Raw genomic sequence first — 72,089 nt, forward strand, 5'->3', positions numbered from 1 at the left:
CGCTTCATACACCAACAATTCAGCATCACCACTCGCCTGACAGATCAGTTGTGTCATGTATCCTACATGGCCACTGTTGGTGCTATCACAAGGTGTGCCACCAGAGGGCACAGCAGTGGGAGACTCGTAGGTTACCTGTACAGGTGTGCCTGGCCCAGTATAAAAGGCAGGCAACCAGGTGTGATCCTCGCTCTGGAGTTAACTAATAAAGGACTAAGGTCACTATAGTTCAAGTACAACACACTGCCTCATGGGGTCATTATCAGAGCATCTAAGGACACAACAAGAGCTTAAGGTGTAAATAGTGGCACCTTGCAGATCAGGAAAGCCCTGGGTTTGTTTTGCACAAGTACCTGATTACAACGCTGCCCTTACACATTTTACAATTACCTAATGGCAGCTACGTCACCCTGACAACAACAACTTGCATTTATATAGCGCCTTTAACGTAGTAAAAGCATCCCAAGGCACCCCCGCAGGGGCGATTATCAAACACAATTCGACGCCAAGCCACATAGGGAGGTATTAGGATGGTGGGGGGGGCGAGGCCAAAAGCTTGCTCAAAGAGGTAGGTTTTCCGGTGCAGTTTTAAAGAGAGGTAGAGAGACGGAGAAGTTTAGGGAGGAAATTTCAAAGCATAGGTGCTAGGCAGCTGAAGCCACGGCTGTCAATAAGAACAGAAGAAATAGGAGCAGGAGTAGGCCATTCAGCCCCTCGAGCCTGCCCCGCCATTCAATGAGATCATGGCTGACCTTCTACATCAACCTTACTTTCCTGCGCTATCCCCATATCCCTTGATTCCCTTAGTGCCCAAGAATCTATCGATTTCAGCCCTGCATGTACTCATCGACTGAGCATCCACAGCCCTCTGGGGTGGGGTTTTCCAGAGATTCACCACCCTCCGAGCGAAGAAATTTCTCCTCATCTCGGTCTGAAATGGCCGACCCCTTATTCTGAGACTATGGACTAGACTTTCCCTAAAGGCCCTCAACGCCCGATTGCCCGCCGAGAAGAACTGCTAACGTTCAGCGAGAAAAGCTGGCAAGAGTTTCCATTTTTATGTTTAAAGTAATTAAAACTAATCGCCCGCCGAGAAAATGGGCTTTGCATACTCATTGTCGGCGGTATTCTCTGTGGGTAAGTGGAAAGTTAGCAACATGGGCGGTCGTTACCGGAATGGACAGTAAGTACTAAAATTTAGTCCGAGGCGTGCGGTTGGGCCTAGGGAGGAGGGAAAACTTTTTTTAAAAAGTCATTAAAAAAATAAATAAAAGCGTACAAAGCATTCACGACAGCTTTAAACCTACTCGCCGTTTTAAAATTTAAAAAAAAATAAAAGAAGAACCATTAACTTACCTTTCTTCGCAGGGCCCCCCACTTACCGTCCCTGTTTAAGCAGTGTTTACAGGGCGGGTCTCTCGGCGATCTGGATGTCGGCGGTTGAGGCCAAACTTCCGCCCTGGCGGTTGTTCTCGGCATTGCACGTGGGTAGTCTGGTTCCGGCGGGCGTGTTCAGATGTGGGCGATAACATTGAAAAACGGGCGACAACAGTGGAAACCTTTGCTAGCTGTCCCGCCGAGAAAATCGCCGACAATGAAGCGGAAATCTAGCCCTATGAGCCTGTAGGTCTAGACACTCCAGCCAGGGGAAGCATTACCATCATCATCATCATAGGCAGTCCCTCGAATCGAGGATGACTTGCTTCCACGTCAAAAAGTTCACAGGTGTTTCAATGAAGGACCTAATATTCCAGGCCCGAACTAAATCTTGAAGGGTGGAAGATGCCTGTGCGTGGATTTATTTTTGAACACCAGCCACCACATGGGCTTGACAGAGCTAGGTCTTGGTCCAGTAGCAAGGGTTAACCAAGACGACTGGAGACCAGCTCTGCTGCACGGACCTAGTGCGCGCACGTATCGCAGTGTGGGCTGGGCCCGTGCTGCCCCTGGGCCCTCGTCTCTTCTGCGTTCCAAACTCGTGCCTCTCCTGGGCCCCGATCACGCCGCTCCTGATGTACCTGCCCACGCTCCAATCACCGACCTGGATATTGGTGACGTCCCTTTTCACTGCCGTTGCTCTCTTGCTCCAGCACGTGCTGCTCCCTGGAGTGGTATGCCGCCATGCTGTTCCTCCCACTCCCAGCCTACTCCGATGGTGCTCGCAGGCCGGGGGCCGCTCAGCCATGGGAAGCAGCCTCTCAGCATCTACCCTGTCAATCCCTGTAAGAATTTGATACCTTTCAATGAGATCACCTCATTCCTCTAAATTCCAGAGAGTATAGGCTCATTCTACTCAATCTCTCCTCATAGGACAGCCCTCTCATCCCAGGAATCAATCTAGTGAACCTTCGTTGCATGCCCTCTAAGGCAAATATATCCTTCCTTAGGTAAGGAGACCAAAACTGTGCACAGTACTCCAGGTGTGGTCTCATCAAGGCCCTATATAATTGCAGCAACTTCCTTACTCTTATACTCCAACCCCTTGCAATGAAGGCTAACACACCATTTGTCACCTAAGTGCTTGCTGTACCTGCATGTTAACTTTCTGTATTTCGTGTACAAAGATGATCAAAGCCTATTGAATACCAACATTTACTAATCTATGTTTTTTTTTAAATTCTACATTTCCATTTTTTTCTACCAAAGTGGATAATTTCACACTTTCCCACATTATACTCTATCTGCCGCCTTCTTGCCCAATCACTTAACCGGTCTATATCCCTTTGCAGGCTCATTGCATCCTCCTCACAACTTGCGTTCCCACCTAGCTTTGTATCATCAGCAAACTTGAATATATTGCACTCGGTTCCCTCATCTAAGTCATTGATATAGATGGTAAATAGCTGAGGCCCAAGCAATGCTCTTTGTGGCACTCCACTAATTACACCCTGCCATCCCGAAAATGACCTGTTTATTCTTACTCTCTGTTTTCTGTAGGGCTGGAGGAGGTTACTGGGAAAAGGAGGGGCAATGCCATGTAGTGATTTGAGAACAAAGGATGAGAATTTTGACTGCTGATACAATGGCACTTCTTTTGTGGTCAAATGCTCGTATGCTTCAATGTAAAGAACTTCCACGGACCTGCATTTCTTTCTTTTTCCCATATGGTCATCAAGGTGAGGGATACTCGTGATGGAGAACCTATTGTCAGAACTAAGCACTCCCATACAGCACAAGCAGATATGGGGGTCGGTAATCAGTTTGTCATAGCTAAATCGCTGAGCCAGTACATGCCCGGCAAATACTCCAGTTGCTAAGCACCCACGGTTTTTACCTAGGTGGGCCTGACCTTCCAATATGGCCTTCCAGTTTACAGACTAGAGTACCAATAGGTCCATTTGCTGCTGGCATTCTCCTCCTTGGCACTAGTTTTCCTTCTCAACTCCAAAGAAGAGCTGCCTTCATAGCAGCAGCGGCCCTTTAAGAGCTGCTGGCATCAGGAATCCCACTCAAATGGCCTTGGTACTCTTTTTTTAAATTCATTCATGGGATGTGGGCATCGCTGACTAGGCCGGCATTTATTGGCCATCCCTAATTGCCCTTGAGAAGGTGGTGGTGAGCCGCCTTCTTGAACCGCAGAGGGCAGTTACGAGTCAACCACATTGCTGTGGGACTGGAGTCACGTATCGGCCAGACTGGGGAAGGATGGCAGATTTCCTTCCCTAAAGGACATTAATGAACCAGATGGGTTTTTACGACACTCCGGTAAACTCTCCCAGCTTATGTAGGGAGAGAGTGTTAAAAAAAAGGCTTGGCAACTGACCTTTCAGTAAACAATAAAGAAGGCAAATGGCATGTTGTCCTTTATTGTAAACGGGTTGGAATATAAGAACAAGGAAGTCTAGCTACAATTATACAGGGCTTTGATGACTCTTGGAATACTGCGCACAGTTTTGGTCTCCTTATCTAAGGATATACTTGCGTTGGAGGCAATGCAAAGGAGGTTCACTAGATTGATTCCTGGGATGAGAGGGCTGTCTTATGATGAGAGATTGTGTAGAAGAGGCCTATACTCTGGCGTTTAGAAGAATGAGAGGTGGTCTCATTGAAACATATAAGATTCTGAAGGTGGATAGACAGGGTAGATGCTGAGAGGCTGGAGTGTCTAGAACTAGGGGGCATAGTCTCAGGATAAGAGGAAGGACATTTAAGAGAGAGATTAGGAGGAATTTCTTCACTCAGAGGATTGTGAATCTTTGGAATTCTCTTCCCCAGAGGGCTGTGGATCTGAGTCTCTGAATATATTCAAGGCTGCGATCGATAGATTTTTGGAGTGTAGGGCAATCAAGGGATATGGAGATCGGGCGGGAAAGAGGAGTTGAAGTCGACAATCAGCCGTGATCTTATTTATTGGCAGAGCAGGCTTGAGGGGCCGTATGGCCGACTCCTGCTCCTATTTCTTATGTTCTTCTATCTGGTGAGGTGCTTGGCTCAGTGGTGGAAATCTTGCCTCTTTGTCAGAAAGTTGGACGTTCAATTCCATCTCCAAAAACTTGAGCACATAATCCAGAGTGCAGCACTGTTGAAAGTGCTATTCTTTGGATGAGATGTTAAACCGAGGCCCCGTTAGGTGGGCGCAAAAGATCCCATGGCACTATTCGAGGAAGAGCAGGGGAGCTATCCCCGGTGTCCTGGCCAATATTCATCCCTCAACCAGCATCACTATACACAGATTATCTGGTCATTATCACATTGCAGTTTGTGGGAGCTTGCTGTGAACAAACTGGCTGCCGCGTATCCCTACATTATAACAATGTCTACACTTCACAAATACTTCATTGGATGTGAAGCGCCTTGAGGTGCCCTGAAAGATGCTGTATAAATATTGGTATGTTCTTTCCACAAATCATGCAGTTCCAGCAGCACTGAACCAGGGCTGCATTATCAGCCACATAGCGTCTCCACTCTGCCATTACATTTGCCGTAACCCCAGCTTCAGAATTTCAGCCCCTATTATATTAATAAAGAAAAAAGAAAGACTTGTATTTATATAACCCCTTTCATGACCACTGAACGTCCCAAAGCGCTTTCCAGCCAATGAATTACTTTTTGTTAATATACAGCAACTAATTTGCACACAGCAAGCTCCCACAGACAGCAATGTGATAATGATCAGATAATGTTTTAATGATGTTGATGATAAATATTGACCAAGACACCGGGGAGAACTTCCTTGCTTGTCTTCAAAATAGTCCACTTGAGAGAGCAGACGGGGCCTCAGTTTAATGTCTCATCCGAAAGACAGCACCTCCGACACTGCAGAACTCCTACAGTACTGCACTGGAGTGTCAGCCTAGATTTTTGTGCTTAAGTCTCTGGAGTGGGACTTGAACCCACAACCTTCTGACTCAGAGGTGAGGGTGCTACCAGTCTTTTTCATTGATTTATTCAATATTAAAAGCATTCACAACATCATGATCATTCTATTGTATCATACAAAACCATTCCGCCCCTCTGCACAGTCATTCCTTCACCACATATTAACATCAAAACTGAAGTTTAATTTGTCTCCCGTAACATATTTAATCTACTGTACTTTAAACATTGATCATAAAATTCTATCTTTAAATTCCTTTTTGACTAAAACATCCATGAACTTCAAGCTTATATTTAAAATACTCTTATAAGTTTATTCTCCTCCCCTTATAAAACAATGCATTCCTTCTTTGCACAATCACCAATCTAGTCAAACTGAACATTAAATTAATCGCCACTCCGCTTGACTCGGGCAGACTCTCCTGCAATCCCCATCTCAAAATTGAGTGAGAGTGCTGCCACTGAGTCACAGCTGACAGACTTCTTCGCTTAACATACGAACATAAGAAATAGGAGCAGGAGTCGGCCATACGGCCCCTCGAGCCTGCTCCATCATTTAATACGATCATGGCTGATCCGATCATGGACTCAGGTCCACTTCCCTGCCCGTTCCCCATAACCCCTTATTCCCTTATCGGTTAAGATACTGTCTATCTCTATCTTAAATTTATTCAATGTCCCAGCTTCCACAGCTCTCTGAGGCAGCGAATTCCACAGATTTACAACCCTCAGAGAAGAAATTCCTCCTCATCTCAGTTTTAAATGGGCGGCCCCTTATTCTAAGATTATGCCCCACTAGTTCTAGTCTCCCCTATCAGTGGAAACATCCTCTCTGCATCCTTCCTACGCGAATCGTTCTAAAGGCCTATCTGAGTGACCCTGCCAATCTGTAGCTAGTTATTCCCAGTTTCCTGCTACAAATCTCATCTACTGAGAAATATGTTACAGTTACGCAGACACAGGAATGCCAAAGCCAGCACTGAGAAAGGGCTTTCAACCTCTTAATCTGGGTTAGATTCAAACCCAGTGGATGAAAGGCCAGTGTGCTGGTACACTGCGCCACTCAATCCCACAATTTAATTTTAAGAAAATGAGCTATACTTTCCAATTAACGATTCAGGCCAAACATGACAGAGAACACTAATTGTTTTCACATTTTCCCTTTGATGTCCTATAACTGATACCATTTAGCATGAAGGGTTTTCATAAATAACACAAGCCTTTGAACAAGTAATTCAAACCAGATCGGTTCAGCCACCAGTTTCAACCTAAATTATGTGACAACGTTATTATTAGATTAAATAAATAACAAATAAAAGCTGACTCATACTTTCACATTGAAGAAATGCAAATATAGAACTTAGGACAGATGTTGAAAATTATGATGTTCTGCTAAATCATTTACACACTATGAAAATGTTTTTGAAGTTCAAGCTATTCTATCATTTACCGTACAAAACATTAACACTGAATGGGTGAATGCAATTAGAATCATAGATGGGATTCAGCACAATAGCTACAATGTAAAATCGCTGGACTTTTTCTGAGGAGACCCAAGATTGAAGCCCTGTCCCCAATTTATCTCGGTAGTGTGATATATCCTTACAACATCGCTAAGAAGCACAAACGCACACAAGATGGCTCTTAACAGAAAACTGTCATCATGTGACCTTGCTACATGATCCCAGCAGATTGGAAAACTGCAAATGTAATGCCCCTATTTAAAAAAGGAGGCAGACAAAAAAGCAGAAAACTATACAACAGTTAGCCTAACATCTGTGGTTGGGAAAATGTTGGAGTCCATTAATAAAGAAGCAGTAGCAGGACATTTGGAAAAGCAAAATTCGGTCAGGCAGAGTCAGCATGGACTGATGAAGGGGAAGTCATGTTTGACAAATTTGCTGGAGTTCTTTCAAGATGTAACAAACAGGGTGGATAAAGGGGAGCCAGTAGATGTGGTGTATTTGGACATCCAGAAGGCATTTGACAAGGTGCCACATAAAAGGTTACTGCACAAGATAAAAGTTCATGGGGTTGGCGGTGATATATTAGCATGGATAGAGGATTGGCTAACTAACAGAGAACAGATAAATGGTTCGTTCTCTGGTTTGGCAACCAGTAACTAGTGGGGTGCCGCAGGGATCAGAGCCGAGCTCCCAACTATTTATAATCTATATTAACGACTTGGAAGAAGGGCCTGAGTGTAACATAGCCAAGTTTGCTGATGATACAAAGATGGGAGGAAAAGCAATGTGTGAGGAGGACACAAAAAATCTGCAAACAGACATAGACAGGCTAAGTGAGTGGGCAAAAATTTGGCAGATGGAGTATAATGTTGGAAAGTGTGAGGTCATGCACTTTGGCATAAAAAAAATCAAAGAGCAAGTTATTATTTAAATGGAAAAAGATTGCAAAGTGCCGCAGTATAGCAGGACCTGAGGGTCCTGGTGCATGAAACACAAAAGGATAATATGGAGGTCCAGCAAGTGATCAGGAAGGCCAATGGTATCTTGGTCTTTATTGCAAAGGGGTTGAGTATAAAATCAGGGAAGTCTTACTAGCTATATAAGATATTGGTGAGGGTACACCTGGAATAGTGCGTGCAGTCTTGGTTTCCATATTTACAAAATGAGGCAGTTCAGAGAAGGTTGATTCCGGGGATGAGGGGATTGACTTATGAGGAAAGGTTGAGTAGGTTGGGCCTCTGCTCATTGGAATTCAGAAGAATGAGAAGTGATCTTATCGAAACGTATAAGATTATGAGAGGGCTTGACAAGGTGGATTCAGAGAGGATGTTTCCACTTTGGGGGAAGACTAGAACTAGAGGGCACGATCTTAGAATAAGGGGCCGCCCATTTAAAACAGAGATGAGGAGAAATTTCTTCTCTCAGAGGGCTGTACCTCTGTGGAATTCGCTGCCTCAGAGAGCTATGGAAGCTGGGACATTGAATAAATTTAAGACAGAAATAGATAGTTTCTTAAACGATAAGGGGATAAGGGGTTATGAGGAGTGGGCGGGGAAGTGGAGCTGAGTCCATGATCAGATCAGCCATGATCTTATTGAATGGCGGAGCAGGCTCAAGGGGCCGTATGGCCTACTCCTGTTCCTATTTCTTATGTTCTTATGATCCTTTATTATTTAAATCAGTAGTTGCAGTACCACAGTCGTCCATTAGGAGGAGCTCTATTACAGGAAGGGTGACTTTACCACTCTCATCTAGGTCCTTTGGGAGAGCGGCAGATCTCTTTCGGTGTCAGTGGTTTTCAAACATTTGTTTGTGGGGAACCCCCTGAAAATATGAGTATAGTCCCAGGTTCCTCTCCAAACATTGACACGCTCCTGGAAACCCCTGACTTAACTCCCAAAGCAAGCAGCGCATGCCCGAACCAAAAGGCTCAAGGCGCGTCAGGTCACATTTGGAGTTGCCGGCGCCCGTTGCCCCTTCAGAGCCAGCGGTTAGCAGTGCTCCAATTTGAACCATTTGCCTCACTGGCCGTGGTCCTCAGGAGCATTGTGGAGCTGGGAGGAGCGCAGGGAGGTAAGTAAAATAAAAACCACTTACATTTTGGTGACTGCCGCTCGTTAGGCTGCAGCAGTCCCGCCAAAGCCGGCTTAGTGCCGGGTCTGCTCAGCGCTGAGGAATATTGCTGAGAGGTCCTTACACCAGTGTTATGCCACTCATTAGCACAGGCATGGGGCCTTACGCCGATTTAAGGACAGCTGAAAAACATCCATGGTAAATCTGGCATATTTCAAGCGTCCTTAGTGGTGCAGAACATAGCCTCGGCAAATCTGCCCTATTTAACCCTCTGTTTCCCACCTGGAAAATGGGCGCAAAGGGGACCAGTTTCAACCCAAACATTGACACGCACCTAGAACCCTGGAGTTAACTCCCAAAGCAAGCAGCGCGTGACTGAACCAGAAGGCCCAAAGTGCGTCCGAATGCAAAGTCACAAACAAATATTAGTAAGTCAGCAAATGCTGAAAAAAGCATAAGTCTGATGATAAATGGACAGAAAGCTGATGACCCGTCCAACTCGCTCTCATCTGCTCCTGCTGTTCAAAGGTCCCAGGACACAAGTGTGAAACCTATGTTTTGCCCCACTGAACGCACCTCCTAGGAGAGCAACAAAGGCATGGTTCCCTGGTGGACCATTGCACATTGTCTACCTAAAAACTACAGGATCATTTATTTAACATAAGAACATAAGAAATAGAGCAGGAGTAGGCCATACAGCCCCTCGAGCCTGCTCGCCATTCAATAAGATCATGGCTGATCTGATCATGGACTCAGGTCCACTTCCCCACCAGCTCCCCATTACCCCTTATCCCCTTATTGTTTAAGAAACTGTCGATTTCTGTCTTAAATTTATTCAATGTCCTAGCTTCCGCAGCTCTCTGAGGCAGCGAATTCCACAAATTTACAACCCTCTGAGAGAAGAAATTTCTCCTCATCCCAATTTTAAATGGGGTGTCCCTTATTCTCAGATCCTGCCCTTTAGTTCCAGTCTCCCCCATCAGTGGAAACATCCTCTCTGCATCCACCTTGTCTATAAGATCACCTCTCATTCTTCTGAATTCCAATGAGTAGAGGCCCAACCTACTCAACCTTTCCTCATACGTCAAACCCCTCATTCCTGGAATTAACCTTGTGAACCTTCTCTGAATTGCCTCCAAAACAAGTATATCCTTTCGTAAATATGGAAACCAAACTGTTCACAATATTCCAGGTGTGGCCTCACCAATACCCTGTATAGCTGTAGCAAGACTTCCATGCTTTTATACTCCATCCCCTTTGCAATAAAGGCCAAGATTCCATTGGCCTTCCTGATCACTTGCTGTAGCTGCATACTATCCTTTTTAGGGGGCAACAAGTAAATTGAACTATGATTTTCTTTTGATTTTTGTAACGAGAGAGGTTAAATAGGCATCTACTAGAAGTAAAATGCTATCAAAGAAAACTATTGTTTTCTTAATTTGCCCCATTACCATCTCCTTTTGCCTCACGCCATCATCCATTTTGTCTCTTAATCTCTTCTGCCTTCCATCCTTACTCCACTCAAAGTACTTCATTGGCTGTAAAGCGCTTTGAGACATCCAATGGTTGTGAAAGGCGCTATATAAATGTAAGTCTTTCTTTTATTTCATCCTATCACAGACCTTCCCTTTTGTTCTTTCCTCCCCACTCCCTCTGCCCCTATACTTGCTTAAAAATCTGTTACATCTCTTAACTTTTTCCATTTCTGATGAAGGACCATTGTGACCTGAAAGATTAACTCTCCACAGATGCTGCCTGATCTGCTGAGTATTCTCTGCATTTTCTGTTTTTATTAAAGAAAACTAGATGTATAATATTGATAATATATAATAGCATAATATTGATATCAGGTATAACAGTATATATTGATTTGATGTAATAGTACAGTATTGACTATGTGTTTGCCACCTGGTTACAGATATCTGTGAGGCCTTGAACGTCATTGTAACCCCAGGGCCAGTGGTGGAGTTCACTGAAGGACAACGAGGCACATTATTCTGCCGAGTCTCAAAACAGAAAAGGAGAAACAGTTACTTGTCCCTTGTGTGGCTCTTCTCAAATTCATTGTATGACAATCAAAGAATTCTGAAGCTGAACCGAACAGGCCATGTGCAAGCATTCCGGAACTGTCGGGAGCGCCATTGCGAGCTTCAGTTCTTTGAGCAGGGCCCAACCAAGGTCTATGTATTGATCATCAACAAATTTCACAATGACGATGAAGGACATTACAGATGCAAAGTCCAGGAAATCGCAAACCTAAATAGGAAGTGGCTGTCGATATCTAATGGAGACAACACCACAGAAGTGAAAGGTAAGAATAAGCTTGGAATTGATTACCGAGAAGCTTTGCTTAAATGCGCAGGTAAAATGGTTGGACGCTCTTCAAATCATGAAGTAAAAAATGATTGAGCTGCCGTGTAATTGCAATCAAAAAATTATAAATTAATCTCAGAGTTTTACCTCACAATTCTTTTGTTGGCATAGCAACTGTGGAGGTGGGAATAAAAAATGCAATCTTTACTGCACTTAACAGGATTTTACGCCTATGATTAATTGCATTCACAAGATTTAATAAGTTTGTGTGTGTGGTGAATAAAAACTAAAAAAACTATTGTTGTTTTTCAACTTGCACAATTCTTGTCCTGATTCCAGCTCTTCTCTCAGACCTTCCATGACAAATACTCTATCCGGACTTTCTCACGATCCTTTACTTCAGCCAAGCCTCATTCCATGACTCCCTCATAATGGTCTCTCTTGCTGTGTTATTTAGGGAGAGGGTTAGTGATCCATTATGTTGGCTTGTTCTGGGTTGACACTAATTTGTTTCATTTAAGAGGCTTAAAAACATCAAAAAAAAGGGCACTTCAATCCCATTAGCTGCAGTCCAAGACAACCCTCAGAGAGCTGGTTGTGCTTAGTCCCCTGTGTCACTCAGTCTCCTCATGAGAGACTCTTGATTCTTCCAATAATGTTTCATTTCGACTTTCTATTGGCCAGCTGGATTTCAGCAGTTAACATGCTGCCTTCATTAAAATACAACATGGAAAGCCCAAATCTTGTAAACATCTTTCCAGTTTTCTTTAAAAAAAATCTCACAAGATGTTTTCGGAGATCTGGGAGGGAGATGTAGAATCAGAAAGCCCAAGTTCTGGCTTGGCTCAGCACTGACACTATTCACTCCTTTCTGTTCCAGCTCCAAACTCACTTTAATTGCCAATTCTATCATCTTAAAACACTTTAACCTTGATAATACTTGATAAGACAGAGAAGGGAACAAAGCCCTTACAAGTTGAATCCACTGCTAGTTAATGACCAGACGTTTGTCATCCTGTAGGATGAACATACAACAGTACTCATTTTTGAACACTGTACTAAAATTCACCCCACAATAATTCAAAAATAACTCCCTCCCAATGAGGAAAGGTAAACTGTGCATGGTACACAACAATATACAAAGAACACTTTGTGATTGAAACATCTGTCAGTACAAGGAAACATCTGTGAGTATATGGAATATAGTGATCCATAGAATAGAATTATAGAAATTTACAGCATGGAAGGAGACCATTCGGCCCATCATATCTGCGCCGGCCAACCAAGAGCTATCCAGCCTAATCACACTTTCCAGCTCTTGGTCCGTAGCCCTGTAGATTACGGCACTTTAAGTGCACATCCAAGTATTTTTTAAATGTGGTGAGGGTTCCTGCCTCTACCACCCTTTCAGGCAGTGAGTTCCAGACCCCCACCACCCTCTGGGTGAAGATACTTCCCCTCATATCGCCTCTAAACCTCCCCCAATTACTTTAAATCTATGTCCCCTGGTTGTTGAGCCCTCTGCCAAGGGAAACAGGTCCTTCCTATCTACTCTATCCAGGCCCCTCATAATTTTATACACCTCAATCAGGTCTCCCCTCAGCCTCCTCTGTTCCAAAGAAAACAAACCCAGCATCTCCAATCTTTCCTCACAGCCAAAATTATCCAGTCCAGGCAACATTATTGTAAATCTCCTCTGCACCCTTTCCAGTGCAATCTTTCCTGTAATGTGGTGACCAGAACTGCACACAGTACTCCAGCTGTGGTCCAACCCGTGTTTTATACAGTTCAAGCATAACCTCCTTGCTCTTGTATTCCATGTCTCGACTAATAAAGGCAAGTATTCCATATGCCTTCTTAACCACCTTATCTACCTGGTATCCAATAAGCTTATCGTTGGAATGATCCACTCGAGAGAAAGGGAACTTTTCAGCAGGGTAAGGATCAAACTCAGCCTTATTTGAATGCTGCAATCTAATTGTTTGAAGCGGTATCTCGAATAGCTGCTCAGATTGCCACAGTCTACAATGATGTCACACAGGAAGTGCCCACAGCGAGAGTCGGCTGGAAAATAGTTAGATTAAAAGAAAGTTATGTGACAGAGAAATCTATAAGACTACATGAAAAAATGTAACTGAATTCTAAAATCACTACAGAAAATGGTGGAAATACTCAGCAAGTCAGGCAGCATCTGTGAAGAGAGAAACAGAGTTAAAGTTTCAGGTCGATGACCCTTCGTCAGAACTGGAAAAAATTAGAGATGTGAGGCAGAGAAAGGGGAAGGAGAGGAAAAAACAAAAGGGAAGGTCTGTGATAGGATGGAAGGCAGAAGAGATTAAGAGACAAAAGGGACGATGGTGCAAAGCAATAGGAGATGGTAAAGGGACAAGCTAAGACACAAAAGATGAGTCTAGATCGGGTGTAAATGTAAATAGCAGAATCATCAACAGATGCCATGGGAAAGAGAGAAAAAAAAGAGAAAAAAAGAGGAAAAAAATAGGGGCAGGAGTTACGCTCTGAAATTGTTGAACTCGATGTTGAGTCCAGAAGGCTGTAAAGTGCCTAAACGAAAGATGAGGTGCTGTTCCTTGCGTTGAGCTTCACTGGAACAGTGTAAGAGGCCGAAGACGGAGATATCAGAGTGGGAGTGGAACGGAAAATTAAAGTGACAGGCAACCGGAAGCTCGGGGCCACGCTTATCTCTGCAATCTCCTCCAACCCCATAGCCCCCCAAGATGTCTGCGCTCCTCTAACTCTGGCCTCCTGAGCATCCCTGATTATAATCGCTCAACCATTGGCAGCCGTGCCTTCTGTTGCCTAGGCCCTAAGCTCTGGAACTCCCTCCCTAAGCCTCTCAGCCTCTCTACCTCTCTTTCCTCCTTCAAGACGCTCCTTAAAACCTACTTCTTTGACCAAGCTTTTGGTCACCTGCCCTAATTTCTCCTTATGTGGCTCGGTGTCAAATGTTTTCTCTTATAATACTCCAGAAGATTGGTCAGATTATAATGTGCCAGAAGATTGGAGAACTGCTAACATTCTACCATTGTTTAAAAAGGGAGGAAGGGATAAACCGAGCAATTACAGGCCAGTTAGTTTAACCTCAGTGGTGGGCAAATTACTGGAATCAATTCTGAGGGACAGTATAAACCTTCATTTAGAAAGACACAGATTAATCAAGGACAGTCAGCATGGATTTGTCAAGGGAAGGTCGTGTCTGACTAACTTGATTGAGTTCTTTGAGGATGTAACAAAGAGGGTCAATGAGGGCAGTGCATTTGATGTAGTTTACAAGGATTTTAGCAAGGTCCCACATGGCAGACTGATCAAAAAAGTAAAACCCATGGGATCCAAGGGAGAGTGGCAAATTGGATCCAAAATTGGCTCAGTGGCAGGAAGCAAAGGGTAATGGTTGAGTTTTGTGACTGGAAGGCTGTTTCCAGTGGGGTTCCACAGGGCTCAGTACTAGGTCCCTTACTTGTTGTGGTATATATTAATGATTTAGACTTAAATATAGGGGGCATGATAAAGACATTTGCAGATGATACAAAAATTGGCCGTGTGGTTGACAGTGAGGAGGAAAGTTCTAGACTGCAGGAAGATATCGATGAACTGGTCAGTTGGGCAGAAAAGTGACAAATGGAATTCAATCTGGAAAAGTGTGAGATAATGCATTGGGGAGGGGCAACAAGGCAAGGGAATACACAATAAATGGGAGGATACTGAGAGGTGTGGAGGAACAGAGGGACTTTGGAGTATATGTCCACAGATCCTTAAAGGTAGCAGGACAGGTCAATAAGGTAGTTAAAAAGGCATTCGGAATGCTTTCCTTTATTAGCCCAGGCATTGAATACAAGAGCAGGGAAGTTATGTTAGAACTGTATTTAACACTAGTTAGGCCACAGCTTGAGGACTGCGTGCAGTTCTGGTCACCATATTACAGGAAGGATGCAATTGCACTAGAAAGGGTGCAGAGGAGATTTACAAGGATGTTGCCAGGACTGGAAAACTTTAGCTATGAGGAAAGATTGGATAGGCTGGGGTTGTTTTCCTTGGAACAGAGGAGGCTGAGGGGAGATTTAATTGAGGTGTATAAAATTATGAGGAGTCTAGATAGAGTGGATAGGAAGGACATATTTCCCTTATCAGAGGGGTCAATAACCAGGGGGCATAGATTTAAAGTAATTGGTAGAAGGATTAGAGGGGAGATGAGGAAAAAATGTCTTCACCCAGAGGATGGTGGGGGTCTGGAATTCACTGCCTGAAAGGGTGGTAGAGGCAGAAACCCTCACCACATTTAAAAGGTACTTGAAGTGCCGTAACCTACAGGGCTATGGACCTCGTGTTGAAAGCTGGGATTAGGCTGGGTAACTCTTTTTCGACCAGCACAGACACGGCAGGCCGAATGGCCTCCTTCTATCATTTTTCTCTCATTCTATGACTCCTGTGAAGCACCTTGGGACGTTTTACTCTGTTAAAGGTGCTGTATGTTCACGTTGTTGTTGTTGATCAAAGGAGCATAAAACTCACACGGTTATTTTGACTTTCTTGTCAGTGCGTCCACCACAAACAACGACTATGCTGACCTCGACGACTACAAGCAAAACCTGGACACTCTTTGAAGGTAAAATGATTTTCTCTCACAGGTTGAATTGCATATTAACACCACGGGAATCATTGTTCAGCAAATAGCCAGTCTTCACTGATTTCTGTCGGGTGTGTCCAACAAAGCTCAGACAACTGAGAGCAACTTGTATGGATCTGATCTGACGTATAATTAAATGACACAGTCACTTTGCTGCACAGCAGCCGTGAACTAGAGGTGGAACAGTAAGGAAAAGGGGATGGGAAGATAGGAACAGAAGGAGGCCATTCAGTCCCTCGAGCCAGTTCTGCCATCCAATTAGATCTTAGCTGATCTATCCCTCAATTCCATCTACCCGCCTTAGTCTATAACCCTTCATAGCCTTGCCTATCAATCGTTGAGGCCAACAACCCCAGCATCGAAGCACTGACCACATTCTTGTGGCCCTTATGGTTAAAGGGATTAAGGAGTTTGGAGAGAAAGCAGGAATGGGGTACTGAAGTTGCATGATCAGCCATGATCATATTGAATGGTGGTGCAGGCTCGAAGGGCCAAATGGCCTATTCCTGCACCTATTTTCTATGTTTCTATATTTCTATATTTCACACTTGGTCAGCTCCGTTGGGCCTGCCACATTGTCCGCATTCCCGACACGAGACTCCCAAAGCAAACGCTCTACTCGGAACTCCTACACGGCAAGCGAGTCCCAGGTGGGCAGAGGAAATGCTTCAAGGACACCCTCAAAGCCTCCTTGATAAAGTGCAACATCTCCACTGACACCTGGGAGTCCCTGGCCAAAGACCGCTCTAAATGGAGGAAGAGCATCTGGGAGGGCGCTGAGCAACTCGAGTCTCGTCGCCGAGAACATGCAGAAAACAAACGCAGGCAGCGGAAGGAGCATGCGGCAAACCAGTCCCAACCACCTTTACTTTCAACCATTGTCTGTCCCACCTGTGGCAGAGACTGTAATTCCCGTATTGGACTGTTCAGTCACCTGAGAACTCACTTTTAGAGTGGAAGCAAGTCTTCCTCGGTTTCGAGTGACTGCCTATGATGATGATCAATCTATCAATTTCAGTTTTGAAATCTTTGCAGGCTGTACACACAAGCAAATGGGGGAGTTTTTGTGGGAGCCTCCAGAGGCAAAAACACCCCAATGGGTCTGACATCTTGGGCAGAGGCAGTGAAGTGGTTTGATGCTGACTGGCCTGCGCTGACCTTACATGGCCATTTGGCAAGGCCCATATCTACCTTACTCTCGCTATGCAACCACGCCTATGTAACTTGAGATTCCCTGTGTGTATTTCTGTGCGTGTTTTGGCTGCCGCTTCACACCTGAGCCCATCGCTTCTATTTTCCCTTTTTTTTTCTTCATTTCTCTTTATCTCTCCTCGGCCCCATTCTCCTGTCATCATGCCCCCTTTCATTTCTCCCCTCTCGGGTACTCCACCCTCCCAAATCCCTACCCCCAACCCTTCAGCACTCCTCGACCTTCCTACTCTCCTGCCGCTGACCCAGGCTTGACTCTCTGGGATTCCCTCTCTGAACCTCTCCGCCTCTCTACCGTGCTCTCCTCCTTTAAGACGACCCAAGCTTTTAATCACCTGCCCTAACATCTCCTTATGTGGCTCGATGTCAATTTTTATTTGGCAATGCTTCTGTGATGTGCCTTGGGTAATTTTACTACGCTAAAGGTGTTACATAAACGCAATTGCTGTTGTTGAAATTTGTAGCAGTAAAGCACGGTTGTGTTTACATTGCTGCGGATGCTGCCTCACAATGTACAGCAGGCAGTTTCTGAAGACCAGCCCTGATAATGCACAGCCCCTCCCCAAGCACCAACTCGGATGCAAGGGGCCGTAGAAACTGTTCTGTTTTAGGTTACACAGAACCAGATAGAATGTAAAGCACAGAAACAGGCCATTCGGCCCAACAGATCTGTGCTGATGTTTATGCTCCACTCCAGCCTCCTCCCACCTTACTTCACCTCACCCTATCTGCATATCCTTCTATTCCTGTCTCCCCCATGTATTTATCTAGCTTCCCCTTAAATGCATCAATGATATTCGCCTCAACCACTCCAAGTGGTCGTGTGTTCCACATCCTAACCACTCTCTGGGTAAAGAGGTTTCTCCTAAATTCAGTATTGGAGTTATTGGTGACTATCTTATATTTATCTAGTTCTGGTTTCCCCACCACATCTCCTCATTTCATTGTTTCCTAATCTCTTTCCTAACCAATGTCCGAATAGTTTCATTTTCCTCAATGGTCTACTCTTTTTTCTTTGGTTTCAGCAGCTCCGCTTATCTGTACTATTTGTCTGAATTCAGGCTATGCTCCCTCAGTAGCCTTTCTCACAGGGAATTCCCCCAAATTATTCCAGGCTTTACTATATTGGTGCCTCTTTAAGATATTTTGGAGTCAATTCACCAATCCTCCGACTGGCTCTGGGAGCCCATTGAAGTGTTAGCTCGGAGATCCATCTCGCAGTAGTCCATAGAATCGATATTTACAGCACAAGAGTAGGCCATTCGACCCATTGTGCCTGTTCTAGATGAAAAAGAGGCTATCCAGCCTAATCCCACTTTTCAGCTCTTGGTCCTTAGCCCTGTAGGTTACGACATTTCAAGCGCACATCCAAGTACTTTTTAAATGTGGTGAGCATCTCTGCCTCTACCATCCTTTCAGGCAGTGAGTTCCAGACCCCCACCACCCTCTGGGTGAAAATATTTCTCCTCAAATCCTTCTATCAATTACTTTAAATATATGCCCCCTGGTTATTCACCTCTCTGCTAAGGAAAGTAGGTCCTTCCTATCCACTCTATCTAGGCCCATCATAATTTTATATAACTCAATTAGGTCTCCCCTCAGCCTTCTCTGTTCCAAAGAAAACAATCGCAGCCTATCCAATCTTTCCTCATAGCTTAAATTCTGGCAACATCGTCGTAAATCTCCTCTGCACCCCCTCCAGTGCAATCACATCTATGTTATGCATCCTCCACCTGCTCCATCCATTTAAAGACCAAACAGAAGAAAATCTCACCGTAGTCTCTGTTTAAACAGTGGAGAATCCTCAACGTTTACATTCAATGGCATTGCCAGTGGGTGTGGTGATGCGGGGGGGGGGGGGGGCGGGGGGCATGTGCGGTTCAAGGTGAGTCATGACCTCTCCATTTTCATTTTGTGGTTGGCCAATAAATCTCCATTCCATTGCCAGGAGCCTCTGTTGTCCATCTTCGGCCCCCATGTTTGAACTGCAAGTCCATGCAGTTCCCAGCTCGTCTTTGGACTATGTACATCGGTATTCCCCGCTTTCCAGCTCTGTCCCCTTCCCTCCACATTGGCCAAATCAAATCCTCTCTCTCTACCCCACAGTCAACCATACTTGACTCTGCCAAACTTGGATCTTAATGATCCTTTGGTCAAACGGGTGGTTGTGTTTAGCTGATTTGCTGAGGTAAGTCGACCTTGAGTTTGTTTAATTCCTTAAACGTAGTTGGTGGGGTCGTGGGGGGGATGGTTCATGCTTGCTTGCGTTAATTTTGTGGCCAGATTCCAGCACATTCTGGGCAGAATCAGCCGAATCAGCACAAACAATCGGTGAATATAAAACGCAGGCGAGTTACGCCCACAAATACTTACGCTCGTGCTTTCCGCACTCTTTTACGCTGGCTCATGATTCAATTCGCCCGAATCAGGCCCCGCCCACAACGCTGGCCACGCCCCCAGGTCAAATGGCGAGATTCCAATGATTGCACTGGTTCTGAAAGGCTCTTCAAATTGAGCTCATTTTCTTGGGCACGCAGGCACTGGTCGGCATGAATTTGAGCGAAAACTGGAAGCGTAACCTAACCACTGCAATTGCAAGTGCATTTTAGGTGCAATTTCCCGATTTCGTCCAAAGCAGAAACTCTACGCCAATTTGTCCTTAATGGATATTAGGATCTATTTAGCACATCAAAGGGTTGCCAACCCTCCAGGATTGTCCCAGACTCTCCAGGAATCGAATACCTGTAGTAATCTCCTTGGATACTGCCCCAAGAGAAGAAAAACCACAGGGGCATTCAACACAAAAACCTTTTTTTTCATTTTCTTTTTGTTTATTAGTAATAAAAATATTGGCGCTGGGCAAACAGTCTGTTTGAAGGGCAGGTTTGTTGGAGATGGGTGGTCATGTGATGAAATATCCAGGAGTCTGTCCAATCAGAGTTGGCAACCCTAGAACATCATCTGGCAAACTGCGTTCGAACTTTCCATCACTGACCTTTCAACCCTTGCTGAGTTGCACTGTGTTAGCTTGACCGCACGTAATTGGATTTGCAGGATGTAGCCATGTTATTGGTAACACTGCCACTCTGATAGACCTCAGTGCAGCCTGTGACCTTGCAAAAACGTCCAACTCAATGAAGGATCAATAAATCCGCAGAGGCAAACTTTATGGTATGCACTGCATAACATAAGAAATAGGAGCAGGAGTGGGCCATTCGGTCTCTCGAGCCTGCTCCGTCATTCAATAAGATCATGGTTGATCTTCTACCTCAGCTCCACTTTCCTGCACTATCCCCAAATTTCTTGATTTCCTTAATATCCAGAAATCTATAGACTCCGGTTCTAGATCCTGCCCAATCCTATTATTATTTTCTAACAGCCCTGTTACCATGTCCTTAATAATAGATTCCAGCATTTTCCATACTACTGATATCAGGCTAACTGGTCTGTAGTTCCCCGTTTTCTCTCTCCCTCCTTTCTTAAATAGTGGGGTTACATTTGCTACCTTCCAATCCATGGGAACCGTTCTAGAATCGCCGAAATTTTGGAAGAATGTAAGAAATAGGAGCAGGAGTAGGCCATTTGGCCCCTCAAGCCTGCTTCGCCATTCAATAAGATCATGGCTGATCTGATCATGGACTCAGCTCCACATCCCTGCCCGCTCCCCATAACCCCTTATCACTCAAAAATCTGTCTATTTCCGCCTTAAATAAATTCAATGACCCAGCCTCCACAGCTCTGTGAGGCAGAGAATTCCACAGATTCACGACCCTCTGAGAGAAGAAATTCCTCCTCATCTCTTTTAAATGGGCAACGGACCCTTATTCTGAGACTATGTCCCCTAGTTTTAGTTTCCCCTATGAGTGGAAATATCCTCTCTGCATTCACCTTCTCGAACACCCTCATTATCTTATATGTTTCGATAAAATCACCTCTCATTCTTCTGAACTCCAAGATGGCAACCAATGCATCCACTATCTCTATAGCCACCTCTTTCAAAACCCTCGGATGTAAGCCATGGGGTCCAGGGGATTTATCGGCTTCCGTACTCTTTGGAACTGGTGTTTGGGGAGCCACTCACACAGGAATCTATTATACAATGAAGAAACATCACAGCATCAACAAAATAATAGCTGATGTGAGACTCAAGCATGCAATTTAAGTCCTGCAGTTAAACATGAGGAACTGACAAGAGATTCTGTGAAGCAAAACAATTGAACCAACGTGTGTTTATCCCTTGCAGATGCTCCTGTGGAGACTTCCACTATGCTGGTTTCCAAGAATCCTAAGAAAGAACGGAAAATATTTGAAGGTAAAGTTCCTCAGCCTTCCAGTTTAATTCTCTGAGCACTGGAACTGGGAAAACTATTCAGCATGAGAGTGTTTCACTAAATATATTCAAAAAGGAGTTAGATGTAGTCCTTACTACTAGGGGGATCAAGGGGCATGGCGAGAAAGCAGGAATGGGGTACTGAAGTTATGATTATATTTGGCACATGAGATCAAATACCACCAGATGAGTCAGAACCTTCCGAAGTGCAGAGAAGAAAAAGAGGAGGTGGGGAGGAAGAGAAATATTCGAGGGGATGACAGGTTTTTCTATTTGTTTTTTGCACAACAACAATGACTCATATTGATATGGCACCTTTCATTTCGCAAAACATCCCACCATGCTTCACAGAGGCGAACAGAATGGATACTAAAGCAGTTGCAGGTTAAAAGATATGGGAGGTGGTCAGAGTTGACGGTCTTAAGGCTTTAGAGAAGGCGTTCCGGAGTGTGGGAACAAATATAGAAACATAGAAACATAGAAAATAGGTGCAGGAGTAGGCCATTCGGCCCTTCGAGCCTGCACCGCCATTCAATGAGTACATGGCTGAACATGCAACTTCAGTATCCCATTCCTGCTTTCTCGCCATACCGCTTGATCCCCCTAGTAGTAAGGACTACATCTAACTCCTTTTTGAATATATTTAGTGAATTGGCCTCAACAATTTTCTGTAGTAGAGAATTCCACAGGTTCACCACTCTCTGGGTGAAGAAGTTTCTCCTCATCTCGGTCCTAAATGGCTTACCCCTTATCCTTAGACTGGTTCTGGACTTCCCCAACATTGGGAACATTATGTTCCCAAGTGGCTGAAGGCTCTGCCTGAAGGAGGAATGGAGGGAGAGGCTGCTGTTTTGTGAGGGTGATTGACACGGGAGGGGTGCCGATATCGTGTGAGTTAGGCACAAACAGCTGAAGGAGATGGTGAATGAGCGAAATACTTAAGCCTAGCTTTAAAAACAAGTTTCCCTCGTGTTCGTCGTTTAGCGAAGTTTGGATCTGGCTCCTGATTCAGTGTACTCATCCAAAACCAGGACTAGTATGTTCATCCTTCGTGCACATGTACTATCTCAGACATTGTTGGTCTATTTATACTTTAACCTACCATAGGTATCAGTCATGGCTCATTGGTAGCAATCTTGCCTTTCCGTCAGAAATTTGTAGGTTCAAGTCCCACTCCAGAGATTTGAGCACATAATCCAGGCTGACACCGCAGTGCAATACTGAGGGAGTGCTGCACTGTCAGAGGTGCCTTTTTTTGGATGAGACGTTAAACCAAGTCCTCGTCTGACTTCTCACTATTTTGAAGAAGAGCAGGGGAGTTATCCCTCAAACAACATTGCTAAAATAAACCTGATTATCTGGTCACTATCTCATTGCTGTTTGTGGGGGCTTGCTGTATGCAAATTGGCTGCTGCGTTTCTTATATTACCACAGAGAAAACGTTAAAAAATATTTCATTGGCTGTAAAGTGCTTTGGTATGTCCTGAGTCCATGAAAGATGCTATATAAGTGCAAGTCATTAGATATATAATGGGCCAAAAATTGCGGCCTCTCCGGTGGACTGGCGAGGCCTCGCAAAAGCTGTTTCTCGGGACATGATGCACATGTGCCAAGAATTCCAATCTGTCAAAATTTCTTCAGACAGATTCTACGCATCCCCGCAGGAAGGACATCCGCACGGGTGAGATCGGGCTATTTGCCTAACTCTTGCCCAGCGAATGTCCTTCAAACTCTTACGCCTGGTAAAAGCAGGCACATAGCTTACTTTTATCAGCATAAGAGTTTTAAAACATAGAAAAATTAAATTTAATCACTCATTTTTATATTAAAAGCACTGTCCATTAAGGTAAATTTATTTTTTAACCGTGTAAAACACATTAAAAAAAAATTAAAAAAATATATATTTTTTTAAAAACATTCAATTTCAATTAATTTTAAATATGTGAGATTTTTTTTAAATTTGTTGTGCTGTGTTTCTTGTTTAGGGTTTTTTTTCTCATTGATAGTAATGGGAGTCCATACAAACAGAGTTCCCATTCTAATCAATGAGAATACTAGATAGTGATTGGTGGTCCCGGCCCACGTGACTCCAGCAGATGCGTTCGTACGTGGAAGACATGTTCCCGTGCGCTGCGCAGCGATGAAAGCCTCTGACCAGCATCCTACACTCCTCCGGGACCACCAGGTATTTTGTAGATTTGTTTCGGGTCAGAGGCATTCATCCAGAGGAAGCCTTCGACCACAATTTTCGGCCCAACATATATATATATATATTAATTTCAAGAGAGATTTTATTATTCCGGAAAATAGTTGAGATTGTTATACCCGAAAATTCAATATTCACCTAATCATATAAAGAAATATCACTATACCACATAGAAACAAAAGAAGATTACTCTAGTTTCTAGTAGCTGAATATATTTTTATGCTAAGAAAGTTGTCTAGTGAAACACAGCAATTGACTTGCAGCTTACATTGTAGGAGTCCTGCATCTGTTAATCTTTGTGCCTTGTTTTCAGATCTGTATCTTTATGCAACGTTGGTGTGTTCTCTGGGGATTATATCGGTGATGCTTTTCGCAGCAGTTATTATTTGTCAGACTCTGAAAAACAGAAAGAAAACAAGAGGTGACGGTGACAAACCAAATGATAAACTTGGCACTTCAACATGACTCGCTTATCCGGCAACATCGTCTCATTTATTCAGTTTCATTTTGTGCGTACAGAAAGTTCATCTTTTTGCATTTCTTTTTCAGTGAGAAAATACTTGACAAAAGGTCCTAATAGCAGGTATTGTCTTTACGTTCATTATTTTGGTGAATGTTGTAATTGAAAATGGAACACTTTTCTCACTTAAGACACCCATTGACATCTCCAAGCACTTCCAGGTCAGCTGTAGTACAGTTAGATGCAGAATAAGGGTTCTGCCCCAGCAACGTCTCTCAGCTTGAACCTCAGAAGGGGACCTCCTACTAACCACTGTTCCCACTACACCAGTGTAACAGTTCCAATCACACACTAGTCATCCATCTGAGTGAGAGAACTTGTACTGCTACATTACGGACTGTGGGCTCGTGTGCACTCAGAGTTGAGTTGAAAACCACCGAACCTCATTCCACACTGAACCCTTGAGGAGATTAATCTCATCAGTCCGTCTGGATTTGAATCCAGGTCCCAGCTGTGAAACATCCTCTGCTTTTAAAGGCTGTATTTTTCATCTAAGGTATGGCCTCCCTTTTCTAAAAGTGAGCATTTGGCTTCATGTCTTCAGATTGCTCTCTACAGATAGCTGAAGCTGGAATTTTGAGCCATCGGGCAAGACATTTGCAGGAAAAATTCAAACCTTATATAAAGCAATGCAATCAGCTGGTGGAAGTTGGAACTAATTTGAGACAGAGATATGGATTTTTATTGGGTGAGGAGATCAAGGGATTTGGGGCTAAGATGGATGAATAGGCCTGCGGTACAGATCACCCATGATCTAATTGAATGGCGGAGCAGGCTCAAGGGGCTTAATGGACTGCTCCTGTTCCTGTGCTCCTATGTTAGAAATTTTGATGGATTCCAATTGGAGGAGCACAGTTTTGGCCGAAAATCTGCTTTGTGTTGGCTTGGAAGAACTGAGTCAGGTATGAACTGGAGGAGAGGAGAACAGTGTTCGAAACTGATAGGCCATTGTAATGCTGCAACGTAAAATTACTGAAGAACAGCATAAGGATATGATTTTATTGTGCCTGGACACAACTAACTGCATGAACAGGTACACAGGTCCAGACACTTGGAATATTTAATGTAAATGTGTAATAAAGATGTAAATGATCTGAGAGCATTACCATGCCCTGTCTTGTGGACAATTGCGGAATGAATGTCAGCTTGCAGGAAGTAAATTAGGATCCCTTCTGAAATAATTAAGATACTTTGGTTGCTTCTTGGTTTGCAAAAAGCTATCGTTCTGACTGGGACAGAAATTCAAATCTAAGACATGTAAAACTTCTTTCAAAACAATATGGGTGAAATCATATCAGGTTTGTAGCTATTCCTATTTCTGTTGTTTATTATATATTTGTGGCTGTTTGCTCACAGTCAAGAGTTACCTTAAAGAGAAAGGTCATAAAGACGATGCTCTCCCTGGTTAGATTGGAGACAACCCCTTTATCTATCTCTGGTACATTAATACCCCGAGGTAGATTGAGGACAAAGGTAAGAAATGTGCAAGGCCAATTGTGCCACTTCCTGATGGCTACGAAGTCTAGCCAGCTGGCTACACTTGGTAGCCATCAGGAAGTAGCACAATTGGCCTTGCACATTTCTCATGCAATTTTTCTGCATGTAGATTGGATGGTGAGAACTAGCCGCATGGATGTTGGAATAACAGTCTTGTGTTTTACAGCTCAGGAGAAACGGTGATGAGTACGGGGAGCACGTCACTCCTGCAACCCAAATCTGAAAAGAAAAAAATTGCAGCACAAGACTCGCCACCACCAATTCCAATTAAAAGTAGGTCTCAATGGATCATTCGTTGTAGTGTAAATGCAAAGCAACGTTGGTGTAGATTAACGAGTGTTTCTATTCGTTTGCTTTCTGTGGGGCTTTGCTCTGAGCAAATTGGCTGCCGCGTTTCTCTACAACAGCAACTGGCATTTATACAGGGCCTGTAACATCGGAAAACGCCCCAAGGTGCACTATGTAACAACAGTTACTATGCTTCAGAAGGAATTTGTTGGCTGTGAAACAGTTTGGGACGTTCAGTGGATGTGGAAGGCACAATATGCATGCAAGTTCTTTCGTTTAATACTAATTTATAGAGTGCGAAAAAACCTCAATGTCAATTTTTTGGCCTGAATTCAGCGACTTCGTAACTTCTGCTCGAAGAGGATTGGCCTCAGTTGAGGCTCCCCATGGTTGAATATGTCCAGGATCACATGTGAACAATGCTCACTTGGTTCAGGTACTAAAATGTTTCCGACAAAGCCAGAAGCAACCTCTTGTGATCCTCTGTGGAACAATGGTCATTGCGATCCTACATGGAACAATAACCATTGCGATCCTCTGTGAAACAATAGCCATTGCGATCTTATGTTGAACAATGGTCATTGCAATCTTCCATGGAAGATGGCCCAGCTCTTTCCATTTTAAAAATATTTTTGCCCAGCTTTATCTCCTTTTTTTACCTTCTATCCTCAGCACCAATGCTTACCGGGCTAGAGCTTCACTCTGATTTGAAATTTGCCTCCTTTCCTTTAGAGTTGATGGTTTTGTGTCTGTCCCCACGTAAAGGGCACTTTCACTCAACTGAAGGATGGGACTCAAGGTCGCATGTGCCAATCATCCTGTCCCTCCTAAGCCTCGCACGACTGTTCCTGTTCAATCCAGCACTGCGATTCAATCATGCCTTAAAGATTTGTGACATTCCCGTTCCATCTCTTCAGTACAGAGCACTCATTGTTTGGTCGATTAATTTGAATACGTGAAAGTGGCTTGAAAGCAGAAACTCAATTATTATTAAAGGGATCAGACAGCTTTGAGTAACTGCTGGTTTAGTTATTATCCAGGGTCAGTTAAATGTTTCAACAAACCACGCCCCTGCCCCTGCCCCCCCCCCCCCGCCTTTATACCGAAGAACTGTATAATTTGGGATGAAGTTCTCTGTGGCCCAGCCTGCCAATCAAGCTGTGTTCCGGGAAAAGAGATGAAAGCCCTGCCCTTTCCAGCATTGCAGCTATTCCCGCTTACACAGTTAACAGTAATAAAGGGGTACTTAGGATATCAATCAGCACAAGTATATAAAGGCCATTTGACTGCTGAAGAATTGATTGATGGAGCCTGCTTGTAATTGCTGGCAGCTGCCTAACCCTCCCACTGACACAGCTATTAATGAATTAGTGGAAATCTAATTAATGGACTAAGATGATGTCCAGCATTTTATTTATTTACCTTACATGTTTTGCATTGCTTGCAGTTATTATAGTCTTTAGTGAAGGAAATAGAAGAGAATTAGCCTCTCTGTAAACAGATAACCAGACATGTTCTGTGTAATATCATGTTAAAATACTTGCTGTATTATTCATATGAATATACACATATTATGTATACATTGTCTATATGTGTATATTTTTATGCAAAATATAGCAACATCTTTATGTTATGCACATATATTTATAGAAAGAAAGACTTGCATTTATATGGCGCCTTTCATGACCTCAGGATGTCCTAAAGCACTTTACAATCAATAAAGTACTTTTGAAGTGTAGTCACTGTTGTAATGTAGGAAACGCAGCAGTCAATTTATGCACAGCAAGGTTCTACAAACGGCATTGTGATAATGACTAGATAATCTGTTTTAGTGATGTTGGTTGAGGGATAGATATTGGCCAGGATATATATACAAATGTGCATACATATATATGTATGTGTGTGATATATATAATATGTATATACACATATATGTGTATATATATATAGTGTACATGCACATATATAGAAATATAGTGCGCATACATAAAAGCACATATATACCATGGGCATACACACCACACATATATATACACACTTACACACACATTGGGCCGGATTTTCAGCTTTCGGGGATTTTCGGCGAAAACGGTAGCGATATGTGAAACTTACCGGTTTCGGTGCGCTACTGTTTTTAGCCCGAACTTTCGGCCTTTACACATTGGTAAGGGAGGCGTTGCACAAGCATTCATGCAAAACGCGAGTTTCGCCAACTTTAGTCTGCGGCTGGGAGCGCTGCAAGAGCGGCCTTGGGAGGGGGGAAAAAAAAAAAAAATTCCAATAAACATTCCAAAGCCATTTACAAGACCCCTAACTAAGCGATCACTGCAAAAAAAATTAAAAACTGTGACTTACCTTTTTTGCAAGATTTCAAACTTACCGCTGCTGGCAGGCCTGCACCGACAGCTTTGACCTGTCGCTGTTCTGGGTGCGGCGTACGGGTCGGGAGAGAGCTGAAAGTCCGACGCAAACACAGTCCGTGTTGTTGCACGTCGGTGCACCTCTCCCAGGCGGTACTTGGAAGCGTCGTCACAAACAGGTACCTGAGAATCCCGCCTTGGTTTTGCAACTGGGTTTTCGCCGTGGAGGGTCAAATCGCGGTGAAAACCCGGTCATAAACCTGCCGAAAATCCAGCCCATCCAATGCACAAACACATATATACACATATATATCATGCACATATAAGCATACTTACACATATATACAGTACACATACACATATGCACATAAACATGCGCACACATAAATACATATATGCACATATATATTTATACACAAGTGTACACACATATATAAAAATACAAGCTCTAGCTGGAGACTTTTACAGTTCTTCTATAGGTGAAAGATAAAGATCTGACAATCTGTTGACGTTGTGTGAGTCTTATGTTCCCGCTCTGAGCTTAGGCTGTGCACCTCATCTTTGATAAATTGCTCACCCCTGATTTTTGTGTGCGACTGCGTTATATCAATTCTAGTGTCATCACTAGAATAATAATAACTAAATCGGCAGATACTCAAAGCTGTAATAATTTGAGTTTCTGCTGTCAAGCCACTTTCACATATTCAAATCAATCGGGCAAGCAATGAGTGTTCTGTACTGGAGAGATGGAATTGGCACGTAAGAAATCTTTACGGCATCAAAGTTTGATCAGATTTAAGGCACTGAAGAGAACTGGAGCCCTACATTCTGCGGGTAGCTATACTGAATAGGTCAGGGCTTCTAACCCAATATTCTCCACTGATCACCAACAATGGTATGGAACACAACATCATGGTGCAGACCGTCAACCGCTAACAGAAGCAGCAGGATTTTGCAGGAAAATAGACTGTGTTTGAATTCAATGGAATTTTTGACTTGAAAAAGATCTATGTATTGCTCCAATTGCCCACTCCGAGCTCCATACTGCTGCTGATGTCTCTTGCCATCATAGTCAATCCTTCCATTTCAATAAGGGGACTATCTGACTCATGATCTGCTCTATGATTGGCTGAAAAGTTGTGCACCCCCGTGGTTTTACCTTTCACTACATTGCTATCTTTCCCACATTACAACAGTGACTACACTAAAAAAAAGTACTTCATTGGCTGTAAAGCACTTTGAGATGTCCGGTGGTCGTGAAAGGCGCTATATTAATCCAAGTCTTTTTTTTAACCTTGAAAAGCTTCACCTAGTCGCTGATATAAGAACTGACAAGTTCACCACTGAGGGCAGATAAAGTCCCAAAAAGCCCTGTCACCAGTCAGGTAGTAAGACTTGCCCTTGCCCGTTTAATCTTCATGATATTTTGGAGTTGTCGAAAGTGCGTGCTGTGAACGGTGCAGTGCCTTCTTCATGACAGTGACTTTGAGTTTTGGCATGCTATTGAACCCTTAAGGGGATTACAACCAAGAGCGATACTCCCCTCAACCAACATTCACACACTCTGCTTTTCCGATAGTGATCACTAGGTAACAATTGGGATGGGGAACATAGGCAGATTTGCCCCAAGCTGTGCCCCTACTGCCACCCTAGATCTAACTCTATATGAACTAGGGATGAAATATGGCTTGTTCCTAGTCTCAGGGCCAAGCAGTGCATGCACGCAATGAGGGAGTTAGATGATTACAATATTTTTTATTGACTCACAACAAATTAATTTCCTTATCTGGCTTGTTGGAGTAAATTCAGAGGGCTAGACTTTCAGCATATATCCATCCATTTACCACCCATATAACCGCTGAGATTGAGTTTACCGCCCATATTTGATTATAAATGGAAACTAACGTAAATTCAGTGATCCCACGATGCCAGCAGGGAGCCCGAGAAGGGAGCTTGGGAGGTAGCCAACAATGCACCACCAATTCTGTAACCCATAAGTGAGTCCAATCGTCAAAACCATCCCAATATTCAGAGCATCCTGATTACCATGCACTATCCTGTACAGTTTGAGTGGTTTCCTCAGTCGTGTATCCATTATTAAACACTTTGTTACTCACATCAGCATAATGATGAATTTTTAACACACCCTGTAAATGATGGATTGTATTTCATGCACAATTCGTTCAGTATCTTTCAACATTAATGTATCATTTTTCAACCCACTGCTAGAAATGTAAGGGTAGAAATTGGTATGCATTGAGCCTGTTTTTTGGGTGTAAAATCGGTACTGGTAATGACAATTCATGCAATCGTATTTCAGGCGATCCAGCCAGACACCTAAAATAAACATTCGGCCTCTTGAACATTTAAAGTAGGGGCCTAATGCTTACTAAAGAACCCCTTTTGAAAATTCGTTAGCCGCCAAAGAATGTTGAATAATAAATATATTTTTTTAAACCCTTTCTGGGGAGCCTGGAGCTGCAGGAGTTAGTTAAGGGCCCAAAATTCACCAGCCTGGGACCTCACAGTAGGCGTCCGCAGCTCGCCGGTCTAATGTCAATGAGGCCCGAGGCTACAGTTCCATTGGGCCGACCTGTCCCTGTGCCTGGTTCACTGCCTGCAGGCTGAAGCTATGCAATGTCCATCCCTCAGGGCCACATTTCCCACTCAGCTGTTAGAGTACGTTCAGGGCTTTGAGACTCGACCAGCGAGTTCCCTTTCATACCTCCCTCGGTTTCAATCTCAACCAAAAGCATGTCAGAAAGGACCTCAGAGCAGAGTGCTGGTGTAAGTCTGCCATCCCATTAATTCTGAGCTGTATTTCAGCCAAAGGTAATATTTGGGAAGGGGAACATAAGAACATAAGAAATAGGAGCAGGAGTAGGCCATACGGCTCCTCGAGCCTTCTCCGCCATTTAATACGATCATGGCTGATCCGATCATGGACTCAGGTCCACTTACCTGCCCGCTCCCCATAACCCCTTAATCCCTTATCGGTTAAGAAATGGTCTATCTCTGTCTTAAATTTATTCAATTCCCCAGCTTCCGCAGCTCTATGAGGCAGTGAATTCCACAGATTTACAACCCTTTAAGAGAAGAAATTCTTCCTCATCTCAGTGTTAAATGAGCATCCCCTTATCCTAAGATTATGCCCCTTAGTTCTAGTCTCCTCCATCAGTGGAAACATCCTCTCTACATCCACCTTGTCAAGCCCCCTCATAATCTTATACATTTCGATAAGATCACCTCTCAACTGAATTCCAATGAGTAGAGGCCCAATCTACTCAACCCTCCCTCATAAGTCAACCTCCTCATCTGCGGAATCAACCTAGTGAACCTTCTCTGAACATAGGCAGATTTGCTCCTAGATCAGCCCGTGCTGCCAGGTGATTTAACCTGGCATGAACCAGGGATGAAATATGGGAAGTTCCTAGTCTCAGTATAAGGCAGTGCATGCACACAATGCCTGCTTCAACCTGCACGGTTACTCACTCCCCAATAGATCTGTCAATGTTCAGAGCGAGGAGGGTAGTCATTTTCCACAAAATGTTTAAAAAAAAACCTAAACGGATAAAAAAAAATCCAAACTGTTGACCCAAACACCCAGATCATCCCGAAGCTCCCAGCAGGGCAACATGGAACATAGGAACAGGAGCAATATGGGGTACGGTAGCATAGTGGTTAGGCTACTAGACAAGTAATCCAGAGGCCTGGACTAATGAGACTAACAGGAGTTCAAATCCCACCACAGCAGCTGAGGAAGTTAAATTCAGTTAATGAAATAAATCTGGAATCATCATCATCATAGGCAGCCCCTCGAAATCGAGGAAGACTTGCTTCCACTCTAAAAGCGAGTTCTCAGGTGACTGTACAGTCCAATGTGGGAATTACAGTCTCTGTCACAGGTGGGACAGACGGTGGTTGAAGGAAAGGGTGGGTGGGGAGTCTGGTTTGCCGCACACTCCTTCCGCTGTGTCTGCGCTTGATTTCCGCATGCTCTCGGCAACGAGACTTGAGCTGCTCAGCACCCTCCCGGATGCTCTTCCTCCACTTTGGGCTGACTTGGGCCAGGGATTCCCAGGTGCCAGTGGGGATGTTGCCCTTTATCAAGGAGGCTTTGAGGGTGTCCTTGAATTGTTTCCTCTGCCCACCTGGGGCTCACTTGCCGTGTTGGAACTCCGAGTAGAGCGCTCTCTTAGGGAGTCTCGTGTCGGGCATGCGAACAATGTGGCCCGCCCAACGGAGCTGGTCGAGCGTGGTCAGTGCTTCAAAGCTTAGGATGTTGGCCTGAGCGAGAACACTGATGTTGGTGCGTCTCCTCCCAGTGGATTTACAGGATCTTGTGGAGGCAGTGCTTGGTGGTACTTCTCCAGCGCTTTGAGATGTCTGCTGTATATAGTCCACGTCTCAGAGCCATATAGGAGGATGGGTATCACTACTGCCCTGTAGACCATAAGCTTGGTGCCAGATTTGAGGTCCTCAGGCGACGGAAGGCTGCACTGGCACACAGGAAGCGTGAAAGCTAGTATCAGTAATGGTGACCATAAAACTACAGGATTGTCGTAAAAACCCTCACTAATGTCCTGTAGGGAAAGAAATATGGCCTACATGTGACTAACAGCAATGTGGTTGATTCTTAATTGCCCTCTAAAATGGCCTAGCGAGACACTCAGAAATTAGGGATGGGCAATAAATGCCTGCAATGCCCAGATCCCATGAATGAATTTATAAAAAAGGCCATTTAGCACCTTGAGTCTGTTCTGTCATTCAATGAGATCACGGCTGATCTGTGACCCACCTCCATATATCCACTTTTGTCCCAAATCCCCTAATACCTTTTGTTATGTTTAGAGTAACTCCACAAGACTGTATATCTTAAGCTCAAACTGTTGTGAGCTTGGTCTCTTTATTGTAACTCCAGAGTGAGGAAGCAGCATGGCAGACTGCCTTTTATACCTGCTTGCCCGGGGTGTGCAGGTGACTATTGGGTCTCCCACAGGTTCGCCCCCTGTCTTACACATTGGTAATGTTTACATACGTAACACTTTTGGTGAACAAAAATCTATCAATCTCAGAGGCCACAAGCTCCAAGCCCCACAGTAATTCAACCTTGTAAGACCCATCTTTATATAAATAGGAGCTCTGATAGCCCTTGATTTAGTTGAACCATGGGAATATTGCCAATATCTTGATCCCCTCAAAAATGCATTGTTTACAACTGTACTGATGACCCGTATATGGCAGTCTAGAATTCAGGTACCATGTGACATTGTGACTTCATCAAGTATGTAGTCTTTCTGAATTAAAAAAAAACCTTCTTCCTTCTTTCACATTTACCCATTTCCTTTCCTTTCTGTATTTATATTCACCCCCTGCCCGTCATTATCCCTCTGCGGCCTATAATTTACATCCGCAATATGTTCCGCCCAGACTAAGCAGCTCCATGCATGAGAGCCAGACTGCTGATGCCAGCAGTGTGAGACCGAGTTATTGAGAGGAATTTAAAACCAGTCAGCACAAGAAAGCTCGAGTTCTGTTCCTTGAAATGGAAAGGCACTGCGCGCACACTAAGCTATGTGTATGTGTGAGAAAGAGATAGCTCAATATGTTCTTCATAGACATTATTGCTCGGTAGGAAATCAATACCTGCATTATTTGACTACATTAATGTAATGTATTTGCTTCATGGGTTCTTTCCTTAAGAATTCATAGCAAGATATTGCTATTAAGAACTAGTGGGTCAGACAGCATCTGTGGAGAAACAGGTTGATGACCATTCGACAGATGACCGTTCTGACCTGAAACGTTAACTCTGTTTCTCTCCACAGTTGCTGCCTGACCCGCTGAGATTTCCAGCATTTTCTGCTTTTATTTCAGATTCCAGCATCCGCAGTATTTTGCTTTTGCTATTCAGAACTAGTTGGTTTATTAGCAAAGGCTTAACAATCAGACTACGAATTACCAGTTCATCCACTAGCTCACAACTGCATACCTGATCGTGGATGACCTTGACCCAACTGGCTGGGGTTTTATTGAGTCTTCTGAACATCACGTGACTGGCTAAGCCACTCACAATGCAACAGCTCTAGAAACCTGTGAGCATTCTCACTGGTACATACATTACAATTAACATTATGACATGCCTCTCTTCTATATTTCAGTACCAACTAGAGACACGTCGAATAAAAAAAAGTTTTTGAAAAAACATGATGCCAAATCCATTCTGGTAAGCATATTCTGGACATTTTTTTTATTTTTAGCCACGTTTTGTAAAAGATCTCAATGAACCATCAGGGCTGGGGACTTGTGAGTTGTTCATTTTAGTTATTTCAGCAAAGGAGTCTGAAATGAAAGGTCTGATTCTGGAACTGAACTCCTTCAGTGAGGATTGCCTCGCTCAGTAAGCACAGGTCAGGCCAGGCCTGCACTCCTTGTAGGGGCTCCCTCAGCCCACGATTGTCCAAACCCAATATCAGCCCTTAAACACTGCATAGCTAGTTTTTAATGAATGCCCTATTAACCCAAATCCTTTTTTGTGCCTGTGATCATTTTATCTGAGAAATCTGACACAAAACGTTTTATTATAATAACCGCAAGTCTTTAACACCTATTCAGCTAATAGTCACGCTTAAAGAAAAATAATTGCGATGTGAGGAACATCATTTCTTCCAGAGTGCAATTTTAATCCTGAAAATCTGCTTTAAAAATGAATTATTACTGCCTACTTTCAGTGTGAATCTAACACAATGGGCCTTTGGATCACATTGAAGATCAGCCAGTTAGCACTGAGATGAGGAGAAATTCCGAGTTGTGAACCTTTGGAATTCTCTACCCCAGAGGGCTGTGGAGGCTCAGTCGTTGAGTATATTCCACAGGGAGATTGATAGATTTTTGGATATTAAGGGAATTAAGGGCTTTGGGGACCTGAGGTAGAAGATCAGCCATGATCGCACTGAATGGTGCAGCAGGCTCGAAGGGCCGAATGGCCCACTCCTGCTCCTATTTCTTATGTTCTTATGGCTTGGCATCTCCAGGAATTTAAGATAAATCTCCAAGCAATCTGGGAAAGAATCATAGGGGTATTATAAAAATGGTGCTTATTTTATCCATTTTATTTGAAGATTTCTGTTTATTAACTATAAAAATATTAGAGAAAGGAGGCTGTTTAACTCAGCGGGGCGGTTGGAAGCAGAAGGTTATGTGATTAAACCTCGAATAGGTCCCACCAGAATTACCGACCCCTATCAGGTGCTTGCATTTCATTCTAGTCTCTTTTGCTTGTATTTATTTTTTCGTAGGCATCTTATATAAATATCTGCCACTTCCTGCATTATTTCTATATATTTAGATTGCAAGAGCATTACAAGGGAGCAATAAGCATAAACAGAACCTTGGCTGCTATCACTTCATGTACAATTTACTCATCATAGACTTGCTAATTTTATTGTATTTTTATTGCTTTCTAAGATCCAATTATTTATTTAGTTCTCTTTGGTGTTATTGAATTATATTTACTATCAGATCATCATAAAAATGTATGAAAACCACACATCAACCCAACACGCAGGGTGACCTATATTCCAGAATGCAGCATTATTTTTCATATCCGCACATAATAAAATAAAGAATAAATAGATAATCTACAATGGAACACAATGCAATTTTACAATAATTCAATAAAACACCCAGAGAACATGATTTCATAACTTGATGTGCTAAAATTTGCATGAGTTGGGTTTACTGAGACTATTTTAAGAGAGGCAGTAATGGCCCATAAAAAAAACTGGTGTGGTGGAATCAGAATAAAACAAAAGTTAATTAAATGAGAGAGCAGGATCTAACACACACGTTCAGGCTGGCTGGTTAAAAAAAATATATTATTTAACCCTGATCACATCACCAACACAAAATGGCTGAAATATTACAATTGCTGCTTTGACAATATTACATTATTGTCTTAATCCACTTACTGGCCTATTGTGTTTAATGAAAAACTTTTATTACGTCTCTTAAGTTCTGTGCCGGTTCTTTTAAATTAACTTTTGTTTGTAAATCGATTTGTTTTCCCCGCAGTGTTTTGGCGAAGTCTTTATTGAGCTGCATCTGCTTGATGCGGGTTTGATTCTGCCAAACGCTATGTAGATTGTGAAAGGTTGTGGTTTATTCTGAAAATTATGGTAGCAATGCAGACCGAACAAGACACAGGCACGTAGCACCTGGCAACTGTTGGTTTCTGGCCTGTAAGAGTTTATACTAAGTAAGGAGTTAAAGATGGGTTTGCTTTTCTGCCCACTAAATTTGCAAAGGCTCCATTTAAATGTCTCCCACCTAGTAACTTGCTGGCACAACATCCCTTTCGCCCCCCCTGCCAAATATACATATTGTCGATATAATTTACCCTACATCAACAAGCTTGAGATGTTACACCATACCTGTACTGATGGTAATAAATCGCTACGTGCATAGAATGCAGGTCATTGCAAAACTGTTCTTTCTACCGTATTCAGATATCGGAAAAGGGGAATCTGCTTCTAATCAAAAGGTTTTGGATTTTGCGATGAGTGCACTGGCCCTGTATGTAAAAATGCCTTTGCATTATAGAAACATAGGAAATGCTAAATAACAAAAAGACTAAGGTCCATCTAGCCCGCCTTCTACCATCCTGGTAGACGCGTGATACAATAATGGAGTTGTTGACTAATCATAGCAGTTAATCACTATATCATCAAGCAATCAATGTCATGCATCTCGTCGCCCCTTCTGTTACCATGATGCATGTGTTTCTGTCTGCCGTGGTTCAGTGGGTAGTACCCTTGCCTCTGAGTCAGAAGGCCGTGGGTTTCAATCCCACTCCAGAGACTTGAGCACAAAAATCTAGGCTGACACTCCCAGTGCAGTGCTGAGTCTGCTCTCTCAGGTGGATGTCAAAGATTGCATGGTACTATAAGGCCCTGGTGAGATCACACCTGGAGTATTGTGTACAGTTTTGGGCCCCTTACCTAAGGAAGGATATGCTTGCCATAGAGAGTACAATGAAGGTTCACCAAACTGAGTCCTGGGATAGGGGATTAACTTATCAGGAGAGATTCAGTAGACTAGGCCTATATTCCTGAGAGGTTAGATGACTGGGAGGTGATCTCATTGAAACATACAACATTTTTACAAGGCTTGACAGGGTAGATGCAGGGAGGATGTTTCCCCTGTCTGGGGAGTCTAGGGGTCACAGTCTCAGAATAAGGGGTCAACCATTTATGACTGAGATGAGAAGAAATTTTCTCATTCAGAGGATGGAGAAACTTTGGAATTCTCTACCCTGGAGGTCTATGGAGGCTCAGCTTTGAGTATATTTAAGACAGATTTTTGGATATTAAGGGAATCAAGGGATACAGGGACAGTGCAGGAAAGTGGAGTTGAGGTAGAAGATCAGTCATGACCTCATTGAATGGCAGAGCAGGCTCGAGGGGCGGAATGGCCTACTCCTGATCCTATTTCTTATTCGAAGAAGAACAGGGGAGTTCTCCCCGGTGTCCTGGCCAATATTTATCCCTCAACCAACATCACTAAAAACAGATTATCTGGCCATTGCTGTTTGTGGGAGCTTACTGTGCGCAAATTGGATGCCGCGTTTTCTACATTACAACAGTGACTACACTTCAAAAAGTATATAATTGGCTGTAAAGCGCTTTGAGACGTCCGGTGGACATGTATGGGGAACAGGGGGCAGAGATTCAATGATGTTAAACCATTCCCTGCCAACTCAATGTTAGGAGCAGAGTAGGTACACCCACCAGAATCACCAATTAGCACAACGCCCTTGGACAAATGGATTATTGCCTTCACATATTGAACTCCTGAATTACTTTAAATTCGGATGCACCAGGCCCCATGGATCCAAGTAAGCTGAAGTTAAAAAGATTTTTTTCTACATTAGTGAGGCAATAGCTTCATGGTCTGTGCTACATTATGATTTTTTTAATATCCTAAATGCCCAATATTTGAGCGGCTGGAGTCCAGCTGGCTACACAACAATGTATTTATTATTTGTGTTTTTTCAAAGATACAATCGGAAGGTCTGCTGAAGTGAAGTGCCTCGGGATGTTTCACTATGTTAAAGGCGCTATATAAATATAAGTTGTTGTTGTTGTTGTAAGGTACTATTCCACTTAACACTTGTAGTATTCCCCTACCTTCAAATTAGGTAGCTTCAAAATAGCTTCAAGTCGGTTAACTATATCCCCCTCATTGAGACCCGTGTCCCTTCTCACTTCAGCTGACCTATCTTAGAGCGGCTCGCTTGACTGAATTGGATGTTAACACTTTGCACTGGACCTGCTCCCCGTCATGAGACACCTGGCTGGGAAATGGCTTCGGGCTGATGATTAATCCAGGCCTCTGGATTACTAGTCCGATAACGTAACCACCAAGCTACCGTACCCCCCTGGTCTCCCATCATACATTGACCTTTTTTCTTGGGATGTGGGTGACACTGGCATGTCATTATTTATTGCCCATCACGAGATTCCCTGAGGGCATTAAGAGTCCAATATGTGGAGGCTGAAAGCTTCTCAGTCGCTTCTAATGTTTTTCCCAATCAGGTGACTCTGGATTTACATCCAATCTGGTCCAAAATGCTGACTGCTGGGTAAATTAATGAGGCCACTCCGAGATACATGCAGGATAGAGGTTATCAAGTAACTGTGGGGAGGAGGGGGGGGGTTAAAGGTCTGAAACAGTGGTTTTCCACAAGATGAACAAAAGTGCTTAAAGTTAAGCTACAAGTTTCACTAAAACTATATCCTAGGATCAATAAAAACAGAACCCTGTCCTCTCAATTCCAATAGTCTTATATCAGTACCAGCTTCCATTGTATTACCTCTTTATTTCCTGTAGTTATTGAACATGACCATTATGGGATTAGCCCAGTGATTAAACACAATAAACATGGGTACAGTAGCCTCATGGTTGTGGTACTGGACTAGCAACCGAGAGGGCATGAGTTGAATCCTATCATGACCTAGCAAGTTGTAAAATTGAATTCAATAAATCAGGTAGTATGTCGTCTGGCATCAGGAAATTACCATGAAATCAGCCAGATTGTCATAAAAACCCAACTAGTTCACGTGTCCTTCAGAGTGGGGAGTCTGCCATCCCTACCTCCTCTGGAGTACATGTGACTCTTAATGCCCAATCGTACCTTACATCCGAGATGCCGTCAGTGTCACCCACATCCCAAGAAATAAGGTCAATGTATAATGGCAGACCAGGGCAGGTACGGTAGCATAGTGGTTATGTTACTGGACTACTGATCCGGAGTTGGGGAATTTAAATTCAGTTAATTAAATGAATCTTGAATTTAAAAAAAAAGCTAGCATCTGTAATGGTGACCATGAAATTGTCACAAAAACCCCCATCTGGTTCACTAATGTCCTTTAGGGAAGGAAATCTGACGCCCTTATCCGGTCTGGCCTACATGTGACTCCAGACCCACAGCAATGTGGTTGACTCTTAACTGCCCTCTGAAATGGCGGCTCACCGCCACCTTCTCATGGGTAATAAATTCCAGCAATGCCCACATCCTGTGAGTGAATCAAAAAATATATCTCAAGAACACAGAGCAGAGGGGGAGGGTTTGCTGCCCAGCTGTGGTGTTGGTTCAGTGTGTAACCATCTGATACAGCTGGATTTAGTTATGTTCTTAGATTTATGCTCGGTCCCTATAATCAACCATTTAGTATCAATGGAGTAACCATCATGTCCTGGTGCAATCAAGGAAAAGTTTTTTGAAAAGAATGTTTAATTTTAAAAGTAACAAAATCGCATTTTACAATGACATCAAATTATATTTTTAAAATTAAAATCTGTCAGACTGCCAGAGATGGCTTGTGGCCCACCAAAGAATTGTGTGATATTGTTTTCAGCCGCTCAGAGTAGGAGAAGATTGAAAAGCATCCAGGTCATATTTTCCTAACATAGCGTTTCAATTATTGTAGTTCGCTTGCACAGCATAGATGGTATTTATTAAAGAGTCAAATTTAAACAGGCAGCTTTTCCCAAATCATTCTGATGTTGCTTTTTACTTCCATTCTTACAACGTGCTCTTGAGATTCTGTGTCCTGTGATAGAACACTGAGATGGTTAAATCAAATAGCTGGGGGGCCACACTCTCTTTTAGAAACTTAAGTGCAGAGTCGAGGCTCAGAGTACAGAACAGCAATAACAATAACTTGCATTTATATAGCGCCTTTAACTGTGTCAGGCATGGCTCAGTTGGGTAGCACTCTCGCCACTGAGCCAGAAGATTGTGGGTTTAAGTCCCACACCAAAAACTTGAGGACAAGGATCTAGGCTGACACTCCAATGCCATGCTGAGAGAGTGCTGCACTGTCGGAGGTGCCATCTTTCGGATGAGACATTAAACCGAGGCCCCGTCTGCTCTCTCAGGTGGATGGAAAAGATCCCACAGCACACTTTCGAAGAAGAGCAGGGGAGTTCTCCCTCGTGTCCTGGCCAATATTTATCCCTCAATCAACATCACTAAAACAGATTATTTGGCCATTATCACATTGCTGTTTGTGCGAGCTTGCTGTGCGCAAATTGGCTGCCGCGTTTCCCACATTACAACGGTGACTACATTCCAAAGTAATTCATTGGATGTAAAGCACTTTGGGGCATCTTGAGGATGTGAAAGGTGCTATATAAATGCAAGTCTTTCTTTCTTTTTTAAACATGGTGCAACATTACAAGACGCTTCACATGAGTGTTATCAAAGTAACTTTGACACCATGTCACATAAGGCAATATTAGGACAGATGACCAAATGCTGAAGAAGCCATAATTGCAGGAGCACAGCATTCTGGGAGGGTTGTGGGGCTGGAGGAGGTTACAGAGATGGCGAGGGGTGAGGCCATGGAGGGATTTGAAAACCAGGATGAGAATTTTAAAATTGAGGCATTGCCGAACACACTAAGGTTTAAAATAGGAACACAGATGATAAACGGTTAAGTGGTTCCAAGCTTGCAATTTTAAGAGCCTGTAGGTTGGAGGGAAAAAAAGGAAATGCAGAGAGGTAGGAAGGTCCATAATTTTGAAGTTCTGAAAAAGAATACTGTTGGAATTGGAGATGATGTGATGAGTCTTAATTCCAATACAGGAGCTGATTATGTTGTACAACAATATAATATGCTCATAAGCATTACTGAGACCTAATGGATTCGTTCCAGTAGACAGGTTCTGGTAATGTGTGGCCACTGAGGAACACAGTCTCCCAGCATCCATCAATATCTCAATATCGCCTCATGCCACTTTAATAATGATGCCGTGGTTTATAATCTTCAAAAGGGTTTCGTGGTACCTCAATGTTCTCACGTTCTTATAAATTTGAACACCTCCTATTAAATTTCCTTTTAAATGTCTCTGCACTGATGAGAACAAACCCAGCTACTCTAGTCTCTCCACATAACTAAAGTCCCTCATCGCTGGTACTATTCTGGACTCTCTCCAAGGCACTGAAAACCTTCCTAAAGTGCGATGCTCAGAATTGGACTCAATATTCCAGCTGAGGTCTAAGCATGGATTTTAAATGTTTAGCATAACTTTCTTGATTTAATACCCTATGCCTCAATTTATAAAACCAAGGATCACGCATGCTATTTTTCACAGCATATACACTTGCCCTGCCCCTCTTCAAAGTATATATGCAATTCCCTTTTGAGAGTTACGACTGAATCTGCATCCACCATGCCTTTTCAGGCAGTGCATTCCAGATCCCAACAACGTTAAAAAAAATTCTCCTCTTTACCCCCCACCCCCCCCCCCCCCCGGATCTTTAGCCAATTATCTTAAATCTGTGCTCTAAGCATGTTTTTTAAATGTTGTTTCCGGGCTTTCATAATGTTGCTTCTCTCTTCCGCCCTCAGCCTCGGATCGTGGAAGATAGTCTGACATATGCGGAGTTGGAACTGGTGCCTACGCAGCCAAGCGCCCCGAGTGCTCCCCCCGCTCCGAGCACCCAGTGCCCCACCACAGTCTACGCCAAAATATTCTTCTCTGAAAACCAAGGTTAATTAACTCCAGCTGCACGAGCTTCAGGAAACCCACATTTAACACTGGCAGAACAATATTTAACGAAGAGTAAAGCGTATGAAGTAGTGAACATATTTCTGTAGCTTCAGTGGCACTGCGGCCTTGTCACGGTTTTCCCCAGGCCTGCCGAAACACCAAATGGTGCACCAAATATCAACACGTGCGGTGCTGGCAACCCGAGACCGCGGCGGCGAAGGGAGGGGGCGTGTTGGGCGATCTTCTCCAGACTCTCCAGAAACGTCAGTCCAAACCCCAAACTGCACAGACAGTAAGACCCACCTTGTCCACATTGGGCCATTTTCTCCGTCACCGCCTCCCCCCACCTCCCCCCGCCCCCGAGGGAAGGAACACTCGGCCTTTGGGCCTGCTCCACCGAACTGCGTCTTCTATCATTTGGCTGCACTGCGATCGAAACATTGTACGAAAAAGAAGCTTGGGGTCCAGGCCACATCATCTCCCTGGGTCACTGAAAGCCCCAGACCAGACCAAAGAAGGATGCGTGTGCGTTTGTAAGAGACTATCAAATAATTTAATGGGTGAATACTTACAATAAGGTTTGAATTAATGGTCTTTTCTTAGGAAATTTGTTCGACAGATTGGCTCGAGGGTTCGTATCACCTACTCCTGCTCCTATTTCTTATGTTCTTATGAAATAAATGATTATTACCTGCGTGAGTGAGTATATGTGTGTGTGACCGAGTGTGAGTACGAGAGGGTGAGGGAGCGAGTGTGTGAATGCATGAGCGAGTTTGAACATGTGTGTGTCCAATTTTGTTTGACAACATTCCTGTGACGTTTTGCTCTGTTAAAGGCACTAAATACATGCAAGTTGCTGTTGTTGTTGTAAGTGAGTGAGTAAACAAACAGGAGTGAGTTTGTATGTCAGCGCGTGTGAGTAAGAGAGTGTGAGCAAGCAAGTGTGCCTCCATGAGTGTGTGTGAGAGAGAGTGTGTGAGCAAGCAAGTGTTATCAGTCTAACTTAGTACCACAATCCTCACACTGTACAGATACTAATGTTCCCGTTAAGCCACTCAGCGGTCTGGAGGGCCTGCCCTGGCCGCTCACTGGCTTTTACATGGCAGAAACTGCGCATGCGTGAAAATTTGAATGGGACCGCAGCGCTTTAAAGGGGCCGCACACCAAATACATTTTCAGGGAACATTGATAGGTATCTGTAATGTACGCACCTGTGAGTATGCTCACAGGTTTGTAGAGCTGTTGCCCAAGGTGGCCATTAACCGGTCCAGCCAGCGGGCGGTCGAGGGGGTCGCTCGGCCCGACTGCCTGCCTCCCTTCCATGGGTACATCTGAGCTAGGGTGTCCCTGGTGATAGAGCGCGCGGTGTCCACCGGTACGCTCGCGGCCTTCCACGAGAGTTGGCACCGGAGGGACTGGAGTGCATCATCATCCCCGGCAACCAAATTTTAATTTGATGTAAGTTACTGTAAAAGTTTAATTTGAAATTTGTCGGTTCTGGTACCCTTGTCAAAAGGGGGCACTTTGATTTACGTTCCACTAAAATAGTTGTAGAGCTGTTGCATTGTGAGTGGCTTAGCCAGTCATGTGATGTTCACAAGACTCAATAAAACCCCAGTCAGTTGGGTCTAGGTCATCCACGATGAGGTATGCAGTTGTGAGCATAGTGGATGAACTGGTAATGTGTAGTGTGATTGTTAAATCTTTGTTAATAAACCAACTAGTTCTTAATAGCAATATGTTGCTGTGAATTCTTAAGCAAAGAACCCATGAAACAAACACATTACAGTCCCCTGTACAATACAAGTTTGTGCAAGTGTGTAGTACTATCAGCGCTGCTGTGCTGGGACTGACACAGATTCGAGTCCCGCCCTGCCTAATGCCTCAGCTATATCAAGCGGAGCTTTTGGGACATCTCAGCTGAGAAGCCCACAGATTGGAGCTAAATGTGTGCAGTCTTTGGCGCCTCTTAGTGGCCATAGTGATTGCCCTCTTGGCTGCAGAAATCAGCCCCTGACAAAGGAAATAGGTCATCTAAGAACGACTGAAATGTCCCAGAGAAGTAACATTTCCAATAAAGTCACGTAACGGAGAAACTCGAGCCCGACCTCTGACATTGCTCAAGTCATTCCAACTTATCCTTTCCTTGTCTAGTAATAGAGGTAGTTTTATCTTTTGTGTATAAAGGATTCAAATACTTAGTGAATTACTTGAAATGTGCATGTGTGGAAGAAGTGGTTGTACGAAGTTACATAACAAAATGCAAGATATGAGCTTGTGTATGCAAATTATTGATTTCCAATGTAATGCCAGGATACGCAATTATGCTGGATAATAAAGTCATTTGGTGTTTTTACAATATACACAGCTCACAGAATTTAAAGAGAATCATTGATATATATAGAGAGAGAGCATGATACTGACAGAGAGCCCAAAACATTGGGCCTGAATTTGCGCTCCCCACGGGCATGTACAAGGTGCACACACCACCATGGGTCCCCACAAGTTTCAGGGTTAGGTATGCGAAGCACATGCGCCTAAACCTGAAACTTGTGGTCTGGCAAGAATTCTCTTAGCAGATCGCACGCATCCGGAACTAAAGGGCCTCCGCGGGCGGAATGCTGAGCTATTCGCCCAACTCCTGCCCAGCGAATGTCCTTCAAATTCTTACAACTGATAAAAGCAGGCGTAAGACCTGTTTTTTTTATCAACATAAGACTTTTAAAGCACAGAATAATAAATGTTTTTTCAATAATTTAAACATTAAAATCCTATTGCATGAGGTAAGTTTATTTTTTGACCCTTTAAAATATGTAAATTTGTATTTCAAAAATGTACATTTTTGTTTTAAATAATTAATTAAATTCAATTTTGATTCATTTTAAATATGTGATTGAAAAAAAATTATCTCAGGTGCTTGTGTGTTTGGGGCTATTGCCATTCATACTGCTAGTGATTGGAATCACCAGAAATATGAATGGGAATACTCCTACTCTGATAGGTTGGGACGACCCTTGTGATCCCAGTGATGCGTACAACACCCATACGCTGCTGGGATATGTGGGCCTCCATGCAGGCCTTCGCCTAGAGGCCCAGGACCAGAAGTCTCTGAATCTCCGGGAACAACAGGTACTTTCGTAGAAATTCTGCAAATGCTGGGCCATTGTGCCGGAAAATTTAGCTGCAACACCAGGTTCCTTACGTTACACCAGTACCTGGTATCTTGCTTCCAAATGTAGGCCTGGAGTTTCATCTGGGTTTCCAGACAGATATCAGCGCAATCTGGGCAAAATCGATGGAAGTAGCGCAAAAGATCATGGGACTTAAAACGTAAGTGAGTTGCACCCGTAACCACTTACGCTCGAGGGTCTGCGATCTGTTAGGCTGGTTCAAAAATCAGTTCGGCCGAAGCAGTTCCTGTTCACAAACCTGGCCATGCCCTCAGGTCAAAATGGTCGCGATGGCATCTGCGCCCGTTCAGGAAGGTCCGACAAATTGCGCTCATGTTCTTCAGCGTACAGGTACAAGTAGTTATGTCTTGCCTTCCCTTGTCTTGCTGTGCGAGCAGGCTAACCAAACTGCTGGGATGAGACATTGAGTAGACTCGGCCTATATTCTCTGGAGTTTAGAAGAATGAGAGGTGATCTCATTGAAACATATAAAATTCTTATTGAGGGCTTGACAGGGTAGATGCTGAGTGGCTGTTTCCCCTGGCCAGTCTAGAACTAGGGGGCATAGTCTCAGGATAAGAGGTCGGTCATTTAGAACTGAGATGAGGAGAAATTTCTTCACTCAGAGGGTTGTGAATCTTTAGAATTCTCTACCCCAGAGGGCTGTGGATGCTGGGTCTCTGAGTATATTCAAGAATGAGATCAATAGATTTTTGGGCACTAAGGGAATCAGGAATATGGGGGTAGGGCAGGAACGTGGAGTTGATGTAGAAGATCAGCCATGATCTTATTGATTGGTGGAGCAGGGTCGAGGGGCATGTTCCTGCTCCTACTTATGTTCTTATGCTAGGTATATCTACAGCACAGCAGTGGTTCCCAAACTCTACTGAGCGCTGAAAGCTGTCGAAACACTGACACATTCCCAAGGTGCTCCTTTCCTAACTTCCAAAAGACTATGAGGGGGTAATTTGAAGCTAACTCGCCGGGCGGGAAACCATGGGATCGGGTGGAACGCCAGTTTTACACCCTGCCAAATATTGACATCATTAAGGGGTACAATCGGGCTGGGTGTAGAATCGGCCTTGCACCCGATCCGGTTCATTTCCCGACGGGCGAGTCCCCACTACCCAGAGATAGGCAGTGCTCTCATTGGTGGGAAAGCTTCACCAGCCTATGCAGCAAGAGAACTGATTTGCTTATAAGTCAACAGAAGACCAATTGCAAAATACTCAAGACCTTTGGCCCCAGAAAGACAGGATCCGATTATCTCCTCGCACACTCCTTCACTCTTAGTGTGAAAAGCTGGGCTATAAAGGAGTTCACATGCTGCGCAGTGATCATAAAGGATGGAAAGTATATGGAATGTTTCTTATTACTCATGGTTTACTGAGAAGAAGTAAGACTAACTCAGCCAGGTTGTGTAGTCTGAATTTTGTTTTCCCTAAGAGGATGTCCTCGATGGTGCACTTGGGCACATTGAGAGCGATAGATTTTTGTTAGGCAAGGGTATTAAGGGATACGGAACCAAGGCAGGTAGATAGAGTTAAGATACAGATCAACCATGATCAAATTGAATGGTGGAACAGGCTCGATGGGCTGAATGGCCTCCTCCTGTTCCTTCTTCTTCTTGGGCAGTCCCTCGAAGTCAAGGATGACTTGCTTCCAGACTAAAAATGAGTTCTCAGCTGACTGAAGAATCCAATGTGGGACCTGCTGTCTCTGTCACAGGTGGGGCATGCGGTGGTTGGAGGGACGGGTGGGTGGGGTGCTTGGGTTGTCGTGCGCTCCTTCTGCTGTTTGCACTTGGCTTCAGCTTGCTCCTGGCGAAGAGACCCGAGGTGTCCGGCACCTTCCTGGATGGTCCTCCTGTTCCTAAAAGGGAAGCAGCATGTGATTAAGCGTTCCTGGATCCTGGATGGCACTCGGGTGCTGTCGTGGCAACTTACGGGTCGAAATCATTCTGCTCTTGGCACATGCAGAGAGCTCGTAACGGAAAATTGAAACATTCCCAGCTTGAGATTTTCCATCTGGGATTTTCATTGACAAGCTGGACCATCGATGGACAAAACCAAAGGCTGGCTCCGTCAGTAGATAGAGACGGTATATAATCTTTTGATATACTAGCTCCCTTCTCTCACCTTTGTTTCAACCCAGTATTCGACCGCGAATGTCGTGCTTTTCAAGGTGAAGAACAACAGGTTTAGGAAATGTTTTCGTTTCAGTTCCAAACCCTCCCAGGGCAGAGAGGCAACGGCTAGATGCACAGCGAAGCTTTCTCTACTCTAACTAAGCAATAAGTTGTTTGGTAATGGTTTTGCACCATGCCAACACTGCTGGCTCCCAACTCGTGGGGCTCGTGTTTCCGTGGCAACCCCAAAGTACACTTGCCAAATTCAAGAAGGCCCCCCCCCCCCCAGGAAGAGACATTGAAAAAAACCTGTTGGTTGAATTTACTTTGAGGTCACCACTGTCTCTGTGAGCCCCACATATTGGGACCAGGGACAGTCGGTGGTCATAAAACCAATGTAGAAAGCAACATCATTGTCCCAGACTACATTACAACACTTCAAAAGTAGTTAATTGGCTGTAAAGCACTTTGGCATGTCCTGAGGTTGTGAAAGGCGCTATATAAATACAAGTCTTTCTTTTCTTTTCAACAGCATCAAGGACAACACCTTACATTCATACTGTGCCTTTAACATAGAAAAACATCCCAAAGTGTTTCACAGAGGTGGAATCCAGATCATAATGGAAATCCTTAGCAGGGCATCCTTCCTGCATCAGTGTGACATTTCTGCTCTGGTTTGCTGCACTAATTGTCCTTGTGGTTTTCCTTAAGTGACTGGCAACTTACTGCCAATTAGTCCAGGATTACCCGCTGGAGCTCTAGCCTATCGAGCGAGACTTCTCACTGTGGGCAAGGGGTTGTTGAATTTACCCTCTAGCCTCCACCACGGATGAGCTGAAGCGAGGGCGGAGACGGGCGATGTTACAAGGTGGAACTAGGCGGTTTTAATTATGCTGCGGATATGTGGCGGAAAGCTCATTTCAGGGTCAAATATGACACCAAGGTTGCGACCAATGGCAGCACGCGGCAGAATTGAAGTGAAGACAAGTAATAATCAGATACCTGAGACACTCCGAGCTCATTCGATACATAGCCTCCCCTGTGAAGGTGTTCAGTGGGGTGAGCATTACTCTGGTTTTAATACACTGTAGGTTAGTCCTATGGGCTTGCACTGGAATAAGAAGAATCACACACAGCATCTCCCGAGCTGGTTGCTTTTACACTCTGTCATATTTTATTTGAGACCATTTAAGGTAACGACTCAAAAAAACTGTCTCACATTCATTCCAGTATAATTCCTCGGGTGTCGGTGGGATTCTAGAAGTCAAGTAGTGTGATGCATAGAGAGTACAATTAATTAGCAAACAGACTAATTATTAGACTCCCAAGCCTCAGCCCTGGAAATATCAGTATAACTGAAACGTGCAGTCTGCTGTTTTACTGGGATGAAACATCTGAAGGATTATCATTTGCGATAGAGGTCGATTTTGGAACAAAGCCGTGTTAGGAATCTTTCTGAGACAGCGCCTCGGAATTTCCTGGAATGGAGCATTTGGTCCTAAGCAGCGTAAGTTAGACCCTCGAGCTCCCCGATCCTACAGTGGTCTTATCCTTCTTTTCAAATCTCTCCATGGCCTTTCCCCTCCCTATCTCTGTTACCACCTTCAACCCTACAACTCTCCGATATCTGTGTTGCTCCAATTCTGGCCTCTTATGCATCCCCGATTTCCTTCGCCCCACCATTGGCGGCCGTGACTCCAGCTGCCTAGGCCCTAAACTCTGGAACCTCCTCCCTAACCCTCTCTACCTCTCTTTCCTCCTTTAAGACGCTCCTTAAAAACGACCTCTTTAACCAAGCCTTTCGTCATCTGTCCTAATGTCGCCTTATGTGGCTCGGTGCCAAATTTTGTTTGATAACGCTCCTGTGAAGAGCCTTGGAATGTTTTCTTATGTTAGAGGCACTTATACAAATGCAAGTTACATTTGAGATAGGTCAGCTTAGCACAGGCCGAAGGTGATAAGTGTTCCTCTTTAATAATTAGAAGTGATTTAAAATTCTGAGGCATTCAGAATACACACTTGGTTAGACGGAGTGGGACTCTTTCTAAGGGACAATTTTAACCCGACTCGCTCAGCAGAAACCTGGTGGGTGGGCTGTTGAAATTGCCCTGGCTCTTACGTGTCCGAAAGCTGCCATGATCGCAACATCTGCAATTTTAACCTGTTCTCCTGAGCAGGCAGCAAGGGCACACGGCCGGAGCCAACAGGGTCCTTCTTTACATATGCATGTTGCAGCCCAATGACATAATTGAGACTCGACTGTAATTTTAACTCAGGCCTGAGCGGGGAATCCAACCCGTGTTAAAATCGGGACCATTTGTGCCTGTACCAGTCTTACGGAGGCAGAGTGTCAGAACATAACAATTAGCTTTCTATCAAAGTGGTAGGAGGCAAACAGATTTTAATCCACTGCAAATAGCAACAAGAAATAATGTGCAAGCAGGAGCTCCTGATTAACTAGCAGTAATAGGCAGTTATGTTTAACTAGCACTATCAGTATTCATCTCAACTTCTGAAAGAAACAAATCGAATTAGAGAGTTCCAGCAATCTAGTTTTAATAAATTTTGATTAGTTTTAAAAATCCAGTATCATTCTTCAAACAGAGCTACATGTCAAATTAATAAATTCAGATTCAGACAGTCCAGTCTCTGGGTATCTGCAGCTGATTTATAAAGGTAGCCTAATTACATTTAACTTAAATAGCATTCAAATAAAAACAAGCAGGGGAAATAAACGCTGAAATTAAAATAACAATGTATTTATTCGCAGGTCAGTAGGACTACACAGCACCCCTTAATTCTTTATCATCCTCCCATCGTCATACTTAATAAACAACAATATAATTTGCAAAATAATGAAATAATCTTTAATTTGTTTAGCAAGTTGAATACGATAGCTACGTGGAGAGTCCTAGAGGGCATGATCTTAGAATAAAGGGCCGCCCATTTAAAACAGAGATGAGGAGAAATTTCTTTTCAGAGGGTTGTAAATCTGTGGAATTCACTGCCTCAGAGAGCTGTGAAAGCTGGGACATTGAATAAATTTAAGACAGAGATAGACAGTTTCTTAAACGATAAGGGGATAAGGGGCTATGGGGAGCGGGCGGAAAAGTGGAGCTGAGTCCATGATCAGATCAGCCGTGATCTTATTGAATGGCAGAGTAGGCCCGAGGGGCTGTATGGCCTATTCCTGTTCCTATTTCTTACGTTCTTATGAGACTGTTGAGAAAGCTGAGTACAAAATAGGGTCGCCTAGTTTGAAAATGAATTTATCACCGAAATTCGTCAGGACGAATTTTGCTCTCCAGGTGTATTTTGCACGTGATGGGCCTCAGGACAGAAGACGTGTCTCAAACTGTCAGCTTTGTTTCTATTGAGTGAAATGTACTTCACTTTACAGGGTCCCCTTTTTTTAATCTGTGTATTTTGCCCTTTGTAAAGAATACAATAAGTTTTGGTTTTAATATCTTGCCTGCAGCATGGAATTATAAAATGTGTACCGTGCCTATTTGCTTTCCGTGGGGTCTCTTTTAACTCAGTGACTCAGAGAGTAGCACACTCGCCTCTGAGTCAGAAGGTTGTGGGCTCAAGTCTCACTCCACGGACTTGAGCACAAAAATCTCGGCTGACACTCCAGTGCAGTGCTGAAGGAGTGCTGCACTGTCGGAGTTGCCGTCTTTCGGATGAGACATTAAACCGAGGCCTCGTCTGCTCTCTCAGGTGGACGTAAAAGATCCCATGGCACTATTTCGAAGAAAAGCAGGGGAGTTATCCCCGGTGTCCTGGGCCAATAGTTATCCCTCAATCAACATCCACAAAAAACTGATTATCTGGTCATTATCACATTGCTGCTTGTGGGAGCTTGCTGTGCGCAAATTGGCTGCCCCGTTCCTACATTACAACAGTGACTACACTCCAAAAAGTACTTCATTGGCTGTAAAGTGCTTTGAGATGACTGGTGGTCATGAAAGGCGCTATATAAATGCAAGTCTTGCTTTCTTTATATTTCTCTGCTTATAAGGATCTGCTTTCCCAGAATCGCTTTCCCCATGTCCCTTTTGTCTCTCACATTCTCCACCCTTGTTCTTCTCTTTTCGTCGCTCAACTCTTTTCCTTCACTCTGCTTCTCCTCCGACCTGCCAGATTTATGTGCACACGCACACCTCTAACTAATAGCCTAAATCCACTGACCTTGAAAGGAAGCTTTATAACATCATTGGAAAGGAGTTTCATAAAGTAATGGAGGGGGTGAGAGTTCTATATGAAGATGGTTGACCCCGAGACATCCTCTGACCAATAGCTTGAGTGCAAGAAATATTATCGCAAGGGGAGGATTAAGAGATACCATCAGGTTTAAAGCTGTCTCCATTTTTAAGTATTTAGAAATTAGGTACCAGTTCAGATTACTCTTATCCTTTTAATGTGACAAGTATGACACCTGGGGATACTGAAAGGGGACCCCTACATTTATCCAGGAGTAGACTCGCAACGATTAGCATGTTAGGTCACACTCAGTCTTTGTGGAAGTATCATTATTCAAATGTATCACTGAGGTAGGGGTGAGTGAGGGGATCTTCTCTACTTAGGCAGTCCCCCGGAGTTGAGGATGACTTGCTTCCAAACTAAAATGAGTTCTAAGGTGACTGATGAGACCAAATGAGTGTTCTGATGTCCAGGTCCCGAACTTCGTTGTTTTCTCAATCATTTGATTCCTGATCATTTCCTCTTTAAGTGCTCCAAAGTCACACGTGGCGGCCAGTCCAGTTAATGAAATGATGTGCTGTTTGATTGGTTCACCGTTCCCTTGCCCCCTTTTACAAAATTGTTATCTCTCCACGATACTTTTCTTTAGCCCAAAATAGTTCTCTAGGGCGCTTACGATTTTGTCGTAGGACTCCGTGTCTTCGATTTGGCCAAAGATGCGTTGGCCTTCGGTACTGAGGCAGTGGATAAATATTGCACGGCGGCGAGCTGGTGTTATGTTGTCACTGTCTAACCCACTTGCCGTGATGTATGTAGAAAAACGTTTTATCCATCTCAGCCACGGAATTGGAGGGTACCCGGGTGTGGAGAAGAAAGGGGGGGGGCGGCGGGGGTAGGGAGGTTAATTTGAATCATTCTCGTCGCCAAATTATGTTGTGTACGTAAATAACTGACAACCTGAGCCAGGAGAAAAGTAACTTAAACCGTGGGCTTTATACAACAACCCAAAATAGTGTCGCAAACCGGCATGAACCAGAATGAATACAGCAACTGTGAATAGCTCCCGCGGGGTCCTAATGCCTGCCCAGCGAGCCGTAACCAATAAATAAGGTATGAACACAACATCCCTCCCTAACAGCACTGTGGGAGCACCTTCACCACATGGACTGCAGTGGTTCAAGAAGGCGGCACACCACCACCTCCTCAAGAGCAGTAAGGGACGGGCAATAAATGCCGGCCTTGCCAGCAACGCCCACATCCCAGGAATGGATAAATGAAAAATTTAACCAGCTGGGGAGCATGTGTGGAATTTCTTTGTTACTCTACAACCTATCAGTGTAAGTTAAAAAGGAAAGAATGGGGTGACTTTCAGTGCACTTCAAAACTAACTGATACCAAAGAGACCACCAGACAGTAAGTGCTTTTTGGAGTTCTTTTGATAGCAATAAGCTGCCCAGCTTTGCTCTCACATCAGTTGAGGTCGATCGGAAGGATACTGCCTGCTAACCACACTTGGGTCTCCATTGTTCTCTTTTAAATACTGAGGCATGTCAGTGCTTGGTAATGGAATTGCTCCTTCCCTGACTTTTTCCACTCATTGTTGGCATCAAGCGCTCCAAGGTCAGATATAGCAGAGATTGAATACAGGGTGAGGTTTCCTGTTCTCTTGGCTCAACAGTGTGTCTTCTCCCACGTACCAACTATCTTTGTGGCCTCTCTCACTAACACTGTCAATTTGCGTCAAGCATTTGGATGGTTTTGCACAATTCATTTGTGCCGAAGCAACTGGGTTAAGACTGTTCAAACTCATTTCACTTAACATCTTCGCAGCCTTCAGAGAGAGGAGACCTGCAGCTGATCGGTCTCAAGTTGATTTGAACCCAGGTCCTAGAGATCAAAGACTGAATTCTAATGGACTGCATCACTCAGTTTCTTCAGTAACATCTCTATTAAACCAGACTTGAGCATTTAGCTAATTGATCCCTGGTGGGCTCGAGAACCAGGGGGGGTTAACAAGTGTATCATTGACAAGTGGGTCATTGAATATATTTAAGGTGGAGATAGACAGATGTTTGAACGATAAGGGAGTGAAGGGTTATGGGGAGTGGGCAGGGAAGTGGAGCAGAGTCCATGATCAGATCAGCCATGATAGTGAATGGCGGAGCAGGCTCGAGGAGCCAAATAGCCTACTCCTGCTCCTATTTCTTATGTTCTTTTGCATCTGTTGAGGCGAAGTCAACGACAGCATCTCCCATCAATCCTGCCAATATTTTCGTGAGAAATAAAGTATTATCTCCTGATTTTTTTTCAGAGAAAAAATATTTTTAAAAATTTGAAACATGTGAGAAGGCAACTGAGGCAAAAAATAGATCGGCAGGAAACATCAGTGGAAGTCTTTTGAGAAAGCCTGAGCTATTAATGCTCACTCAGCCATTGAAACTGTAGTTTTAAGAAGTCAAAACTCGGCAGTCTCAGTAGAAATGAAACGCTGAATTAAGACTAGTCTTTTCAGAAAGGACTGGATGAATTACGGACAAGAAATGGGATACAGGGCTATTAGAGTCATGGCAAGGAACTTGATGGGTGGTTTGGTGGGGTAGGCTACTGATATGTCCTTACTATACAGTATAAATGCACATGAGGCCCATACTTGAGAGAAGGTCACTCTGTGACCAGTTACCTTTATTACCAAGACCTCAAGGTGTACAACTTAGGTCAGCTTATACATGAGTTACAATGATAGTTGAATACATGACATCACCTCCCCCTCAAAGTCTTATTGGGATCACAGGTTACTCTCTCTGGTGGTTTACGCTCCCTTGTAGAGCGCCTGAGTTTGGGCTCCGGTTGTTGGGCACTGGCCTCAGGCCTGTCCGGACTGTCCACAGTGACTGGGCTCTCCTCCACTTGGTTCCTGTGCCTGCAAGCCATTTGGGCCCTGCAGCGTAATTAAGGACAAAAACAGGGTCATTGACATCAATACATCGCGCCCTCGCATTCCTGTCATGGTAGTCACATTGTGACTGACGCCTGCTCTCAACAATTTCTTTCATAGTGGGGTTTATAAGGGATAACATGGTTTTGAGCGTCCTTTTCATTAGCAGCTCTGAGGGTGGAACCCCTGTGAGCGAGTGTGGTCGGGATCTATTGGCCAACAGGAGGCATGATAAGCGGCTTTGTAGGGAACCCCCTTGGAGTCTGAGCATCTCCTGTTTGATTATCTGCACTGCTCGTTCTGCCTGGCCGTTTGAGGCCGGCTTGAACGGTGCCGTTCTGACATGGTTGATTCTATTGCCTGCCATGAAGTCCTAGAATTCAGTGCTTGTGAAGCACGGGCCATTGTCGCTGACCAAGATGTCCGGTAGACCATGGGCGGCGAACATTGCGCGTAGAGTTTCTACTGTGCTTGAATTTAAAATAGCACACTCAATCCATTTGGAGTAGGCGTCTACTACAACCAAAAACATTTTTCCCATGAAAGAACCTGCGTAGTCCACATGGATGCGTGACCATGGCTTGGCGGGCCAGGACCAGAGGCTATGGGGGGCTTCCCTGGGTGCCCAGCTGAGCACACGTGTTCACCTGCGAACACAAAGTTCCAGGTCTGCATCTATCCCTGGCCACCAAACGTGTGACCTGGCAATTGCCTTCATCATGACAATGCCCGGGTGCTCATCGTGAAGTTCTCTGATAAACACCTCTCTGCCCATCTGGGACATGACTACTCGGTTTCCCCACAGTAGGCAATCGGCCTGAATCGACAGTTCATCCTTGCGCCTATGAAACGGTTTAAATTCCTCAGGGCATGGCTGCCCAGTCCCCATTCAGGACACATTTCTTAACTAAAGACAGTAGGTCTTTATTTGTCCAGACTTTAATCTGACGGGCTGTCACAGGTGAGCCTTCGCTTTCGAAAGCTTCAACAGCCATGACCATCTCAGCATCATGCTCAGTTGCCCCCTCAGTGGTGGCTAGTGGGAGCCTGCTGAGTGCATCGGCGCAGTTTTCAGTGCCCGGTCTGTGCCGAATTGTGTAGTCATAGGCGGCTAACGTGAGTGCCCACCTCTGTATGTGAGCCGAGGCATTCGCATTTATGGCCTTGTTGTCGGTCAAAAGGGATGTTGGGGGTTTGTGATCTGTCTCCAGCTCAAATTTACTGCTAAACAGGTACTGGTGTATTTTTTTTACCACATATACACATGCTAGCGCCTCCTTTTCTACCATCCCGTAGGCCCTTTCTGCCTGGGACAGACTTCTGGAGGCATAAGCTACCAGCTGTAACTGACCATTGGCATTCACGTGCTGCAATACACACCCGACCCCATAGGACGACGCATCGTACGTTAAAACAAGTTTCTTAACGGGTCATATAACGTTAACAGTTTGTTGGAGCATAACAAATTGCGTGCTCTATCAAAAGCCCTTTCCTGGCTGTCCCCCCAGACCCAATCGTGACCTTTGCGTAGGAGCATGTGTGCTCGATTTGGGAAGAAAGTTACCAAAATAGTTCAGGAGCTCCAGGAACGACCGCAGCTCCGTCGTGTGGCAGGGTCTGGGTGCTCTCTGGATCGCTTCCGTTTTGTACGCAGTAGGTCTGATCCCATCTGCTGCTACCCTCCTCCCCAGGAATTCTACCTCTGGAGCTAAGAAGACGCACTTCGCCTTTTTCAGTCGCAGCCCTACCCGGTCCAGCCTGCGTAGAACCTCCTCCAGGTTGTGGAGATGTTCCTCAGTACCACGACCCATGACGAGGATGTCGTCTTGAAAAACCACCGTCCTTGAAATCGACTTGAGGAGGCTTTCCATATTTCGCTGAAAGATCGCGGCGGCCGAATGAATCCCGAACGGACATCTGTTATACTCAAACAACCCCTTGTGTGTCGTGATGGTGGTCAGCTTCTTCGACTCACTCGCCAGCTCCTGGGTCATGTAAGCTGAGGTCAGGTTCAATTTTGAAAAAGGTTTGTCACCGGATAGTGTCACAAAGAGGTCCTCCGCTCTCGGTAGCGGATACTGGTCTTGGAGTGACACCCGATTGATGGTGGCCTTGTAATCACCACATACCCTGACCGACCCATCTGCCTTGAGCACCAGCACGATTGGGCTCTCCCAGTCACTGAATTCAACTGGCTTCAGCAGGCAGTCCAATTCGCATTCTATCTTTTCCCGCATCACGTACGGCACCGCTCTGGCCCTGTGGTGTACTGGCCTGGCGTCTGGGTTTATGTGAATCACTGCCTTGGCCCCCATGAAAGTGCCGATTCCGGGTTGAAATAATAAATCAAATTTGTCCAGCACCTGTGAGCATGATACTCACTCCACAGAAGAAATTGCATTGACATCGCCCCATTTCCAGTTCATGACAGCAAGCCAACTCCTCCCCAATAGTGCGGGACCGTCCCCTGGGAAAATCCAGAAGGTTCTCCGAATCTTTGTGGGTCACAACTACTGTGGCACTGCCTAGCACCGGAATGATCTCCTTTGTATATGTCCGTAGCTGTGCGTCAATCAGCAATAATTTTGGCCTCCTGGCCTTGGACAACCACAACCTTTCGAACTGTTTGATACTCATCAGGGACTGGCTGGCCCCCATGTCTAGCTCCGTTAATACTGGAATGCCATTAAGGAGCACGTTCATCATTATCAGTGGTGTCCTGGTATATGAACTGTGTATGTGCTCCACGTGAACTCGCTGAATTTCAGCTTTCAGCGATTTTCCCCAGTATTCATTTGGCCTCGTAGTGACCGCTGACGTTGCAATTTCTGCAGGTATATTGCTGATACCTGCAAGCTCTGGCTGGGTGTTTGCCTCCACACCTCCAGCATGAGCCATTGTTGGAAACAAAAGGTCCATTACCAGTCAATTGTCTCTGACTGTCTCTGTAACTGTCCTTAAGCGCACCGTTAACAGCTGTTGATGGCCCCATTACTGGCCGCATTGTCCATTGCGATGGCATGAATCGCCGTTCAGCTAGCCATTGTCTCTGTTGAACTCCCCCTTTGGGTTCAACTACATGCTGGGGCATGTCCGATTGCCCTTGTCTGCCTAGAGAACTGTGTGCTGCGTTAACAATGTTGACTCCCTGGTCATTTGCCGCATTTGAGCCAAGATTTTTGTCATACATCATTCTGGTCTCTTCCTGCCCTGAGATAAATGTCTGGGCTATCAGAGCCGCCACTTCCAAGGTCAAGTCTTTGGTCTCAATCAGTTTCCTGAAAACCCCAGCGTGCCCGATGCCCTCAATAAAAAAGTCTCGCAGCATCTCCGCTCTGCATGCATCTGGGAACTTAGATAGGCTCGCCAGTCGCCGGAGATCTGCCACGAAGTCTGGAATGCTTTGCCCTTCTTGCCGCCGGTGCGTGTAAAACCGGTGTCTCGCTATGTGCATGCTGCTCATCGGTTTAAGGTGTTCCCCGACCAACTTACTGAGCTCTTTGAATGTCTTGTCCGCCTGCTTCTCTGGCGCTAGAAGGTTCTTCATCAGGGAGTACGTTCTGGATCCACAAACCGTCAGGAGATGAGCCCTGCGTTTGTCGGCCGAATCCTATTCCAACCATTCCTTAGTGACAAAACTTTACTGTAGTCTCTTAATAAAGTCGTCCCAATCATCACCAACACAGAACCTCTCTTCTGTGCTGCTAGTGGCCATGCTCGCGTGGTTTAAATCCCAGTTTCTCATCGCCAATGATATGTTCTTACTATACAGTATAAAGGCCCATACTTGAGAGAAGGTCACTCTGTGACCAGTTACCTTTATTACCAAGACCTCAAGGTGTACAACTTAGGTCAGCTTATACATGGGTTACAATGATAGTTGAATACATGACAGCTACATGGACCAGTGGTTTACTCCTGCCCAAAACACTACTGTGTAAACGTGGAAAGAGACAGCTAATAAAAATGCACTCAGAGACTGTGGCCATTCGTACGAAACCACAAAACAAAATGGCCAGGAAAAGACCTACTGGTCCATCCATACAGTTGCTCAGCCCACTCGGGGTCATGTCATCTCCTGAGAGAGGCAAAAAACAGATTAAAAACCCAGGCCAATTAGTGGGGAAAATCTGGAAAATCCGCCTCTTAGGCGATCGAAATTAGTCCAGGAAATCACCCTGGCCCTGATTAATGTTACAAGAATACAGGATGGGATTTTCCTTGCCACTATACATAGACTGAATCTGCTCTTGGTATTTTTTTTCCTGATTCCAGTGTTTAATTAAAATACTTGTGTCTGTTTTTATGAAAATAATTATTTTGCTGAAACTCCCTTTTGCTGAGCATAAGGTATTCCTTAGCCAGAAATGAAGAGCATTCAATGGTGAGAACATCCCTTAGTGAGATTTACAGCTCACAGAGGTGGTCCCAAAATCACGTGGTAACCATGGGAATGCTATAGTTTGGATTGTCAGAGTTGCTGCTCGTTTATGTCCATTTAAGCTGCTGGGTGGAATGTCCCCCCATTGACACGAAATGGAAGGAAGTTCCACCCTTAAACTTTAACATACCTACTAACGCCAGCCTGGCTCGGAACATAACCTCACTCTGCGCAGTGTTGGTGTTGACTGGGAGTACGGAGCTGAAAGAAGCAGGCTGATAATGAACAAGCCTCAAGTGATATGGGAGTTTAAAAAAAATTGTTCTCCGTCCTAGAGAAATGGATTTGTGGAACCAATTTTCAGCAAAAGCAATTGGTGTCCTAATTATTCCTGAGAAAAGGGCTTAAAATATCTAGCTGGGACTGGAATTGGAGGGTGTGGGGTTAAGTAAAGAAGGAGATGGTGGCTAGATCTACAAACCACAGCCAATGAGCAGTTTGCATATGATCACATAGAAATGTGAGCCCATAAAGGCAAAAATGTAATCTCCCACACCTCACAAACTGAACCCGCCCCCAACATACACGAAAATTTGGATCATTCGCGCCTCCCATTAATGCCCCCGGGGAATGATAACGGGGCGCAAATGACTTTGCGACCGGGCATGGCGCTGCTAATGACTCCCGCTAATTTTGGCGGGAGTTTACTGGCGGCACTACAGCGTTGCTTGCTGATATCCGGTGCCCGGAGATAGTAACATCATAGCTGTGCGCAGCGCCCTAGACACTAAATTGGGTATCGCCCCCTGAAGCTACCTCCTCCCTGTCCCTTACCCCTTCCCTGTCCCTCACTCCCTCACAGTGCCTCACTCCCTCCCTGTCCCTCACCCCCTCCATCTCCCTAACTTCCTCCCTGTCCCTCACTCTCTCCATCTCCCTCATTCCCTCTGTCTCCCTCACTCCCTCCATCTGCCTCACTTCCTCCATATCCCTCACTCCCTCCCTGACCCTCACTCCCTTTGTGTCCCTCACTCCCTCGGTCTCTCTCACTCCTCTGTCTCCCTCACTCCCTCCACATCCCTTACTCCCTCCACATCCCTCACTCCCTCCAGGTCCCTCACTCCCTCTGTATCCCTCACTCCCTCCATGTGTCCCTCACTTCCTCTGTCTCCCTCACTCCCTCCACATCCCTCACTCCCTCCACGTCCCTCACTCCCTCCAGGTCCCTCACTCCCTCTGTGTCCCTCACTCCCTCCGTGTCCCTCACTCCCTCCATGTCTCTCACTGCTCCCTGTCCCTCACTCCCTCCATCTCTCACTCCCCTCCCTGTCCCTCACTCCCTCCCTGTCCCTCACTGCCTCCTTGTACCTCACTGCCTCCCTGTCCCTCACTGCCCTCCCTGTCCCTCATTCCCTCTCTATCCCTCACTGCCTCCCTGTACCTCCCTCACTCCCTCCGTGTCTCTCACTCCCTCCGTGACTTTCACTCCCTCTGTATCCCTCACTCCATCTGTATCCCTCATTCCCTCCAGTTTCAGGCTCAACTCTTCAAATTTCTAAGTCCTGGAGGACTGGAAAAGGCTGTTAGCTGATTGGTGCAAAAAGGCTGCCCGGCTCATTGGTCTAAATCCACGAATCAGAGAGAAGCCTTTCCCAATCCTCTGGGCTGCAAAGTTTAAGGAGCCGAGTCCCAGTTCCTTTGTTCTGTATGTATAATGCACAAAGGAGAAAGAAACTACAGGACCAGGCTAACGTTGCTCATGGGCCAGATTGGGTCTGCAGGACACATCTCTGACACACCCTCAATGGGACACGATGGTTCCTGTGCTGTCGGGGCAAGGGCCGGTCGAGGGACGGTCATGTGTGAAAGGGCGCCGCCCACAATTAAATGGCGGCGGCTTAAAAACAGATAAACCTTCTGGAGATTTGCTTGATTACCTCTGGAGTTCACTTTGTTTTTGCACCAAATTTTCTCTCGGGAGTTAATGAATGGGTTAACGTTCATGATAAGCTCATTCCTACACCGTCTGAGGAAGGAATGTCGAAGGCAAAAAACCCAAAATAAACAGAATGTTACAGTCAAACATACATAGCACACGTTAAATACACCATAAAAATATTTCAGTAACTGTGATGATTCCATTGTAACTGGCATACTTTCTCCTTGGCTGCAGCCTCTGCTGATATTATGAAAGCGCCGCAGAGTATTAGCACGTGTCATCACCGAACATTGTCTGCTTACCAGCGTTCATGCATGTACCTAATTATGTTGAGTGATCCAGGTAAGGGTAAAGCTGTCACAATGTAACTCGGAACTCCGACACGGCAAGCGAGCCCCAGGTGGGCTGAGGATACGTTACAAGGACACCCTCAAAGCCTCCTTGATAAAATGCAACATCCCCACCGACACCTGTGAGTCCCTGGCCAAAGGCCGCCCAAAGTGGAGGAAGAGCATCCGGGAGGGCGCTGAGCACCTCGAGTCTCGTTGCCGAGGGCATGCAGAAAACAAGCGCAGGCAGCGGAAGGAGCGTGCGGCAAACCAGACTCCCCACCCACCCTTTCCTTCAACCACTGACTGCCCAACCTGTGACAGAGACTGTAATTCCCGTATTGGACTGTTCAGTCACCTGGGAACTCACTTTTAGAGTGGAAGCAAGTCTTCCTCGATTTCGAGGGACTGCCTATGATGATGACGATAGTTGCAATGTACCTCTAAATCCTGTTGTAGTTAATGGGTTGTTGTGGAAGCTTCTGTCGTGCTGCACAATATACACAATAGACCAGGGTCTGATAAGCATCTTTCACCAGGCACCTGGCTCCAGCATTTGCAGCAAAGACCACGTGGCTGCTTAGATTTTCAAACTTCTTTTCTTGTGACACATATCATCACTCAACAGTTCCAATAACACTTGTACTGACGGAAGCTGTCGACTGCTTAAACAATTCAGTTCAGTTTACCACCAGCTAAAGGTGAAGGAGCAGATTTAGCGGCAACATGATTTTGTTACGAAAATACAGAGAGATAATGCAATGGCTTGCACGTGGTGTTTCTGCAGAGCAATACTTCAGTCTCTTCTGTCAATTATAAAATCAAATCTTCACCGCATTTTATAGGGGATGATTATTTCAGACTATGGGTTCATCACAGGCCAGTTGTACGACACAGCTTGGACTGATGCAAAGTGCTTGTTGGCTTTGTCTGTGTCAGCTGTGGCTCAGTGGGTAGCCACACTCGCCTTTCAGTCAGAAGGTTGTGGGTTTAAGTCCCACTCCAGGAACTTGAGCTCATAAATCTAGGCTGACACTCCAGTGCAGTGCTGAGGGAGTGCTGCACTGTTGGTGGTGCTGTCTTTTGGATGAGACGTTCAACCGAGGCCCGTCTGCTCTCTCAAGTGGATATAAAAGATCCCATGCCACTATTTTGAAGAAAAGCAGGGGAGTTTCCCCGCTGTTCTGACCAATATTTATCCCTCAATCAGCATAATAAAAAAAACAGGTCATTATCACATTGCTGTTTGTAGGAGCTTGCTATGTGCAAGTTGGCTGCTACGTTTCCTACATTACAACAGTGACTACGCTTCAAAAGTACTTCATTGGCTGTAAAGTGCTTTGAGACATCCGGTGGTCATGATTGGCGCAAGTCTTTCTTTTTCCTTCAACTTTGTAGGAATTCCTATTGCATTTCTAACTAATCTTCTGCTTTGGAGAAGAAGGAAATCGAAGGAAGCATGGATCCTGTTTATCATGTTCGCTGTGGTGCTATATAACTGAAAAGGTCTCTTTTCCATTGGTAACAGTAGTAATTAGAGCTCCTGCAATTTTGGAGCAATTTTAAGAATGAGAAGCTGAGCCATAGAGATTGGGGGAAGGTCCCAGGTTCAGAGTCTGCGCCGAAAAACCGAACGGCAAATTGTTTGTGGCAGCAGAAGCACTAGAATTGGTCTCAAGACTCCGGGATCGAAAACGGTAAAACCAACCATGGTTCCTGCTCCCAACCACAGTCTAGCTATTGCTGCTGGAAGCCACGTATGTGTGGCCATTGAGCTGGGACCAGATGAGGGCTCCGCTGTGATGCCTCCTGCCGTTAAATAGCCGACAGACACTGATTGATTGGACAGCATCAGAAATCCAACTCGCTCAGCACAAACCTGGCAAGTGGGCGGTTAAAATCGTCCCTGGCTCTTACCTGTCCGAAAGTGCCATGATCGCAACCTGTGCAATTTTAACCTGCTCTCCTGAGCAGACAACAAGGACAGACGCCTGGAGCCAACGGGGTCCTTCTTTACATGTGCATGTCGCGGCCCGATGACATCACTGAGACCCGACTGTAATTTTAACTCGGGCCTGAGCGGGGAACCCAAGTTAAAATTGGGACCAAATAGCGGCTGTTTGGGGAAGGCACTGGAGAGCAAAAGGCAGGATGGAACTGCACGCCAAAATCTTCAGGCCAGAAGAGCAGGAGAGGGGAGAAAAGGGGCAAGAAAGAGATTTAAAAAACACAGTTAGTTATTACCCAAATCCATCTGTACGCCTTCAAATAAAGAATTATCAGGAGATTAAGTTTTTTTTCACAATGCTCTCATTGCTTTAGCTTAAAGATTTTTTTTTTGCTTTTGTAAAGCTACTCAAATCAGGAAGCCCACAGAATAACAAGCGGTACTGGGATTTATTTTACTTAGCAACACTGCTGACAACGTGCTAAAACCTAAGGCACAAGGAATAGTAAACATACTCAGTCATACTGCTGCTAATTAATGCCTTAGTATAAATTCACAGACACAGTTCACCATACTGGCTAAAGGCCACGACTATGTATCTTTATCAAAAATTGCAAGACGGCTATTTTAAAGGTAAGATTGCTTTGTAATTAGTTTTACAGCGGATGATAATTAGGTTAGTTCAGTAAATGGCGCTGCCGAGGTGCTATAAATTTCTCCATTAAATTATTTTCAGAGTTCCTGTCAGTCTGACATTTGCGATTCCAGAGTCACAGACTTATTGAATTAGGACAAGTGCCACTGTCATTTTGAAGGTCATTTACTTCCTCATTTAGATATATGGTGATTATTTTCCAGTCCAGTGAACTGTGTTACTTGCCAGTCAATTTAGTGTTTTCTAATACGAGAAGAATATCGGTAGATTTCTGTTCCCCATTATCAGAATCCTCACATGGTCCAAAATGGTCTTTACTGTTATAATATCCGTCTCCAACGATAGGTCTTGCTCAAAGCTGGAAATGACAGCAGCGGTGACCACTCTTAATCCTGATAAATGCTCCTTTGAAATCTCTAGTCCGGAGTTTGGCACAGGGAATCACTGCGTGTGAAAATATCGGAGCCTTGTATTTATGCAGTGGCAATTGTCTGGGCCACCACAGGGACAGTGTCACTTGATTTTAATACTGCGCATTTGTCACCAGTCATCTGGCTTATCTGAGAAAAAAAAGCTTTGCGATTTTCAGCTTGAAGATGGTTACACCCCTCATTGTGTCCCCAACACAACCAAAGCCGTACAGATTGGTTCACCGTGAAGTTAATGCAAATTAGTGAAGAAAGGCTGAAATGTGTGTTTATTTCTATGTGCCAACAGGGACTGTAACTCGCTTAGCTCAAGGCTTTGGAGGACAATTGAGATGTAACGTTTCACCAGTGATCGTCAGTGACGAACAGTCACATCACTGATGGAATATATGCTCTTGCATTGCATCACATGGGCTCCATTTGACTTGCGTGTATACAATTTAGATTCACATCAGTTAGATGGAGAGATGCCAAGGAAAATTAAAACAGTTTTCTGACTGGCCTGATGTGATAGTGCCTTTGTATTTACATAGCACGGTCCCTCTACAATCTCTCGCCGCTCCTTCGCCCCAACCTCGCCGCTCCTGCTTTGTCTGCCCACACTCCAATCACCGACCTGGACCTTGATGATGTCCCTCTTCGCTGCCATCGCCCTCCTGCACCAGCTCACGCTGTGCCTTGCCGTGGTATGTCGCCCTGCTGCCCCATGGCCGCTGCTTGCCGCTCCTTTTATGGCCCTGACCTGCCACTGAAGGTCTCTGAGGGACATGATCTGGGCCCAGGAGAGGCGTGAGTTCGGGGCAGAAGATCAGAGGGCCCAGGGTCAGCACGGGCCAGCTCACACTGTGATATGTGTGCGCACTAGGCCCGTGCAGCAGAGCCGGTCTCCAGTTGCCTTGGTTAATCCTTGACACTGGACCAAGACCTCGCTCTGTCAAGCCCGTGTGGTGACTGGTGTGCAACTGCCACCACATGTTAAAAAGATCCACGCACAGGCATCTTCCACGTAATAGTTCAGGACCTGGAATATTAGGTCCTTCATTGAAACACCTCTGAACGCATCCATTTTTGGCGTGAAAACAAGTCATCCTCGTTTCAAGGGACTGCCTGTGTATAAATGAATTTACATAGCAGAGTGAATTCAGTTCTTCAGCGCTGACTTGACGAGATTATGGGTTAGAACATCAATGTTGCAGCTGTGTTCCTATTGAATGAAGCTCCCTGCTGGGAGCATGGGACTGCCATATTTATTCTGACTTTATTTCGATTTTTATTTCTGTTTAAGAAAGGAAGACACATTTATATTGTGCCTTTTCACGACCACAGGATGTTCCAAAGTGCTTTAAAGCCGAGTAATTACTTGTTTTGAAGTGATGTCACTGTTACAATGTGCCAGCCAATTTGTGCATAGCAAGCTCCCACAAACAGCATTGAAATAAATGACCAAATCATCTGTTTTAGTGATGCTGGTTGAGAGAAAAATATAGGCCAGGACACTGCTGCTCTTCTTCGAATAGTGCCGTGGGATCGTTTATGTCCACCTGAAACGGTAGACGGGGCCTCGGTTTAACATCTGATCAGAAAGGTGGCACCTCTGACAGTGCAGCACTCCCTCAGAGCGCCAGCCAAATATGGGCTCAAGCCTTTGGACTTGAACCCATGACCTTCTGACTGAGAGGTAAGAGTGCTACCCACTGAGCCAAAGCTGACATCAGGGTGACAGGCTCACTGCTGTGAGATCAAGGTATTTTTCCACATTACTGACCAGAATCTCAGGAGTGTTATGATTCAGATTGTTTGACCTCCATGCCTGATTTTAAGAACATAAGAAATAGGAGCAGGAATAGGCCATTTGGCCCCTTGAGCCTGCTCCGCCATTCAATAAGATCAGGGCTAATCTGATCCTGTCCTCAACACTTCCCCGCCGGCTCCCCATAATCCTTGATTCCCTTATCGTTCAAAAATCTGTCTATTTCTACCTTAACTATGTTCAATGACCCGGCCTCCACAGCTCTCTGGGGCCGAGAGTGCCAAAGATTCACGACCATCTGAGAGAAGAAATTCGTCCTCATTTCCATTTTAAATGGGCAACCCCTTATTCTGAAACTATGCCCCCCTAGTTCTAGATTGCCCCACGAAGGGAAACATCCTCTCTGCCTACCCCCATCTAATCCCCCAGAATCTTATACGTTTCAATAAGACCACCTCTCAGTCTTCTAAACTCCAATAAGTATAGGCCCAACTTGCTCAACCGTTCTTCATATGACAACTCCTTCATCTCAGGAATAAACCTCGTGAACATTCTCTGAACTACCTCCAATGCAAGTATATCCCTCCTTAAATATGGAGACCAAAACTGCACGCAGTACTCCAGGTGTGGTCTCACCAATACCCTGTACTGTTGTAGCAGGACTTCTCTGCTTTTATAGACATAGAAAATAGAACATAGAAATCAGGTGCAGGAGTAGGCCATTCGGCCCTTCGAGCCTGCACCGCCATTCAATATGATCATGGCTGATCATTCACCTCAGTACCCCTTTCCTGCTTTCTCTCCATACCCCTTGATCCCTTTAGCCGTAAGGGCCACATCTAACTCCCTTTTGAATATATCCAATGAAGTGGCCTCAACAACTCTCTGTGGTAGAGAATTCCAGATTCACAACTGAGTGAAGTTTCTCCTCATCTCGATCGTATATGGCTTACCCCTTATCCTTAGACTGTGACCCCTAGGAACATTCTTCCTGCATCTAACCTATCCAATCCCGTCAATTTTATATGTTTCAATTACGCTATCCCCCTTGCAATAAAGGACAACATTCGATTTGCCTTCCTAATTACTTGCTGTACCTGCATACTAACTTTTTTTGTTTTATGCTTCCATTGAATGAAGAATGATTGGGGGAAAAAAATGTAATAATTAGAGGCAACAGCTATAACACCTACGATTAGAGTGATGGTGGTGCTTTGTAGGCACCTTTGTGTCATCCACATGAGAAGATAAAAAGGCATGGAATGAGGAAGCGCTATTTGGCTCATCAAACCCAGTCTTTTCGCAGACCATGTACAATAGGTCCTGCCATTATCTCGACCCAATGGATTTAGCCTCCCAGGAAAGTTCTGCATACTTACTGATTCCAGACGGCTGTAAACTGCCTAAAGAAAAATTGCGGCGCTGTTCCTCGAGCTTGCGTTGAGCTTCATTGGAACAGTGGAGGAGTCCGAGGACGGAGTTATCAGAGTGGGAGTGGAGTGGAGAATTAAAGTGACAGGTGACCGGAAACTCAGGGTCACATTTACGGACTGAATGGAGGTGTTCAGCAAAGCGGTCACCCAATCTGCGCTTAGTCTCCCCAATGTAGAGGAGATCACATTGTGAGCAGCAAATACTGTATACTAAATTGAAGGAAGTAAATCGAAAGCTCGAGGAACAGCTCCTTATCTTTCATTTAGGCACTTTACAACCTTCTGGACTCAACTTCAAATTTAACAATTTCATAACCTCTGGCCATCTTTGGCTCCCTTTCCCTGCTCCTGCCGCCCCCACTCCCCATCTTATATATTTTTTCTTCTTTCTTCTCTTTTTTTTCCTCTTTGTCTATAATGGCAGTTGGTTATTATTCTGCCTTTCACACCCTATCCAGCTTAACCATTTTCTAACTTCTGTCATTACCATTTCAATTCGGCCCATCATCCCTTTTGTCTCTCTAATCTCTCCTGCCTTCCACCAGATCAATGACCTTCCCTTTTCTTTCTTCCCCTCCCCCTTTCAGTGCTTAAGAATGTGCTCTTTTCCAACATTCAGCAGTTCCGAAGGGTCGTCGACCCGAAATGTTAACTCTGTTTTTCTCTCCACAGATGCTGCCTGACCCGCTGAGATTTCCAGCATTCTCTGTTTTTATTTCAGATTCGAGCATCCGCAGTATTTTGCTTTTGTACAAGTACTTTTGTAGTGTAGTCACTGTTATAATGTAGGAATTAATTTTTTTTAAACTCATCTCTAACACATAACAAAACACAATGCTGAACATAAGAACATAAGAAATAGGAGCAGGAGTAGGCTATATGGCTCCTCGAGCCTGCTCTGCCATTCAATAAGATCATGGCTGATCCGATCATGGACTCAGCTCCCACTTCCCTGCAGCTCTCCCCATAACCCCTTATCCCCTTATCGTTTAAGAAACGGTCTATTTCTGTCTTAAAATTATTCAATGTCCCAGCTTCCACAGCTCTCTGAGGCAGCGAATTCCACAGATTCACAACCCTCTGAGAGAAGAAATTTCTCCTCATCTCAGTTCTAAATGGGCGGCCCTTTATTCTAAGGTCATGCCCTCTAGTTCTAGTCTCCCCCACCAGTGGAAATATCCTCTCTGCATCCACCTTGCCAAGCCCCCTCATAATCTTATACGTTTCTATAAGATCACCTCTCATTCTTCTGAATTCCAATGACTAGAGGCCCAACCTACTGAAGCTTTCCTCATAAAGCATAAGTCAACCCCCTCATCCCCGGGATCAACCTAGTGAACCTTCTATGAACTGCCTCCATAGCAAGTATATCCTTTCGTAAATATGGAAGCCAAAACTGCACGCAGTATTCCAGGTGTGGCCTCACCAATACCCTGTACAGCTGTAACAAGACTTCCCTGCTTTTATACTCCATCCCCTTTGCAATAAAGGCCAAGATTCCATTGGCCTTCCTGATCACTTGCTGTACCTTCATACCATCCCCCTGAGTTTCATGCACAAATGCCCCCAGGTCTCGCTGTACTGCAGCACCTTGCAATCTTTCTCCATTTAACTAATAACTTGCTCTTTGATTTTTTTTCTGCCAAAATGCATGACCTCACACTTTCCAACATTATACTCCATCTGCCAAATTCTTGCCCACTCACTTAGCCTGTCTACGTCCTTTTGTAGATTTTTTGTGCCCTCCTTACACATTGATTTTCCTCCCATCTTTGTAACGTCAGCAAACTTGGCTACGTTACACTCAGTCCCCTCTTCCAAGTCGTTAATATAGATTGTAAATAGTTGCAGTGTAACTCATCAAACAGTGACTACTGAATTTGACCTTCCAGAGATGATATCAGTGTACTCTCAGTTTAACAGTGTGAGGGACAATCTTCACAAGATACTGTCAAATGAGTGGTATGGTAAAGAATAAACTGACAAAGCGAGCCTCCAAGGAATAAATCTTCCATAGCTGAAGCTTTCTGTGATTCACACACCAGTGGTTAAAGTGCAGATCAGTTTGCGCAGGTCCTATGATTCATCAAACTGAGCAGATCCAACTTGCAGCCTGATTAGAATCATCAAATTAATTATTTCCTCCAGAAACCAATAGTGAAGCGCAAAATCGAATTCCAAATTCTCAGGTAAAAAGCCATGTTAACTCAAACATTGAAAAGTCAAACTCAGATTTTCTTGGCTATCAGTCTAATCCACAGCCACTACCAATAACCCTTTTAAGCTTACAAGTCCTTGGCTGCTGTCATTTCAAAAAAAATTCCTCTACTCCCTTCATCTCTTGAAGGCGCTAACTCCTTGCTGAGGCATGAGTCCACCTCCAGTATCTCACCCAAGTTGTCCAATATTTACACTGTGAGGCTGGACAGCGACTGTTGATGTGTCAGGGGGGCAGCACAGCCAAGCCCAAACCCGACATCGCTCACCGTCCAATTACACACACTCTCGCAGCAGCAGGTGTTGGAAAGCAATCAGGAGCAGGAACCCTGGCAAGTGTCAGCTGTGGCTCAGTGGGTAGCACCCTCACCTCTGAGTCAGAAGGTTGTGGGTTCAAGTCCCACTCCAAGGACCTGAGCACAAAAATATCTAGGCTGACACCCCAGTGCAGTGCTTGAGGGAGTGCTGCACTGTCGGAGGTGCCATCTTTCGGATGAGACATTAAACCGAGGCCCCGCCTGCTCTCTCAGGTGGACATAAAAGATCCCATGGCACTATTTCAAAGAAGATCAGGGGAGTTATCCCTGGTGTCCTGGCCAATATTTATCCCTCAATCAACATAACAAAAACAGATTATCTGGTCATTATCACATTGTGGGAGCTTGCTATGCGCAAGTTGGCTGCTGCGTTTCCCACATTACAACAGCGACTACACTCCAAAAAGTACTTCATTGACTGTGAAGCGCTTTGGGATGTCTGGTGGTTGTGAAAGATGCTATATAAGTGCAAGTCTTTCGATGGTCTTTGTGGAAAGTTGGTGGAAAGTAGCTCCTTCACTTGCTTATATAGCAAAGTAATTAATTGCGTGAAGTGCTTTGAGGTATTTTGTTGTGAAATGTACAATATAAACGCATGCATGATTATTGAACTAACAATTAAGGATCATGTCAAAATAATACTGTTCAAGCAACTGGACGATAACCATAAAATTCAAGCCATATCTGTAATGCCTATGAGAGCTTGCATCAAGCATAAGTCCTTGATTAAACATTTAACTGTTCAGTGCTTAAAAATTAATTAAAGTCATTGCTGTCTTTTCAAAGGTTTGATTTACAATGTGTTCCAGATGAATACAATTTATATACGTTGTCTGTGAGGGTGTACCTCAGAACTATCCAGGTCCTCTGCCTTCTTGGGCCACATGGGTGCTTGCTGTGAAATCTCACAGGCCACTTATTAGGGTGAATGTGGCGTCAGCCCCAGTTCAGTGGGTGGCAAACGTGCCACTGAGGCAGAACGTTGTGGGTTCAAGCCCCCACCCCATAGACCCAAGCGTAAAATCTAGGCCGACATAACTGAGGGAGTGTTTCACTGTCGGAGGTGCCGTCTTTCGGATGAGAAGTTAAATCAAGGCCCTGTCTGCCCTCTCAGGTGGACATAACAGATCCCATGGCATTATTCGAAGAACAGGGTAGCTCTCCCTGGTGTCCTGGTCAATTCCTATCCTGCAAACAACATCACTAAAACAGATAATCTGGTCATCAACACAAGATTGGGCCAGAAATTGCGATCGGAGGCTTACTTCGTACGAACACATTCAACCCAAATAAAATGCACGAACCTACCTGTAGGTTCTGGAGAAACGTAGGATTCCGGTCTGGGGCCTTCCTTCGCTGTGCAGCGTACAGGGATCTGTCTTCCACGTATGGACAGCTATGCTGGAATCATGTGGGCCTGGACCACCAATCACTACGCAGTATTCTCATTGATAATAATGGGAGCCTCAATTACTATCAATGAGAAAACCCCCCCTAAAACAAGAAACACCCACAATAAATAAAAAAAACACCTCACATATTTAAAGTTTATTGAAATTAAATGTAATTAAATCTTTTAGAAAAAAATAATCATTTTTGGAAAACATTTTTAATGTGTTTTAATAGGGTTAAAAATAAACTTACCTTAATAGACAAGGTTTTTAACATACAAATGCTTCTATGTTTCAAAAGTGTTATACTGATAAAAGTAAGCTATGCGCCTGCTTTTACCAGGCGTAAGAGTTTGAAGGACATTTGCTGGGCAGTATAAAATATATCATCTGAATCACTCTGAATTATCACAAAGAACAAGTCGTGGCTTTCACATTCCGCTCCTGACAGCCTGAGCCAGGACGGACATTTCAATGATCCTCCTCCTGTGGAATTCTGAGCTGTGCAAGTAAACACCATCGAGTTAAATGTCTTCACAGCGAATGTCAGAGACTCCGTTTGATCGTCATTTAATGTCCTTCCTGCG

General features: G+C 44.5%; 1 protein-coding gene across 1 annotated transcript; it reads left to right on the forward strand.

Annotated features, from left to right (window-relative positions):
* Positions 1-3,022: 3,022 nt before the first annotated feature.
* On the forward strand, positions 3,023-43,064 carry vstm4a (V-set and transmembrane domain containing 4a). Its single transcript, XM_070866405.1, has 9 exons — positions 3,023-3,116; positions 10,774-11,166; positions 15,721-15,789; positions 21,263-21,331; positions 23,869-23,976; positions 24,105-24,138; positions 25,739-25,845; positions 34,382-34,446; positions 42,137-43,064. The coding sequence occupies exons 1-9, from the start codon at positions 3,023-3,025 to the stop codon at positions 42,281-42,283; spliced, it is 1,086 nt and encodes a 361-aa protein (XP_070722506.1). The 3' UTR covers positions 42,284-43,064.
* Positions 43,065-72,089: the final 29,025 nt, after the last annotated feature.

Source organism: Pristiophorus japonicus, chromosome 22, assembly GCF_044704955.1.
Source record: "Pristiophorus japonicus isolate sPriJap1 chromosome 22, sPriJap1.hap1, whole genome shotgun sequence".
Classification (NCBI taxonomy): Eukaryota; Metazoa; Chordata; class Chondrichthyes; family Pristiophoridae; genus Pristiophorus; species Pristiophorus japonicus.

Bases quoted from the DNA above. Each gene is read 5' to 3' on its own strand.
- vstm4a (XM_070866405.1), top strand. From the start codon at position 3,023: ATGGCACTTCTTTTGTGGTCAAATGCTCGTATGCTTCAATGTAAAGAA. The intron at 24,139-25,738 runs GTATTGTCTTTA...TGTGTTTTACAG, and splicing joins ACAAAAGGTCCTAATAGCAG to CTCAGGAGAAACGGTGATGA. The intron at 34,447-42,136 runs GTAAGCATATTC...TTCCGCCCTCAG, and splicing joins ATGATGCCAAATCCATTCTG to CCTCGGATCGTGGAAGATAG.